Genomic DNA, 72089 nt, shown 5'->3' with positions numbered 1-72089 from the left:
GTAGACGGAAGCGTAGTCGAGCTTAATGCCCATTTTGCTGCACCAAGTTTTCACTTCATCGACTATGAAATTTGAGCCATTATCAGTGATGATGCTATCGGGGACACCGTACCGGTGTACAACCCCGAATATGAAGTCTATTATTGGTCCGGATTCGGCTGTTTTAACTGGTTTAGCTTCGATCCATTTGGTGAATTTGTCCACCATGACCAATAGGTATTTTTTTTCTTGTGGCTTCCCCCTTTTAGGGGACCAACCATATCCAGCCCCCAGACCGCGAAGGGCCAAGTTATGGGGATTGTTTGGAGAGGGGTAGGGGGCATATGACTCTGATTGGCGAAGAGTTGGCAGCCGATGCAATGTTGGACAAGGTCCTGCGCATCTGCTCGGGCCGTCGGCCAATAGAAGCCTGTGCGGAAGGCTTTGCTGGCTAGCGCTCGAGCTGCGGTGTGGTGTCCGCCCAGTCCGGCGTGAATTTCAGGCAGGAGTTGCCGCCCTTCCTCTTCGGAGATGCACCTTTGGAGCACTCCGGTCGCACTTTTCTTGTAGAGTTCCCCTTCGTGGACCTTGTAGGCTTTAGAACGCCAGACTATGCAACGTGCTTCATTTTGGTCTTCCTGGAGCTCCTGCCTATTTAGGTAGGCCAAGACGGCTCGGTCCACGGGGCAATTACGGCCATGATTTCATGGGCCGAGGGTGTTATTTTGGTGGCAGAGCCTCTGATTGTGTCGGATGGTTCGGAGTCTGGGGGTGTATTCGGATCCGTGCTGGTATTGCCGGACTCCCCTTCCCATATTACGGATGGCTTGAACAACTTTTCCAGGAATATATTAGGTGGGACAGGGTCGCGTTTGGCGCTGATGCGGGCTAGGACGTCCGCCGCTTGATTGTTTTCTCGGGCCACGTGGTGGAATTCGAGCCCCTCGAACCGAGCTGACATTTTGAGGACGGCAATACGATAGGCCGCCATTTTTGGATCCTTGGCATCAAATCTCCGTTTATTTGTGATATTGCGAGGTTCGAATCCCCGCGCACTTCCAGGCGTTGGATGCCCATAGAGACTGCCATCCGAAGACCACGTAACAGGGCCTCATATTCGGCCGCGTTGTTGGAGTCTGTGTATAATATTTGTAGGACATACTGGACCGTGTCCCTGGTGGGAGACGTTAGGACTAACCCTGCTCCCAGTCCGGCCAGCATTTTGGAGCCGTCAAAGTGCATGATCCAGTTGGAGTATGCGCCGTACTATTTAGGGAGTTCGGCTTCTGTCCATTCGGCGACAAAGTCAGCCAATCCTTGTGACTTAATGGCTCACCGCGGTTTGTATGTTATGTCAAACGGCAGGAGCTCGATGGCCCATTTAGCAATCCGGCCCGTAGCATCACGGTTATTAATTATGTCGTTGAGTGGCACTTCGGAGGCGACGGTAATCGAACACTCTTGAAAGTAGTGTCTTAGCTTCCGAAATGCCATGAAGACTGCGTATGCTATTTTTTGATAGTGTGGGTATCGGGATTTACATGGGGTGAGCACCGTGGATATGTAGTAGACTGGCTTTTGAAGCGGGAATTTGTATCCGTCCACCTCTCGTTCGATGACGAGCACTGCGCTTACCATTTGATGTGTTGCAGCTATGTATAGCAGCATAGGTTCGCCAATGTTTGGCGCTGTTAGGACCGGATTACTGGCCAATAAGGTCTTTATCTCATCGAGTCCGGCCGCGGCTGCGTCCGTCCATACAAAGTGTTCGGTGCGCCGAAGGAGGCGGTAAAGAGGCAACGCCTTTTCTCCTAGCCTGGATATAAAGCGGCTCAAAGCGGCCACGCATCCTGCTAATTTCTGGATGTGCTTGAGGTCTGTTGGTATGGCCAACTGCGATAGGGCTCGGATTTTTGCTGGATTCGCTTCTATTCCTCTATTGGAAACAATGAAGCCCAGGAGCTTCCCCGAAGGGACACCGAAGACACATTTTTCCGGATTCAACTTGATGTCGTACGTCCGGAGGTTATCGAATGTGAGCCTCAAGTCATCTATTAGGGTTTCAACGTGTCTGGTTTTTATGACAACGTTGTCCACATATGCTTCCACTGTTTTGTCGATTTGTTTCTCCAGGCATGTTTGAATCATGCGTTGATAGGTTGCTCCGGCATTCTTGAACCCGAAGGGCATAGTGTTGAAGCAAAAAGGGCCATATGGCGTTATGAAAGCTGTTGCAGCTTGGTCAGACTCTGCCATCTTTATTTGATGGTATCCAGAGTATGCGTCGAGAAAACACAGCGAGTCATGCCCACCTGTGGCATCGATGATTTGATCAATGCGAGGGAGCAGAAAGGGATCCTTGGGGCAAGCCTTGTTGATGTCTTTGAAGTCGACGCATAGGCGCCAGGATTTGTCCCTTTTTGGCACCATTACCAAATTCGCCAGCCAATCCGGATGTTTAATATCTCTGATGAATCCGGCCTCAAACAACTTGGCTAGCTCTTCCCCCATGGCTTGCCGTTTGGGTTCTGAAAACCGCCTTAGGGTCTGTTTGACCGGTTTGTATCCCTTTAGTATATTGAGGTTGTGTTCGGCCAGCCGACGTGGGATGCCTGGCATGTCCGAAGGGTGCCAGGCGAAAATGTCCCAATTCTCGCGTAAGAAATCTCGCAGTGTGGCATCCATCACGGGGCTCAATCGTGTTCTGATGGATGCTGTCTTCGTGGGGTCCGTTGGGTGGACCTGGAATTTGACTATCTCGTCTGCAGGTTTGAAAGAGGTGGACTTGGGTCGTTTGTCGAGTATCACGTCGTCCCTGTCCATGGCGGCCCGCAGTGTTGTTAACTCTTCGGCCGCTAGTGCTTCAGATAATGCTTCCAGGGCTAGTGCTGCGGTTTTGTTTTCGGCGCGGAGTGCGACGTCCGGATCACTGGCTAGAGTGATGATTCCGTTGGGCCCGGGCATTTTAAGCTTCATGTACCCGTAATGGGGTACAGCTTGAAAGCTTGTAAACGCGTCCCGCCCTAGAAGGGCGTGGTATCCGCTGCTGAAAGGAGCCACTTGGAATGTGATTTCTTCAGACCTATAATTCTTTGGGGTGCCGAATACCACATCAAGTGTGATTTTTCCCGCGCACCGTGCTTCTCGAGTAGGGATGATTCCCCTGAAGGTGGTGCCACTTTGCTCAATGCGGCCTTTATCAATCTCCATTTTGTTGAGCGTTTCTTCATAGATCAAGTTTAACCCGCTTCCGCCGTCCATGAGTACTTTGGTCAGCCGGAAGCCGTCCACGATTGGGCTAAGGACCAGAGCGGCCGGTGCCCGGACAGTCTGGAATCGAGGTTCGTCACTGGCATTGAAAGTTATAGCCGTGTCGTTCCAGGGGTTTATCTTTGCCACATGGCAAATTTCCGCAAAGCTTTGGTGAGCCCGCTTGCGCCTGTTGTTCGAGGCGAAAGTCTCGAAGACTGTTAGTACCGTATTGTGTCCGTAGGCAGGATATTGTTTCGCTTTATGGCTCGCAAGAAGATCCTCGCCACTTTTTGCCACCTGCCGGAGTATCCAACATGCCCTAAGTCTATGAGTTGGCATTGTATCCGGCGTACTGTGAAGCTTACATGGCCCGTCGAGCCATTCTTCTAATACGGATCCCCGTCCTAGGGTGGGCTTCAGTTTCTTGGGGATTGGATTGGGCGTCTTACGAGAGTTCATCCGTTTGGTTCGGACAAAGGTCTTGGTGAGAGCGGTACTATCCCAAACTTTTGTTTGGGTCTTCCAAGCGCTCTCCATCGCATAGTACTTATGTACTATGGTTGCCAAGTCCGCGAAACGTATTATCTCACGGCGGCTTATAGAGTTGAGGAGCCCTTCGTCCGTGCAGTTTTTGCTGAAGAGTGAGATCATGTTCTCCTCGTGGCAGTCCCTAACCTTGTTGAGCGCAAGGAGGAATATGGCCCAGTAATGATGTACCGTCTCCTGTGGCTCTTGCCTGATGCGGGAGAGACAGTTTAAGTCCGAATAGGTATTGTTAGCAGAATCCGGATTATGATCCGATCTAACACCCAAGGGCGCGGGCGGTTCTGAGCCCAACAACTCAGAATCCGGAGTGTTACCCAATTCCTTTGGCCCAATGCCCGATTCTAAGTTCGGGACCTGGGACAGGTTGTCCTCTGAGCAGATTTTCGGCTCGAGGAGTTCGGCGATCTGAACATAATTCATCCTCAAAGTTGGGGGATGATCCGCGTGTGGTTCTTCCACAATCGCCATCTCATGGGTGGCCGGTGGGGATCTGATGTCCCTTCGGTCGGGTTTAAGCCCAATCCGGTCATAATTCGTAGCGACTCCCAGAGCCACGATGCGATCCAAGAGTTCATTAAAGGAGGAGAGCTCCATTGGATCCATCTGTTCGGCAAGTTCCGAACTGACCCGAAGGTTATGATTGATGACCCGAGAGGCCATCGTCGGCTCCGTCGCTGACGGGGCGGCCATGATAAAGCCGCCGAGCCAGAGCGTCTGGCCTACAGCCAGAGCTCCCTCCGAAGTAATATCGTCTTTGAAGACAAGTCGAGCCATCAAGCCTTGCGGCGACGTCACAGAGGAACTCTCAATGAAATCACCAATGTCAGTGTCAAAACTGGCGGATCTCGGGTAGGGGGTCCCGATCTGTGCGTCAAGGCTGATGGTAACAAGAAGTCAGGGACACAGATGTTTACCCAGGTTCGGGCCCTCTCGATGGAGGTAAAACCCTACTTCCTGCTTGATTAATATTGATGATATGGGTAGTACAAGAGTAGATCTACCACGAGATCATAGAGGCTAAACCCTAGGAGCTAGCCTATGATGGTATGAATGTAATTGTGATCGCCTTCTAAGGACCAACCTCTCCGGTTTATATAGACACCGGAGAGGTCTAGGGTTTACATGGAGTCGGTTACAAGGAAGGAAATATAATATCCGGATCGCCAAGCTTGCCTTCCACGCCAAGGAAAGTCCCATCCGGACATGGGCCGAAGTCTTGACTCTTGTATCTTCACGCTTCAATAGTCCGGACGTTGTACACAGTCCGGCTGTCCGGATACCCCCTAATCCAGGACTCCCTCAGGCACACTCTTTGATCACTTCACGAAACGCTCTCATTTGCCGTTCTGGTCGGGCTGCCCGGCTGAAGTGTTCATCCCCATACAGGGTTTCGTTGAAGTCTACCATGCAAACCCATTCTCCATGAGGGGATGTGAGCAGGGTTCGTAGAAGTCGCCAACTGTTGTGACGATCACCAGCTCTTGGCGCGCCATAGAAGCCGGTGAATCTCCACTCCGTTGCACCTTGAATCCGTTTCCGCACCACAACATCAATGTGGCCGGTACTGTAATTTGTTAGGCTGGCCGATACATCCTTGGACCAAAAAAGCCCGATGCCTCCGCTCAACCCCACACTGTCCACCGCAAAGCATCCATCAAAACCTAAACTGACCTTCAGGTTTTCCACCCTTGTAGCCCTCACCTTTGTTTCCATGACAAAGACGAGGGTGGGCCCTTCTTGCTTCAGCACATTGCGAAGCTCTCGAATTGCCTCGGGGTTCCCAAGCCCCCGACAATTCCAACTGAGGATACTCATTGGGATGGGCAGCCCCGTCCATCGGAGGTTGCCGAATTCTCAGGTGTTGGTTTCTTTTTCTTGGTTTCCCTCTCCCTCACACCCTCCTCACCTTCCTCTTCACGGTCCACCTCTCCCAAAGTTGCGCCTTTTGCCCCAAGATCGTTATTGTCGCCATGGGTGAGGAGGAGGGTCTGCACAACTGGGCGATACACCTTTTGAGGTGCCTCTTTATGTTTTCCTTGTGACTGATTTTTGGCAGGGGATGTCACCTCTGGAGGATCCGCCGCGTTGCTTGAGTTTTTTGATTCACGCCTACTGCTCGGGCCCGAGGAATGTTCATATTCCCCGGATGAAGGTTTCTTCCTCTCCTCAGGTGCCCTCAGCTTCACTCCAAAAGGAAGTTCACCATTCTTGTCCCTAGGCCCCGGAGTGGGGCAGAAGGCATCATTGTGCCCCAGGCGGCCGCAAGAGAAACAGAAGTGGGGCACATGTTCATACTGAATGTCATAAGCCTCTTCCTTCTTCCTCTTGGCCGAGTTAATCAAGATCCACCTTCGAAGAGGTTTATTGACATCTATCGAAACCCTTGCTTTCAAGTATCCACCCACGTGATCAAACTGGACCATTGAAGCTTTCTTGTCAATCTGTTGTGCAAGCAGCTTGCCCCATGCCTCGTTCCTGATATTGTATGGCAGATTAGGCACTCTGATCCACATGTGGAGGCGATCAAACGAAACCTCATCGGGCCTCATGTGATCCTCAAAGTCTGCCAATATGACAGCATGCTTGCTAATATGCCATGGCGAGCCCATCCAAATTCTGTCACGATCTCTCTGAGAATCTAGCTCCGCCACGAAAGTGTTATCTCCCATGGATCTGAATTGTAGTCCTTTTGGATTACCCCACGTTGGTCGAAGAGCGTTGGTGATCGTATGGATATGGAGCATCTGATGATGAAGTACCTTGCCTGCGATCAACCACTTCCTCGGCTGACCCTCATCTGCATCATCGATGATCAGAGGCGTAGCCTCTTCCTCGGTGATGCCTAACTTGCCGAGTGCTTCTTCCAGCTTTGCCCTAGCCGTCCGAGGGGACTCGGGCGTCGTCCCCGTACTCGTGCTCGCGGACGCCGTCTCCATCCCTCACCAGAGTGTTGGGTGCGGCCCGCCGATTAGATCTGGCGGCCGCCGTCGAGTCCACCGCGAAACCCTAGTCGCCCGAGAGGGTTTTCAGGTTACGAGAGGAAAAACTTCGTATATGTGTCTCGTCAGTCTACTCGCTGTTGCTTTAACAGCTGCCGATGGTTAGTTAGCTGGGTCATTTCCTTAGTCAGCTATCTATGTACTCATACGTGTGTTTAGTCAAGTCCAACTGCATGCGAAGAAGCCGTGAGATATGGCTAGATTGCAGAGGGAAGGTGGGCTGCATGCGAGCGACTGATTGCTAGCTGCTTGTGCGTGTGTTGCATAAGAATAGGTCCTAGTGTTAGTGGAGGGAGTGGCCTACTTTGTTGCTCTGGCTGTGCGTGCGTGAGACTATTTAAGAGTTGTAAGCATGCTTATTTTCACAAGAGAAATATAGAGGAAAAGTCGGCTGCGTGGGCACCAAAAATCCCTGTGTTATTGTGTGTGTTGTGCGAAACAACCAAGAAAGAAGAGGCACGACGATGTTATCGACACCGACGGGTGTATGCCGATGGCTGCCCTCGGCATAGCTGTTTGTCGACGGGGTTAGGGCATACGGGGTGATTCCGGTAGTGAGGGGTTGAGAGAGTCTGACCTAACATCGGATGAGTTGCGGGGGTTTTAGGATGGTGTTTTTTTTTCCGAAAAGGAGCCGTACCCCCGGCCTCTGCATCTCTTGATGCACACAGCCATTTTAAAAAAAAAGTTGCCCGAAGGTTCCAACAAGCAGTCTTAAAATGAAACAAAGGTCTTAGTAAACAAAGAAATGCCACAAGCGGCCAAAAATTAAAATCACAACCGGCGCCAAAAAGACTAGGAGACTAAACGCCTATCCTATTAGTGGATCGCCATCCAAACCGGTTCTAATCAGGGTGTAAACCACCGATAACTCTTCGTGCGCTTAGCATTATTGATGCATACCACTTCCAACACAACTGCAGTGTGACCAAACTTTCTACTGCCGATAACCACCCATGTACTCCATGTGCGTGATTCCAACTGACCAAACATGCAACCTCCCCAAATTTTGCATCTACATACATTTCTTGAGGAAATTCTTATGAAGCTTATCGATCTCCTTGATTGCTCACGTGCACAAAAATGGAATGCTGTTAGCATGTACTCCCTCCGTCCCATAATATAAGAACATCTTTTACACTACACTGGTGTAAAAACCGTTCTTATATTATGGAACGAAGGGAGTAAATCCGAATGGCTGAGAGCACCATCCTGCATGTTGACAATGACGAGCCAACAAGCATCGGTGAGCAAATTTCACTGCTATCGTTGCAATTTGGTCGCCATTTTACGCAAGACTTCAATTTGGCTACCGTTTCATCCAAGACAAGATGTTGTTCTTCTTAAGAGATCTTTTTGTAATGCAGCAAGAAACCCTAAATATTGTTCTTTCTCAAGAAACCGTCCCACCTATCTTTTCATGAAAAAGAATAGTGAATATGATGTAAACAAGCCTAAATATTCACAGGGGAATTCTTGAACTAGAACAGGAAATGTGTCATCCACAGTCCCAAACTTACGGGATTGATCTTATGAACTCAACGGACAGAGTAAAAACCCAATGGCGCCACTGCCCCTGATTTCAACTCGTGCCCCCACAAGCCACAACAGCACGTAAGACTAATCCATAAGAACATATATGTAGCTCTAGCATTGTTCATGTCATAGTACAATATTATTTTTCCCAGACATGCATGAGGATTTGATTTTTTTTACAAAAAAATTGATTTCTTACACCTGTGTCTATGCCACTAATTACCATTTTTTTTCTTTGAGATGAGTTTGCTACAAAGTAGTACTCCATCTGTAATGCAAGTACTAAGATGCACTAGAATCTTAAAAATTTGTAATATCGTGGCAACCATATTGCCTAGCATTGAAGCTTTATAAACATGGGCACCAGTGGCGAATCTACCGGTGAGGCTTCGATAGGCTCCAGCCTACCCTGCAAAATCGCGAAATTGTTTTTTACTAGTATGCATCGGCAGGCCCAGCCCAGAAGAAGCTGGCCAGCCAGCCCATGCGGCCTATCTAATGCAAATTAGGCAGAACAGCCACACCCGCACGAGCAGACAACACCCGCAGCCCGCACGGCCGCAGACAACACCTGCTAATTTCTCTCTGGACTCCGTCTAATTTCTTTTGATGCTTGTTCAGTGCGTGTGCTGCTCCGTTGTCAAATGTTGATAATTTATTTGCTGTAGGCTTTAGCTAGTTTAGTCCCAGTGAGTAGGTACTAGCTAGCTCTATTATAATTAATTCACGAACTAATTTCTATCCTTGTTTCGTTATTGTCAGTTTAATTGGTAAAACCATTTTTTCCAAAATTTGATATTATTCAAAAAATCCACAAAAAATACAGTAAATACACATGTTTCCAGTAGTATTCAGAAATTGTTAGCTTGTTTGGGCAATATGATTAGTAGATAATGTCTGTTATAGTGAACAGATTTAAAATTTGCTTCTAAATTTGACATTTTTCAAAGAATCAAGAAAAATTCTAGTGATTTGTACATGTTTGCAGTAATAATCTGGGAAACTTTGAGCTTATTTGGATGAATGAATTTGGACAATGGTTATCTCGCTAAACAAATTCAATTTTTTTGTCCAAATTTTGATATTTAAAAACAAAGCGAAGAATTTTCTAGTAAATAACATGTTTCCAGTAGTAATCTGGGAAAAAAGTTCAGTTTATTTGCACAAAATCATTAGGAAATAATCATTTTTTTCTTCAAAAGAGCGTTCAGTTTTCTCGGCATAAACTTCGAGCCCACCCTCCATTTTCTTTCTAGATTCGCCACTGATGGGCACCAATACACAAGGAGAAAATAAGTGTGATCGTAAGTCCCCGCAATAAAACCCACATGCTCCCTTCTCACGTACCCATTATTTAGTAGTACATTAATGTCATGTCAAAAAAATAATAGAAGAAAGAGTAAAACGGCCAACATTAATCTGCACCCTGCAAAAAAAACATGTTATAAAAGGTGGACGAAGTAGCATAGAGCAAACATGATACTGCCACGTAACTTTTGCAACGTGGAAACGAGAAGCAAGAGAGACTGAGCAAGTTAATTGCCATGGTTCCAACCAGGCATTTGGATGGGTGCAAAACAACAGCTCGTGGGAGTAAGAGAACTTGGGAACGGGTTGCCTGCTAGATTGGGTGTTGTGCTGAGCTAGGCTCAGTGTAGACTATAGTTCGGGTTGTTATGTTCTTGACGATCACTCTAGCTTCGCACGATGGTTCTGCATGTGCTATTGTGAGCACATTTATGACCAAGATAGTGACATACTCATAGTCTCCAAATTTTATTTTATTTTTTTTGAAGTTCAGGCTCCCAATTTTTTTGGAGCCCCAATATCAGCAGGTCTTGGGTACTGATCTGGTTCAATCAGGAAAAAAAAGCGCAACAAGGCAGCTACTATGTGTACAGTACATATGGAAACTCTGCGTCCCTGCCAATCTGATCAATCACTGATAAGATCGCTTCCTTTTCTCACGTTCGTCCCCGGCTGTTCCCCCGAAATCCCGGATCACCATGTTCAGCATAACCGGCCCCGACTGATGACCGATGAACACCACTTGCATCCGTCATTCAGTCTCCCGTCATTCAATCTTCCGTTTTAGAGCCCTATTTAGCATTTCATCCCGGGGCCCTAAATTTCTGGAGATGGCCTTGATTTCACGTGTGCTATTGTAAGCACACTTATGACCAAAAAGGGCGACATAATCATAGCCCTAGATGCTAGAGGGTCGTTTCGTCGGTCATGGATACATCCAACGTGACAGGGACGAGGACACCGTCAGCTAGCAAGCTTGCTAACCTGTGTGGTGAGGACCGGGCCAAGAGCCCACATGGGCATGCCTATCAGCTCTGGTTGCAATTCTAACCGTTCTGTGTAAGATGTGTGCGATTCTATGTTCCCACAAGGATCATATTTACATCTTAAGAAATTTCCGTAGGGAACGTCGTGCGACTACAAGAGGGACAATACACTCGCAATACATGGACACCACTGTACAAAGCCATATAGAGATATATGAGAGCTATTGCAAAAATATACGGAAATTTTGTGCATGATAACATATTTCCATGAAAACTAATGGAGTGATGCATTAGGTCTGTAGGACAGCACCGTGTACATCAAAGTATGTGGCAATTTTGTGTCCTGATATACCAAACCTTAAGTTTCAATTTCTTCCACTTTATATTACACTGGTGGAAAAAGGGCCTTTGGTCGCGGTTCACAACTGCCATTAGTCGCGGTTGCGCAACCGCGACCGAACGGGCGCGACTAAAGGCTCCACCCTTTAGTCGCGGTTGCTTAAGAACCGCGACTAAAGGCCCGTCCACGTGGGCGCCAGGTGGCCGTCGGGGCGGAGGACCTTTAGTCGCGGTTCTTCTGGCCAACCGCGACTAAAGGCCGCCGCAGGTTTAGGGTTTTAGCCCCCCCCCCCTTAAACCTGTTTTCTGTTTAATATGTATTGTTTTATTTCTTTTGTGCTTTATTTTAATTTTGAAGGAGTTTCACATATTCTACGGTACTACATACATGCATATGAATGTACAATTTCAAACAAATTTGAAATTAGAACCAAAAAGAATTCAAGAGGAATATACAATATATATTCAATATCATCGGATGACCATATACAATTTTGAACAAGTTTCCATACATAATTTAATGCATATAAAGTTCTACGTCCTCGTAATGGTGTTCTCCTTTAGGATGGAGGACTTCCCTCCTGAACCATCCAGCTAGTTCCTCTTGAAGTGGTCGGAAGCGAGCTTCTGGACTAAGCATCATCCGGAGGTTATTCCTGTGAGCATTGGTATCACTCAGAACCCGCTCAGAGGTGTATCTCCGGATCATCTCACAGACATAGTATGCACATAGATTGGTCCCCGCTGGCTGAATATCCTCACCATTCTTAGCCTTTGCCCTTTTGAATTCTAGCTCTTTTTTGAATTCACCGACCTTTGTATCTACGAACCGTCTCCAAACCCTACGAGGCAAAGAAAATTAAATGAACAAGAGAGTTATTAGTTACTTGATATTAGGAAATGAACGAAATAGGCCGATCGATATAGAGCGCAAATGAATGAAAATAATTATTTCTGCAGCATTCTTCTCATGTCGACCCAAAGCTTTGGATCCTTATTCAGAGAGTCGTGGACGAGACATTCTGAGGTGTCAACTTTAATTACTAGCAGAATCCAGTGGAACCTGCGGACACGATACATGCACAGTACGTCATGCATAACTCATTGATTAGCCGGCCACATACCATGCATGGAGTAAACAAAAGAGAATGTGCTCAAGACAGAAACACTCACCCAAAATGGTAAGGAAATAGAATATCACTTTTGAGTTCCTGCTTTGTAAGAAACTGCCACATGTCTGCCTCCATGTTGGCGGGGTGATGCTCCAACACATATCCATTAACGATGTGTGGGTCAATGAACCCAACATTATGGATGTTCCTTACTCTGCATTCCTTAATCTTCATTCTGCATGTATAATAGCGGACACAACAATATAGTTAGGACATATATATAGTGCGTAAAATATTCTTGTGTTTCTCAAAGTACGGAGCCACCAAGCTGGAATTGGTCAGTACAGTGTGGTGTGCTTCAGTCAGAGAATGGCCGTCCATACATGTCGTTGATTTCCTTCCGATCGTGCCTTTTCCACTTAGTCTCCCCTCGTGCCGCGATCGAGGAAGACCAATCGTCTTAAGGTCAGGAACAAAGTCAACACAAAACTCAATTACCTCCTCATTTCCATAGCCCTTGGCGATGCTTCCTTCTGGCCTAGCACGGTTACGAACATATTTCTTTAATACTCCCATGAACCTCTCGAAGGGGAACATATTGTGTAGAAATACAGGACCGAGAATGAAAATCTCTTCGACTAGGTGAACCAAGAGGTGCGTCATAATATTGAAGAAGGATGGCGGGAACACCAACTCGAAACTGACAAGATATTGGATCACATCGTTCTGTAACCGTGGTAGATCTTCTGGATTGATTACCTTCTGAGAGATTGCATTGAGGAATGCACATAGCTTCACAATGGCTACTCGAACATTTTCCGGCAGGAGCCCCCTCAAAGCAATCGGAAGCAATTGCGTCATAATCACGTGGCAGTCGTGAGACTTCAGGTTTTGGAACTTTTTCTCCGCCATGTTTATTATTCCCTTTATATTGGACGAGAATCCAGACGGGACCTTCATACTGCTCAGGCATTCAAAAAAGATGACCTTCTCTTCTTTGGTCAGAGCGTAGCTGGCACGACCTTGAAATCATTCCGGATGCCGGTCATCAGGGTCTTTCAAACGTTGCTGGTCCTGCCGTGCTTCCTTTGTATCATTTGTCTTCCCATACACGCCCAAGAAGCTTAGGAGGTTCACGCAAATATTCTTTGTAACGTGCATCACGTCGATTGCAGAGCGGACTTCTAGGACTTTCCAATATTCTAGCTCCCAGAATATAGATTTCTTCTTCCACATGGCTGCGTGCCCGTCAGCTCCCTTCGGAACTGATTGTCCGCCAGGACCCTTTCCAAAGATGACTTTCAAATCCTTGACCATATCAAATACCTCAGCACCAGTGCGTTCCGCAGGCTTCGGCCGGTGATCTGCCTTGCCGTTGTAATGCTTGCCTTTCTTTCTTACTGGATGAATTTTCGGAAGAAATCGACGATGCCCAAGGTACACGTTCTTCTTACAATTTGGCAAATGTACACTTTCAGTCTCATGTAAGCAGTGCGTGCATGCATTGTATCCCTTATTTGACAGTCCCGAAAGGTTACTAAGAGCAGGCCAATCGTTGATGGTTACGAAAAGTAACGCTCGTAGGTTAAATTCCTCTTTTTTGTGCTCATCCCACACACGGACACCAGGTCTGCCCCACAGCTGTAAAAGTTCATCAACTAATGGCCTTAGGTACACATCGATGTCGTTGCCGGGTTGCTTCGGACCTTGGATGAGCACTGGCATCATAATGAACTTCCGCTTCATGCACAACCAAGGAGGAAGGTTGTAGATGCATAGAGTCACGGGCCAGGTGCTATGGCTGGAGCTCTGCTCGCCAAAAGGATTCATGCCATCTGTACTTAGACCAAATCTTATGTTCCTTGCGTCAGCTGCAAAATCTTTGAACTCTCTGTCGATCTTTCTCCATTGCGTTCCATCTGCGGTGTGTCTCAACTCCCCGTCCGACTTACGGTCCTCTTTGTGCCATCGCAACAACTTGGCATGCTCTTTGTTCCTGAACAGACGTTTCAACCGTGGTATTATAGGAGCATACCACATCACCTTGGCGGGAACCCTCTTCCTGGGTTTCCCGCCCTCAACATCGTCACCAGGGTCATCGCCTCTGATCTTATAACGCAATGCAGTGCATACCGGGCATTCATTCAAATTCTCGTATTCACCGCGGTAGAGGATGCAGTCGTTGATGCATGCATGTATCTTCAGAACCTCTAAACCTAGAGGGCAGACAACCTTCTTTGCTTCGTACGTACTGGCGGGCAACTCGTTATTCTTTGGAAACATATTCTTCAACATTTTCAGCAAGTTTTCAAATGCCGAGTCAGCTACACCTGCCTGTGCCTTCCATTTCAGCAAATCCAGTGTGCAGCCCAGCTTTTTCAGACCATCATCGCATCCAGGGTACAACGACTTTCTGTGATCCTCTAACATGCGATCCAAATTCTCCCTCTCCTTTTCAGTTTCGCAGCGTCTCCGTGCATCAGCAATGGTCCGACCAAGATCATCAACGGTCTCATCATGTGCCTCTTCTTCACCTTCACCTTCACCTTCCCCCTTCACCTTCCCCTTCACCTGCCCCTTCACCTTCCCCTTCACCTTCAGCATCCTCCATGAAAGTATCACCGAAATGAGCAAGATAGCTTTCATCGATGAAATCATCCCCTTCTTCATCTTCTTCCATTATAACCCCTCTTTCTCCATGCTTGGTCCAACAATTATAGCTTGGCATGAAACCGTGCCGAAGCAGGTGCAGGTGAACTTCTCTTGAGGAAGAGTAACCCTTCTGATTCTTACAGTCAACACATGGACAGATAACAAAACCCTTCTGCTTGTTCGCATTAGTCACTACGAGGAAATCTTTCAAACCCGTAGTGAACTCGCGGGAGAGTCGGTTACCGTACATCCATTGCCGATTCATCAGCATTATTATAATATAAAATATATAATTAACCATCATGCATTTGTTAAAGTAACTAGCTATAAACAATAGAAATTAAACAATGAACAACACACATGCATATTTTATCAATGACACACATGCATGAAAGGTTCAAGTTGCTAACCGCGATCGAGGAGGAACCTCAAGTGTGGCTCCAACACTTCATATCATGTTTGTTTCACGCTGTTGGGCATTTCATCAAACACCTTGTGTGCATAAGAGGAACCAAAAGCAAACCTACACCCCCTTGTGAAGAGAAGTGGCACCAAATGGCTAAGTGAGTGGCCAACCGCGACTAAAGGCCTTTGGGCACCTTTAGTCGCGGTTGGCCTGCCCAACCGCGACTAAAGCCCCTCACGTGCACCAGCTGGCCACCGAGCGCCCTGGCCCAAGCCTTTGGTCGCGGTTCGTCTGTCGAACCGCGACTAAAGACTTCATTAGTCGCGGTTCCTACAGTTTCGCGACTAATGGGGCTGAACGGAAGCCTCTTTTTCTACTAGTGTTACAACAAGTGCAACAAAAACGGTGACGACTACAATTGGATGAAGTTTGACTATAAAGAACGTTATTTTGTGGGGCATTGCATCTAATCCTCAATTTAAAAGGTAATAAAAGTACTTTTCAATTAATCAGTTTGTATTCTGGAATGACGTCTTCGACTTGTGTATGGTCGTGTTGGGCATTCCTGGAAAGCATTACTACCGCCCGTTCTCCTGTATGCGCTGCATGCATCATCTCGTACTTCTGTTCTGTGCCCGCTAGACATGGATGATGGATTTGATTCACAAAATTGTTTTACCCATGTTGGCCAATTGATGTCAAAGCTTTTGGGTTCCTCCAGTCCTGGATCGTCTTGTTTCTAAAGAAGACTAATAACTGGTGGCGGACTTGTATTGCTGCTTCGTTGGTGATGTAGTAGATGCTTGTCAGCTCCAAAAATCACAATCGTATTGGGCATTTACCAGATAAGGGTTCTGCTACGAATCGCAAACATACCAGTAGGGAGATTATTATACATCGAAACTATAACGATGCAATATGTAGCGTTACACCAATTAATCAGATTACCGTTTTGCCCCTGAAATCAGAATCACTACTATAAAAGTGTTACTAGTCGATTCATCATTGACAGCCTTTGAGCCACCCGCCAATTCTGCACTGCTACCAGCAGTTGCAAACCAATCGGTGGTGACGCTACAGGAAAAATATATTTCGCCTTGTGCTTATATGTAAGCCGAGTGCAATTTGTTGTCCACACAGCTTATAGCAGCATACACAGAGTCCAATCCCTAAAACCCACGGCAACATGCGGGCGGTCGTGGAAAGTCGCAGTTCATGTGCTGCAGCTCGACCCGTCATCGGTGGATGGAGTTAGTGGTCAAGGATGGCCTACTCCTGACGCTAATGGTCGCTCACATCTGACGGGTCACTTGACCGTTAGCGGTTGGGTCCGAGCGTTGCATAACAGTATCTACAATTGGATTTGACAAATTCGGCCCCTCAAACGCCCGCACATTCACATGCCGAATATTCTGATCCTTAAATCTATGCAATACATGCACGTTGATCATAAGATACAAATTGTTTGAGTTCCAAAGTTCGAAACAAAGCAAAGTAAATCATAGTTCAACAAACCGGACATGCCAAAACGAAATCAATGTCTGAGCGTGATGGATGGCCTCGGATCACTTGTCAGACGCCTGCTCCGAGCGGAATGCGTCGCGCTCCAAGCGGAATGCATCATGCTCGTCCTACTCTGCCTGCATCCGGGTTGCCTCCTCCGCCTGCATCCGGGCCGCGGTCGCCCTCGCCGCCTCGTACTTCCTACGGTCGTTGATCTCCATCTTCTTGTTCGCAAGCCACTTCTTCGCATACTCATCCAAGAGGGTTTCATCCGCCAACATGATCCTCACATCTTCCGTGCCCCGTGCGAGTTGCAACCTCTCCTTCTCAAGCTCTATGTCGCCAAATGTCTTGGCCTTCTCGAGTTCCCATTGGATCGCCGCTTGTTGCTTCTCCAACTCGATTTTCTCCCTCTCAATTTCGAGCTTCTTCTCCGCCCTATTCCGGTCTCACTCCATCCTTTCCTTTTGCGCATCCAACATGAGCTTATACCTCTCTTCCTTCTTGTTCTCCCTCACCGAAAAAGTACCCGTCCATGTGGACGACATTTTGGTAGCCGCAACATGACGGGCGGCACGTGCGTTCTCCCACTTGTTTCCCATGACTTGGCGGTTATCCTTTGGCACGGTGGCTTTTCCATTCGTCATGAAAACATTGTCCACTTCATCTTCCAACCCAATTGATTGGTTTGAGTTTGAGCCATCATTCCTCTTCTTGCCCGACTTGAGGTTGGCCACAAGTTGGTTCCACTTGGGCTTGTCATTCAATATGATCCATCAATGGCTAAAAGCAAATGGCTTATTTTCCACCTCGTGATACAAAGTGGCCATCACCGCCGTCTATCAAACAACATATGTATGAGCACGAGAATGCAAACACAAGAAGCATATGCAAATGACGAAAAGATGAAGCAATTGAGCTTACGTTAGTTGCGACTCCCATCCCACTTTGGGGGCGTTTGGTCACTTGTGAGTAGTATCCGACGTACTTGTTCACTTCCCCTTGAATGATTCCCCAATGATGTTGGAGTGATGCCACATTGCGGTGGTCACGATACGGCTCCACATACTCGTTTTGTTCGTGATACTCCTTCCAAATCTTCGTCCAATAATTGTTCCCCTTTTGCTCGGGGCCGCATATTGGATCCATCGTTGTGGCCAACCAAGCTTTGACCAACAGGATGTCTTCAAATCTTGAGAATGCTGGACCTCTTGCCTTCGGCGTCTTGGTCTTCTTCTTCTTCTTCTTGCTCGGATTGGGATCGGATGTTGTCCCAACTTCAAATGCGGTGGTGGCCTCCAATTCATACTCCATTTTGGTCAGATCTTCATTGTCATTGATCATGTTCGACAAGAACACCTCCTACATGATTATGGTTTGCAAGCATTCATCATGTGTGAAATGAACTAGTGGTCTATGCAAAAAACAGACCGGATAGGTGCAAAGAAAACGCACCGATTCTTGTTCGGTCATTCCGTCGAACATGCCGAGGGTAGCTCAGTCACTACCGGTGCCCGTGCTCATCCGCGCCCGAACGAGCTGCGGCGAGTGACATACATCGACCGCCAGCATCTGCATGGGGGGAGGGGGAAGCTCTCCGAAATGGCCCAACTGGCCGTCGAATCATCCTCTGTCCCAATGGGATCGGACGGCGTAATCCACGTCGGCGCTCGGATGAAAGGAGTACGGTGATCCGGACGCGATGGAGGAGACAACTGCTCCACCATGTCCAAACAGCCCTACGCCGCCGCCGCCGCCGTCTTCGTCTCTCGCTGTCGGCATTGCCGTATCTTTCGGGTGACTTTTCTCTACCTTGCAAGTCGCAGCCGAGGAAGTGACCCCGCCGACGGACGAGGCAGACTTCGTCTCTGTCGCCGCGGTGTGGGTCGGGCTGGATGATATCTCTGCCGGTGGATCGGGACCGTGGTGAGGATTGGGAGCAAGGGTGGAGGACAGCGAGGGTCTAGGCGTGGGAAAGTTTGGAGGACGGCGGGAGGAGGATGAAGGGTTTGGTGGATTTGGTGCAATTTGGGGTGGGGTCAGGTTGTTGGGTCAGACATGGCGGGCATGCCCGGACGCCCCAATATCAGCCCCATATTTGGGCTGGATATAAAGGGGTGTCGGTCAGCCCGGGCATTTGAGGCGTGTTTAAGGAGCCTGTCTGAGTCAAAAAATCATGACCGGACAGTGACTGAGCGGCCTGCCCGGGCGCATGAGGCGGCTTTGAGGCGCTTGGATGTAGATGCTCTAAGCATGTACACACTACTAGGGAAAACCCTAGTAGTAGCGCGGGTTTTGAGGCTAGCAGCAGCGCGGGTGGCCACCCTACTAATAAGGCGCTACAGCTAACGTATAGTAGTAGCGCAGTCCGTACCCGCGCTACTACTGTTGACGATATCAGCAGCGCTTTTGCCGAGCGCACTACTATTACTTAGATGTAGCGATTTCGCAGTCCCTCGCTATTGCTATATCTTTCATCATTTCCTCCGTACCCCTTTCCCTTTCAGTTTCCTTTTTAGATACTAGATACTAGGTACTGCTACTAGATATCAAATTCATAAACCATTACTAGGTAGTACTCCCTTCGTTCCAAATTACTCGTCGTGGTTTTAGTTCAAACCACGATGAGTAATTTGGAACGAAGGGAGTACTAGATAACAATTTCATGCATAGTCAACATGCATCCTCAAGCAGTAGAAGATCATATCAATGGCGATCATCATATGTAGTTCTAGATGATATCGACGACGATCATCATGTGTAGTTCTAGATGATATAGCCACACACACATATGTAGTTCTAAATAATATCGAAGACAATCATCATCCTTAAGTCTGGGCGGTTGATGTTCCTGATAGTAATTAGGATGGCCTGTCCAACACGAAGATTCTTGCCATCGAGGAATTTCTTCCACCCAACCGAGTTTAAGTGTGTGCGACCGTCCGTGTCCACGCGGTAAGTACAGGTTGTGACGGAGCCCCTTGTAGTAAGGCGTAGTCCAGCTGAGCCTTCTTCATCGGGCTCGATACCATAACTCACAGATATGCTCTTTGCCAATTTCTGAATAAGAAAAACATATCAATTAATAAATAGCCTCGCAAATAAGTACATATGAATTATCTACACTATTAATAGTTTCCTTAGATTCTACACTAATAAGCATGTGATCAAACTCTACACTAAAACATATCATCGACTAGATTCCACACAACATACCATATCATTGGACTGTACACTAAGTATTTCATCGGATAATTTGCATTTGTAAGTATAACATACCATATCATATCGATCAACCATGGTATTTATCAGGCGGGTCACGAATGGCACCCCGACAAAGTTAGCACGTGGCGGAATTATGTCCCACGGGTTGGACACCTCCTCCTCGCTCAGCCTTGTTCTTTGAGCTACGATGGCTTCATGAAGTGGGTCCTCATCATCTTCATCGAGTGGGTCCTCATTATATTCATCATCTTCATCATCTTCGTCATCTTCCACCAGGTTGAGATAAATGACAGTCAGCTTGGGTCTTTCTGCTCTGAAAGAGAAGCTAATCAACTCACCACCAGTAAGACGCATGCGGGCGACGAAACGGGCCCATCCATCTCCTCCAATCTGTGACATATTGCGTCCTTTCTCGACCTCCATAGTGTACGGCCCCCCAGGAGCCTCAAATGTCACAGTGTCTTCTGTCAGCTTGTTGAATTTCAACCTCACATTGCATGGGACGATCTGTGTAAAATAAGAAAAATGACACAATGCAGTAATGCCAACAATAAAAATAAAATAGTTATTACATTTCATCTAATTTCTTACCGCCGCATGACGAAAACTCGGCTGGAAGTAGATGCCGAACAGCTTGCCAGTTGCAAGGCTATTGGCGCACCTTGACTTGCACAGTCGACATAGTGGTGGTGGTGGTGGCGCCATTTTTTCTAAAGCAATATGAGCAAAGGATTAACAATCCACTTCACAGGAAAGAAAAAACAGTAGCATGTGATATTTTTGGTTCTTCCGCGAGTGATGGACAATTATAATCCTAAGATCTAGTAACATATTAGGTGACAATGTACCACCTACATTTTGCCAAAAAGTAACTTATTAAAAAAACAAAAGCAACTACCTATCCATGTACAGAAAAAATAACAATAAAATGGTGCATACTAAATCAACTAAATGAACTAGCCTACTAAATCAACTAAATCAAAATGTTCTAAATCAACTAAATCAACTAGCCTACTAACTCAACTAAATCAAAATGTTGCATATGAACTAGCCTACTAAATCAAAATGTAGCAGGGAGGAGGGAGAAGGAGGGGCGACTCAAGGAGGGAGAAGAGAGTAGGGAGAAGAGAGTAGGACGGAGGAGGAAGGCGGAGCGAGGAGGGGCCGGCCGGCGGCCAGTGGAGGGAGGACAGAGGAGGAAGGCGGAGCGAGGAGGGGCCGGCCAGCGGCGAGTGGAGGGAGGACGGAGGAGGAGGCCGGTACCGAGTCCAGCAAGGAGGAGGACGTGACGGCGGCGCAGAGGGAGGAGGGGCGACGGGGGAGGACCGGCGCGGGGGGTTGAGAGGGGATCCAGTGAGTGTGTGAGTGTGAGTGGACCGGATAGAGGAGAGGGGGGTGGGAGATGGAATGGCTTAGCAGTAGCGCGCTATAGAGAAAGACACTACTGCTAAACTACCTAGCAGCAACGCCTTTCACAAAGAAGCGCTACTGCTATGTGTCAGCATGTAAAAATAAACTTAATTCCATGTATCAAAAATACATTGATCATTAACGATCTTTTTGTATACAATCTGATTTGTCAATATGAGTCCTCACCGGTTTAGGAACCGGTGAAGACTCATATTGCGGCCACAAATTCTACACATAGAGTTCAATGAAGACAAAGTGCTTGTCAAAGTTTGAGAAGTAACATATTTAAGGTGGTAGAAACTCTCTTCATGGAGCGAGGTGGGACTAAATTTTTGTAGTAAACTTAGCAGTAGCGCTTATTGGCGAAATGCGCTGCTACTATGCTACATAGCAGTAGCGCTCGTCGTGATAACGTGTTTCTACTATAACTAGCCTCGCGGCGGCCTCGTGGGAATTATAGCAGTAACGCGTCTTTGAGCGGGCGCGCTACTGCTATATTTATTCCAGCGGCGAGTTAAGCTTGAGCTCGCTGCTGCTAATTAGCAGCAGCGCCTTATTTTAAAGCGCGCTGCTGGTAAGATTCTGTGTATAGGCTTTTCCCTGGTAGTGACACACTAATGCGCTCCCCTCGACCGCCTCATGCCCTTGGCCCCCTGCCATCTCTCCCACCAGTAGCCACCTCTCCTGCGATCGTCATACTTGTATGGCCAAATCCGTGCAACCCCGCAAACCCTCTTCATATCTCCACGGCCCTACCCCTCCCCTACCGCCTACCTTGATGCACTCCATCTGCGGTATCCACTGATGTTCCGACGACACGTCCTTCCATGTTGGTTGTCAGACTTGAGGAATGCACAGAACAAGCCAGCCGCCTCCCCCTCCCACCGAGACATGTCGCTGCCTTCCTCTGTGTTGCGCGTTGATCCCCATGTCGATTAGATATTGCCTTGCATTGAAGCTTCATAAACACGAGCACCAAAATACAAGTAGTGAAATTAAGAGTGACCCTAATATCCTAGACGAGAACCACATGCTGCATGACTCATGGTAGACATTATTCACTAGTACATTATTGTATTGTAGAAAAATAAAATAGACAATGAAGAGCCTACATCTGCACCTAGCCAAACCATGTTATAAAAGGTGGACGAAGTAGCATAGAGCAAGCATAATACTACCACTTATAATGTTTGCAGAGTGGAAAAGAGAAGGAAGAAAGGCAAAACAAGTTATTTGCCATGGTTCCATCCGGGCCTTTTGATGGAGGCGAAACAACTCATGGGATTGAGAGACCTTGGGAACCTGTTGGGTGCTATCGTCGTTTGTGGCTCGGGTTTTTATCTTTTGCTTTTTGCCTTTTCCTCGGCACTAGCTGTGTGCAATCATGAGCTCATATATAACCAAAGATGCAAGACTACAGTAACCGTCGTTGTCAGAGGGTGTTATGTCGACCAAGGCTACAAACTGTCTGTGTGGACAGGACCGGCCTGAAGCCCACACCTAGCATCCCCTTGAGCATGAAGAAAGATGAGACCCTCGCGTTACACGTTGAACAGGTCAATGATGTCCACGAGTTTTGCACATTTAACTCAGCGTCCTCATTGCAAGGGAGAAAGATGGTGAGGCAGCTTTTGTGGTTATAGCCCGACGAAGGGGCAGAAATCCTGAAAGTAATATGTAACTCTAGTAAAGCGTCCTCTAGCATGTGTTTCTTGAAGAGTGTGTGATTGATTTGTAGTTTTGTCCATTTTATCAAAACTTTCTTATTATGCTTCCAACACTTCTATCTACGAAGGTCACGATTTTGTGTTCCCACTAGAATTGTTCAAAAATCTTTAGAAATTTTTGTAGGGGAAAATCATATGACTACAAGTAAGACAATTGCACTCTCACATACGAGGATGCTGTCGTACAAAGCCATATACAGATCAATGAGACTTGTTAACATTGTTAAGTTATGTTGTGATGGTGTGCATGATAAGTTGATAACATCTTTGCCTGATCATAGCGAGTCGCCGGTGCTCACGCCCTGCCTCCCCTCCTATGTTGTCGATCTCCGTCTAGAAGTAGTGCATCCCTGCCTCCGCTAGCGGCACGCGGCTGTCCAAGATCCACCTCCTCCATCAGATGGCGCCTCTAGCTTCTCCCATTGGAGCTCCCATATATGCCAGTTTCTCCCACTGACATCCCCACCCCTGACGAAGCAGCACTCACGCGGCTGTTTGCTTGGGCCGGCCAGCAATGCAAGGAGCTCGGCTTGCTTGTCACTTCACGCAAGACGCTCGGTTCGTGGTCGACCTGGTTGACCGTTGACCGTCAACTTTTCAGGAAAATGCAAATTTTAAAAGACAATCAGGGAATTAAAAAATAATTGTTCATGAATTTGAGAAAAGTTCATGAATTTGGAAAAAATATCATGAATTCAAAAACAGTTCATGAACTTGAACAATGTTCATGAATTCAAAAAAAAGAGGATTTGAAAAAAGTTCAAGGATTTGAGCAAAGTTAACACATAAAAAAATCACGACTCACGCATTTGGAAGAGTTCATGTATATGAAAGTTCACGAAAACAAAAAATAGCAAAAAGGAAAAAAAATGTCCAAACAAACATAGAAAAACCAGTCGGAAGCTTTTAGATGTTTCACAAAGATGGCTGGGGACATTCGTAAACAACAATAGCGAACCGCTACATGTGCCGGTCCATCATGTAGGAGGGGGATGCGTCATTTGCCGATTGCCCTATCAGTGCTGTTATAAACGCCAAACAGGAAGTGGCCAAGAATCCAGACAAGACTCTTCTTGAAACCAATGGAAATTTAATCCAAGATCCAAAAGGCCTCCGAAAGTGAAAGACCAAGCTCGTTTGCCCATAGGTCCAAAAATGCAAACTCAGACCAGCGGTGTGGACTCGAAATCCATTTCATGAGCTGACTGAATCTGAGAATCCACGGTCCAGGACTCCAGAACTATATTCACTATATTCGCATCACGCGAGACTATCTAACCTTAAATAAATAAAAAACTCTAACCGTCATACCTGAAGCTTTTGTCTCTGCGCTACACAGCACCAGACCGTCCTAACTGCCTAATTAAATCTCAAAAAATAAGCTTCCTGGGCTGGCTAGGTTTGTTCGCTTTGTTTTTATTTCCATTTTTTCCTTTAGGTTTTCTGTGTTTCTTCAATGGTTTTTTGGTTTTCTTTTCATTTGTTTTTTCACCGGTTTTCCTTTTCTTTCACAGTTTTCATTTTTTTTCTTTTTTTCAGTTTTCTTTCTTCTTGTCCGTTTTCACTGGTTCTTTTGCCTTTCTTTCTTCATGCTTCTTTGTTCCTTTCTTATTTTCATCGGGTTTCTTACTTTTTCTTTCATTCCTTTCTCCGTTTATCTTTTTTCCTTGTTTTTCTTTCTTTCTTAGTTTCCTTTATTTTTCTTCGCTTTTGCTTTTTTTATGCTTCTCATGGGCTTTCACTGTTTTATTTGAGTTTGCCGTTTTCTTCATTTCTGAGGTGTTTCTTTTTTCTGTTTCTTCGGTTTTCACTTTTTTGTTTTCCTTGAACATATGTCCATATTTTTCATACAAATGTGTACATTTTATGTAAACACCAAGCACATGTTTTCATACATGTTCAAAAAAATAATTCGAATGCATGATTAACATTTTAAATTATTATGTTTGATGACTATTTTTCATACACATAGTTAAATTTTGTTATATGACAGGAACATTTTGGAATATATGTCCAACATTTTTATAAATCTAATATTAACATTTCTTTTAAAAATCAATTTTTCTAAATTTTATATTTTCTATATTCTAAAATTTATATTTTTTATATTCCAAAATTTAAGTACATAATCTACATTTTTGTACACGTTTAATATTTTTGAAATAGATGATTAATTTTTTTCAACTATTGGTGTTTGATGACCACTTTTTCCATATACATCGTATATTTTCGGTGTACATCTGGAACATTTCTATACATGTTAACATTTTCTAAATATATGATTAACATTTTTTGATACACGATCAACAGTTTCTTAAAAATTATGCTTTTATGTTCAACATTTCTAATACGCGTTCTTTATTTTTGGTATACATCAGGATTTTTTTGTACAGGTTTACAATTTTTTAAATAGATGATTAACTTTTTTTCGAATGCTTGATTAACATATTTTAAATATATGATTTATTCCATACACATTGTATTTTTTGTATAAATTTTCAGTTTACATGAGAAATATTTTTCTATACACATTTAACATTTTACAAATGCTAGATTAAAAAATTTCAAATGTTATATATATATATACATATATATATATATATATATATATAGATTTGTGTGTGTGTGTGTGTGTGTACACACACACACACACACACACACACAAATATTTGGTAGCACAACAAAGGTAAAAAAAGCAAGAAAATAAAAACGTGAAAAAATCGGAAAAACAAGGTTGTGGCCTCCTATGAGCTCGGTCGGCCCAGTCTCGCACTCGCTCGAGCGAGGCTGCCCTACGTCTCGCGTCAAGCAAGAGATGGGCGTGCCCGGTCCAGGATGCCTTTCAAAAACCAACCAGAAGTTGAAGCCCATGGCCGCGGCCCAGATTCCAAAGTTGGGCTGACTACATTGACGTCAAGCCCATTCCATGCTGGTTTGGCAGGTACTAGCATAATTCATGGAGGGATAGCAAACATACCTCAAATATCGAGAATAACCTCTCATGCGAGAATAGGGAAGAGAGAAACCCTTTAGGGGGGAAATAATAGTAGTTTCGTAGTTGAGCTAGTAAACCCCAGATGGAATAGCCGACACATATATGCCCAACAACCACATCACATGCACCTAACTATCCTTATAAATACGACCACGGGTGGAGTGTGTTCCCTCCATGCTACATGAGTAACTAAACATCAACACCTTCCTCTCATATGTCATCTTTCACAAAACAATGCACGAAAATTAGGAAAGCTAGCATGAGAATAGAAGACATCTGGAATTTAGTGCTTAATACGCTGAAAATATTTTCTCCAAGGGTGTGCGCTGCCTTAGTGAAAAAATATTATCTGCTAGAAGATGCCAACAATGAGGCTTTTGCAATCTAGGCAATTGTGTGATATCTAGTAAGTCAATGTACCTCCTCGGTTGCTTCCCGTTGCAGTTTTCTCTAGATTATTAGTCCCCATTCGGTATGGAGGAAAACAATATGGAAAGCTATCAGAAAATTATTTCTAAGGAATTCTAGCCTATGTTGGCATTTTCTTCAAATTAAACACTAACTAGGGATCCCCTTAATGGTTTTCTGGCCCTTGATTTCACATGAACACGGACATTCTGCTGCAGCTCATTTGTTTGGTGTATACCCGAGGCAAAAGAGAGAGAATGGAGACAATGTGTCATCAACCATCCATATTGAGGCCTACATTTAAATGGTTGGTCTATGCAACATAGGACCGCTGTAGATAAATGCTCAATATATAACTCTATATCAAAAGGTGGGTCTTTAGGACCCACAGGTCAATCCTCTTCTTCTTGTGTTTGTTTTCTTAAAAGCTGAAAACCGCACTACTATTGGTTTTTTGTATCTGTTGTTCCTATGTTTTGCAGAGTCGTTCCTTTTCGATTCCTTCATGTTTCCCAATTTCCGTGGTTTTTCTATTAACCTTCGATTAGAGCAGAACCTTACTTTGAGATGCGTGTTGCAGTTATAGTTCAGGGGTTTTACCTTGTCATGGGGATAGTCTTGATCAATAAGCAGCAATACACACATAGAAAGTTGTGGAGAGGCCAAGCGAGTAAGAACAAGTCCAATGCTACACTTATAGAGAATAAATATCGTAAAAGTAAATCACCAGAGCGCCTTCTATTTCTATGGTGGACGCTAATTACTGGCGCTAAGTCGATCTCTACATATTTTTTTAATAGGTCCATGAAAAAGGACCGAGAGCTCAACACTTATTTTTTTGCATCATTCCATGCCCGACGCCAGCATTCTTTGGTCCAACTACCTATAAACCAAGAAATCGATCCCACCGCTCTCTTCTAGCGCTTGGGCTTAGTGTTGGGCATTCCCCAAGATATATGTCGTGTTCACAGGGTCTTTATTTTTTAAAAAAGGAGGATGACCCCCTGCCTCTGCATCTGGAAGATGCATACGACCACTTTATTGATTATTCTCGAGGATCCTACAAAGTATTACAACAATATGTCTGAACCCACCATCTTGGCAACATCTGCCGCTACTCCTATCTATATGATGAAGGGGTGCTAGCTGGGCCACTACCCAGACCACTCACCTGAGCCTAACATCAAAAGTCGGAAGCCCCAGCCGAGCCACATACCGGGTGTGGGGCACAATCCGGTCAGACGCACTCGTGTGTCGTCGCCGCCATCTTCCACAGGTCCGTCGTAAGATCATATTGAGGCTTCTACCTTGTGTGGCCACTCTGTCGTCGATGTAACCATGATGCCAGACAGCTACCTCCTTCTGCGCGAGTCCATCTCCGCGCATCGGACGCCGAGCCTCCACAGCGCCATGCCGCCGATAACCGCCGCCATCAATGTGTGAGATGAAGTACCGCTCCACCATCCCCCCAGCCATCACTTGCTCCAAAACGATGTCCCCAGGAGGGAAAGCGATAAAACACCATCATCATCCGATCCGGAGGACCCAGATCTAGGGTTTCCCCCGGAGCATCCCGAGCCTGATGACGCAGACTGCAACGACGATGCCTCGACAAGGGAACGACATCTAAGACGCCGTCATCGTCCGCCATAACCATAGTCGGCGTGATTTTCATCGGCTGTTGCTCCACCAGACGTGCACCGCCGACGTCGCTGGTCCCTTCAACCAGGGTAAACTCCAAAACGATGCCCTAAAGAGGGACTACGACGCAAAAGCTCCGCCATCGCTCGATCCCAAGGAGATCTAGGGTTTCCCCCGGAGTTGCCCGCGCTGTCAAGGACCAGACAAGGGTAGAATCCCGGGGGATCTGCCCAGCTGTCGACGAGTCGCACCCGCCCTCGTGCCGACGGCAGTCCAACGATCAAGGCCCACGCTTGGGCATAGATCCAACCGCGCCGCCGCGAACCGATCCGGTCATGCCACCGGTGTCCCTGACGACCGCGACGCACCAGATCGCGAGGCCTTCTGCCACGGGGGAGCGAAGTCGCCGAGCCGCCGCCACCACACACCATGGCATCCGTCCCGCTGCCACGCTCCGGCCCGGGGGCTGATGAAGTCATGTACCTAGGGTAGGGTCATGTACCTGTCCCAGGTACCCTCCTCAAGGACATCTACAGAAGAGACCGTCTCCTAGTCGACCAAGAGAGATTCCACTCGACGGACTGGAAGACACTCGACGAACTTGAAGCCACTCGACCGTAAAGACCCACTCGACCACCAGGAGTTCAGGATCTACTCTGTATCCAAATGGTCTGTAATTAAGTCGTCTTTATGGTCATGATGACACTTTATGTAAGGCGTTACCAGTAACGCCAGGCCTTAATGGACTTTAACCCTCCGCTACGTGGGCAGGCTGGGGTCCTGGCATCCTCTATATAAGCCATCCCTCTCCACTGGCAGAAGGGTTCGCACCCCTGTAACTCTCACACATATAATCCAGTCGACCGCCTCCGGGCTCCGAGACGTAGGGCTGTTACTTCTTCCGAGAAGGGCCTGAACTCGTAAATACTTGTGTGCACAACTACTCCATAGCTAGGATCTTGCCTCTCCTTAGTACCCCCCTACATTACTGTCAGACTTAGAATCACGACAGTTGGCGCCCACCGTGGGGCAGGTGTCTTAGCCACTTATTGGAGAAGTTGCAATCTTTCCGATTCCCATCATTATGGTTTCAGGTGGAGTTTTGGTTGAGGGCCGCGAGATCCGTCTCGGCGCACTCACATTCGTCGTCGACGACTCTGCCTGGCTGCAGGAGGCTCCGCTCGACGTGGACGCGCTCCCGGTCCGCGGAGCTACACACTTTCGAGCATGCGTCTGCTGCGTCCTTCTGCGGCAACCGTCGACCCTGTATCAGCCGGTTTTCGTGTTATCCTCCCTCCCCGCTTCCCGTCGGCGTAAGCGCTCCGGCCGGTCGAGGCTTCAGCGGTGGGTGAGACACGCGATGACTCGCCAGTCGACCACCGCCCAAGTCGTGGCAATCGAGCCCGACGAATCTCTCTATGGCCTGTTCGACCTGTCGACTGGCTCCGCAGAGACTGCATCCGGGTGCGACAGCAGTGATCCAGCGGCGGAGGTCCTGATGGTCAATGGACCGCACATTCCCCCTTGCTTTCCTGGCGCCGAGGGAGGCAAGGGCGGAGGCGATCCGTCGCACAACCATGAGGAATACCTTCCTGAGCCCCTCAATTCACAGCAGATGGAAGAGCTTCGCCGCCGGAACATGGATGCGCTTCACACTCCGATCGTTGGAGAAACCCCTGAGGCTCGCGCCTTAGAGGACGCACGCTTGGCCAACCTGGCCGAGCGCACTCGACTGGAGAACCTTCAGCGGGCACTCGACGAGCGCGCGCGGCAACGAATTCCAGACTCCAGTCGACGCCAACTCTTTAAACCTCCGACTCAGGTATATCGAACTCCGATTCAGAATTTAGCAGCTGCAACCCGTATAGCAGAGTTGATTCAGCCTTCCCAGTCAGAAGCTGACAGAGGCTTGATGCAGATCAGGGATTTGCTCCGGGCAGCAGGAGATCAGAATTCGGCTGTATCGCAGTCACGGAACAGGATTCACAGCAGATCCGTGGCGGCGAATACGGTCCAATTGGCTCATAGCCCCAGATCGCCCCCGAGGCGTGAAGGGCGCGGTGACCGGCACGATCAGTACATGAACTATGAGCAGTATGATCATCGGTTCGATCGCAATGATCGACGTCGTGTGCCCACTCCTCCCCCAAGGGGTGGATCATATGTGCCTCGATAGCAGGATGATAGATGCCATCACAGTGGCAGGCGAAGGATTCTAGTCGACCCCAGGGAACCAGGCTTTGATGCGAGATCCATCATCGTTCAAGGTTTGGTCGACCGGAACAAAGCCCACAAAGAGGGTAATGACAGAGATGTACCCACCAGCAGCCGAGTTCATGTCTCCGGACCAGAGTGTTTTAGCAAAGCCATCAGAGCCGCGGTGATTCCTCCCAACATCAGGTTGGCGACTGGAGTCAGCAAGTTCAACGATGAGTCCAAGCCTGATACTTGGCTTGAGGACTACCGAGTGGCTATTCAGATCGGCGGCAGGAATGACGAGGTGGCCATGAAGCATCTGTCTCTTATGTTGGAAGGGTCAGCCAGAGCCTGGCTGAATCAGTTGACACCCAGCAGCATTTACACGTGGGAAGACCTCTCCCGAGTGTTTGTCAGGACGTTCGAAGGAATGTGCAAGCGACCATCAGGACTGACCGAGCTGCAATCTTGTGTGCAAAAGTCAAATGAAACTCTGAGGGATTGCATTCAGAGATGGATCACACTGCATCACACGGTAGAGAATGTATCTGATCATCAGGCAGTTTGCGCCTTCAAGGAGGGCGTAAAATACAGAGAGCTAAGCCTGAAATTCGGTCGAACCGGAGACATGTCTCTGAGTCGAATGATGGAAATAGCCACCAAATATGCCAATGGTGAGGAAGAGGATCGGCTCCGGAGCGGCAAGCACAAGTCAATCGCCCAGGACACTGGAGGCGGAAATTCCAGTCGGAAGCAAAAGCGTAAAGCCGAGCCAGCCGCACCTGGAGAAGCTTTGGCCCTGAATCAAGGAAAGTTCAAAGGGAAACCCAAGGGGCCTTGGAACCCCAAGAAAGTAAAAGATAAAGAAGGAAATGATGTGATGGATTTGCCATGTCACATCCACACCAAGAAAGATGAAGAGGGTAACTTCATTTACCCTAAGCATACCACTCGACAGTGTCGACTCCTGATACAGCAGTTCCAAGGGAAGCAGTCCAAGGACAAAGAAAAAGAGTCGGACAAGGTTGAGGGCAAGGAGGACAGTGACGAGGAATATCCACAGGTCAATTCCACCCTGATGATTTTTGCTGACATAGAGAGCAAAAACCGACTAAAAGTTATAAATCGAGAAGTAAATATGGCTGCTCCGTCAACACCCAATTATCTGAAGTGGTCTCAAACTGCCATTACATTCGACCAATCTGACCACCTGACGCACATAGCCACCCCTGGGAGGCAAGCGTTGGTGGTCGACCCAGTCATTGAGGGCACTCGACTGACCAAAGTGTTGATGGATGGCGGCAGCAGTTTGAATATACTGTACGTTGAGACGCTGAAAGGGATGGGCATTCCGATGTCCAAACTGAGCACAAGCAACATGAGTTTCTATGGAGTCATCCCTGGCAAGAAGGCCGCGTCACTCGGCCAGATTGCTCTTGATGTGGTTTTTGGTGATTCAAAGAATTTCCGCAAAGAGAAGCTGACATTCGAGGTTGTGGATTTCCAGAGTGCCTACCATGCCATCTTAGGCAGGCTAGCTTATGCACTTTTTATGGCCCGATCATGTTACATGTACCTCAAACTAAAGATGCCTGGCCCTAAAGGCGTGATCACTGTCACTGGTAACCACAAGAAGGCGGAAGAGTGCTTCCAGAAAGGCTCAAAAATCGCCGATGCTCAGATGGTGGTAGAAGAGTGGCAGGAACACCAGAGGAATGCGGACCCGAGTGATTTGTTGTGAGCAAAAAGACCTGCTACGGAATCAGCGTTCCAGTCGTCCGGTGAGACTAAACCGGTTCACATCCACCCGACCGACCCCAACGCTGCTCCGACTCATATCTCCACAACACTCAACCCCAAATAGGAAGAAGCGCTCATCCAGTTCCTCCGTGAGAACTGGGACATCTTTGCATGGAAACCTTCTGACATGCCGGGTGTACCCAGGGGACTGGCTGAGCATCGTCTGCGAGTCGATTCAAAGGCAAAACCTGTGAAGGAACATCTGCGACGGTCCGCCGTCCAGAAAAGGAAGGCTATTGGCGAAGAAGTGGCTCGGCTCCTAGCAGCAGAGTTTATCTAAGAGATTTACCACTCCGAGTGGCTCGCCAATGTCGTCATGGTCCCCAAAAAGGACAATTCACTTCGCATGTGCATCGATTTTAAGCATATCAATCGGGCCTGCCCGAAAGATCATTTTCCGCTTCCCCGCAACGACCAAATAGTCGACTCGACTGCGGGGTGTGAGCGATTGTCTTTCTTGGACGCTTATTCCGGGTACCATCAGATCCGTCTGTTTGGACCCGATGAGATCAAAACAGCTTTCATCACCCTATTCGGGTGCTTCTGTTATGTCACCATGCCATTCGGCCTCAAGAATGCCGGGGCCACATTTATGAGGATGATTCAGAAGTGTTTGCTCAATCAAATCAGTAGGAATGTGGAAGCGTACATGGATGACATTGTGGTCAAGTCACGGAAAGGTTCTGACCTGCTGGCTGACCTCGCTGAAACATTTGCCAACCTCAGGAGGTACGATATCAAGCTTAACCCATCCAAGTGCACATTCGGAGTTCCTGGTGGAAAGTTACTCGGTTTTCTCGTTTCCGAATGAGGAATCGATGCAAACCCAGAGAAAGTAGGCACTATACTCCGAATGAGACGACCTGTGCGTGTGCACGATGTTCAGAAGCTCACTGGTTGCTTGGCCGCTTTAAGTCGATTCATCTCTCGTCTCGGTGAGAAGGCATTGCCTCTTTACCGACTGATGAAGAAGTCAGACAAGTTCGAGTTGACTCCTGAAGCTGACGCAGCGTTTGCAGAGCTAAAAACTCTGCTTTCCACCCAGCCGGTGCTTGCTGCTCCGATCAGGAAAGAGCCTTTGTTGCTTTATATTGCAGCCACAGGACAAGTCGTCAGTACTGTCCTTACGGTCGAGCGGGAAGAAGAAGGGAAAGCCTTCAAAGTTCAGCGCCCAGTATATTACGTCTCCGAAGTCCTGACCCCATCCAAGCAACGATACCCTCATTATCAGAAGCTTGTATATGGGATTTATATGACCACGAAGAAAGTTGCTCACTACTTCTCTGACCATATCATCACAGTCGTTAGCGATGCCCCCTTATCAGAGATTCTGCACAACAGAGATGCAACTGGTCGAGTGGCAAAATGGGCGATTGAACTCCTTCCCCTAGATATCAGATTTGAGGCAAAGAAAAGCTATCAAGTCCCAAGCAATAGCAGATTTCCTTGCCGAGTGGACTGAACAACAGTTACCGACCAAGTTCACTCGGAGCACTGGACTATGTTCTTCGATGGCTCCAAAATGCTGAATGGTTCCGGTACCGGGGTAGTGTTGGTTTCCCCCCGAGGGGATAAGCTTAGATATGTACTCCAGATTCACTTTGATTCCTCCAACAATGAGGCAGAATACGAAGCACTCTTGTACGGGTTGCGTATGGCCATTTCACTCGGCGTCCGTCGCCTCATGGTCTACGGTGACTCAGATTTGGTGGTCAACCAAGTGATGAAGGAGTGGGACGTCAGAAGCCCAGCCATGACTGGTTACTGCAATGCGGTCAGAAAGCTGGAGAATAAATTTGAGGGATTAGAGCTCCATCACGTCCCCCGACTGAAAAATCAAGCAGCCGATGACTTGGCGAAGATAGTTTCCAAAAGAGAAGCCATTCCGAGTGGCGTGTTTTTGGAGCATGTTCACACACCGTCGGTTCAAGAAGATCCTTTCATTGAGGAAGCCCCGCAGCCAAAAAGCGCCACAGATCCGACTGAAGTTGAGGTCCCAGCTGTGGTCGACTTAATCATGGAAGTTCTGGTCATCACTCCCGACTGGACAGTGCCCTATATCGCCTATATTCTGAGGAAAGAGCTCCCAGAGAATGAAGAAGAGGCTCGAGAGATCGTCCGCCGGTCCAAAGCCTTTACTGTCATGAGGGGACAGTTGTACAGAGAAAGTATGACTGGAGTCAGCCAGAAATGCATAACACCGGAAGAAGGTCGAATGATTCTCAACGACATCCACTCGGGGACCTGTGGCCATCATGCGTCCTCTCGGACCATCGTGGCTAAAGCATACCGAGCGGGTTTTTACTGGCCCAGAGCAAATGAGATGGCGAAAGAGATAGTCGACAAGTGTGAAGGATGTCAATTCTACTCCAATATGTCGCACAAACCCGCCTCAGCCTTGAAGACCATTCCGCTCGTCTGGCCTTTCGCTGTATGGGGGTTGGATATGGTTGGACCACTGAGAACAGGCAGAAGCGGCTACACCCATGTGCTGGTAGCAGTCGACAAGTTCACCAAGTGGATTGAGGCTAAACCCATCAAGAATCTGGATGCCGGCACCGCCGTCAGCTTCATTAGGGAGCTGATATTCAGATATGGAGTTCCACACAGCATCATCACAGACAATGGGTCAAACTTCGACACCGACGAATTCAGAGCCTTCTGCACATCTCAGGGCACACGAATCGACTATGCTTCAGTCGCTCACCCCCAGTCGAATGGACAAGCAGAACGAGCAAATGGCTTAATTCTCAAAGGGTTGAAACCCTGACTGATGGGCGACCTCAAGCACGCAGCTGGTGCATGGGTCGACAAACTTTCGTCTGTGCTTTGGGGATTAAGGACCACGCCAAACTGGTCGACTGGGAGGACTCCGTTCTTCTTGGCCTACGGAGCTGAAGCAGTCTTGCCGAGTGACCTGCTTCACAATGCACCTCGAGTTTAACTCTACACCAAAGCTGAAGCAGAGCAAGCCCGACAGGACGCGATCGACCTTCTAGAAGAAGAAAGAGAGATGGCTTTGATCCGATCGACCATTTACCAGCAAGACTTGCGTCGCTTCCATGCCAGGAATGTGAAGAGTCGAGCTTTCCAGGAGGGAGATTTAGTTCTCTAAGTGGATCAGAAGAAACCACACAAACTTGCTCCTACTTGGGAAGGTCCCTTCATCGTCACCAAGGTTCTCCACAATGGAGCATACCGCCTTTACAATGTCGAGCACCAGATTGATGAGCCCCGAGCATGGAACGCGGAGCTGCTCCGCCCCTTTTATACTTAAGTTTTCACTCGGATGAGTTGTAATAAAAGTACTTCTGTAGTTTATTTATCAAAGACAAGAGTTTCATAATTTTCCCCAGTGATTGTTATTGCTTTTTTCTCATAAATTAGTCCCCCAGTGGGTGGCTTAGCCGCGAATCCGTTTCGCCTAAGTTTGTAAAAAATCCTACCGAGTGGTAAGCCAGCCTTCCACTCGGAGGCTTAGCTGCGAATCCGTTTCGCCTAAGTTTAAACAAAATCCTACCGAGTGGTAAGCCAGCCTTCCACTCGGAGGCTTAGCTGCAGTCCAAGTACTCGCCTAAGTTTAAACAAAATCCTACCGAGTGGTAAGCCAGCCTTCCACTCGGAGGCTTAGCTGCAGTCCAAGTACTCGCCTAAGTTTAAACAAAATCCTATCGAGTGGTAAGCCAGCCTTCCACTCGGAGGCTTAGCTGCAGTCCAAGTACTCGCCTAAGTTTAAACAAAATCCTACCAAGTGGTAAGCCAGCCTTCCACTCGGAGGCTTAGCTGCAATCCAAGTACTCGCCTAAGTTTAAACAAAATCCTACCGAGTGGTAAGCCAGCCTTCCACTCGGAGGCTTAGCTGCAGTCCAATTACTCGCCTAAGTTTCAACAAAATCCTACCGAGTGGTAAGCCATCCTTCCACTCGGAGGCTTAGCTGCAGTCCAAGTACTCGCCTAAGTTTAAACAAAATCCTACCGAGTGGTAAGCCAGCCTTCCACTCGAAGGCTTAGCTGCAGTCCAAGTACTTGCCTAAGTATAAAATACAATGTGCGCTCTGCGAAGAGGACGAGGCGCAGGTCGACTCCTGCCTTCTCCTTCCGAGCTACGCCACAAATACAACATGCGCTCCGCGAAGAGGATGAGGCGCAGGTCGACTCCCGCCTTCTCCTTCCGAGCTACACCACAAATACAACGTGCGCTCCGCCAAGAGGACGAGGCGTAGGTCGACTCCTGCCTTCTCCTTCCGAGATATGCCACAAATACAACGTGCACTCTGCAAGGAGGACGAAGCGCAGGTCGACTGCTACCTTCTCCTCCAAAACTATGCCACAAAAATCCTATCGAGTGGAGAGCAAACCTCCCACTCGGGGGCTTAGCTGCAGCCCAGTGCTTGCCTAAGTTTGTAAAATCCTACCGAGTGGAGAGCAAACCTCCCACTCGGGGGCTTAGCTGCAGCCAAGTGCTCGCCTAAGTTTATAAAATCCTACCGAGTGGAGAGCAGACCTCCCACTCGGGGGCTTAGCTGCAGCCCAGTGCTCGCCTAAGTTTGTAAAATCCTACCAAGTGGAGAGCAAACCTCCCACTCGGGGGCTTAGCTGCAGCCAAGTGCTCGCCTAAGTTTATAAAATCCTACCGAGTGGAGAGCAAACCTCCCACTCGGGGGCTTAGCTGCAGCCCAGTGCTCACCTAAGTTTATAAAATCCTACCGAATGGAGAGCAAACCTCCCACTCGGGGGTTTAGCTGCAGCCCATTGCTCGCCTAAGTTTGTAAAATCCTACCGAGTGGAAAGCAAACCTCCCACTCGGGGCTTAGCTGCAGCCCAGTGCTCGCCTAAGTTTGTAAAATCCTTCCGAGTGGAAAGCAAACCTCCCACTCGGGGGCTTAGCTGCAGCCCAGTGCTCGCCTAAGTTTTTGAAAACCCTACCGAGTGGAGAGCAGACCTCCCACTCGGGGGCTTAGCTGCAGTCCAGTGCTCGCCTAAGTTTTTGAAAATCCTACCGAGTGGAGAGCAGACCTCCCACTCGGGAGCTTAGCTGCAGCCCAGTGCTCGCCTAAGTTTTTGAAATTCCTACCGAGTGGAAAGCAAGCTTTCCATTCGGAGGCTTAGCTGCGGCCCAGCGCCAGCCTAAGAATGACGAAGTATAAGTCAATTGCAATCTATGCTTCATCCTTACCTGCAAAAGAGCATCTCAAACACCAGCGTATAGGCCGAGCGAAAGACAATGTTCGTTCGGAGGCAGATGCAAACATATTCAACGTCAGATCCAAGTTCAGATAACGTCTTACGGAACCAGAAGTGCTCAGGCACTAAGCCTGTTAAAGTTTATCGGTTACAAAAACCACTCGGCATACCGAGGCAAATTTAAAGCATCAAGCATAGAGTTTTTTTACCCCTCTTGTGGAGGGCTGGAAGGCGCAACGAACTCGTCCAAGTCAATTCCATCAGCGATCCGAGTGGCAGCAGCGATGAAGGTCTCCATGAAGGATCGCAAGTCATGCTTCTTGGTATTGGCCACCTTGAGAGCTACTAGCTTGTCCTCTCGCGCATCCTTGCAGTGAACAAGGACTAGAGACAGAGCAACATCGGCACCGCACCTGGCAGAAGACTTCTTCCATTCTTGCACTCGACTTGGAACTTCATTCAGTCGAGTCATCAGAGACTCGAGGTCATTCTGAAGTGTTTCTCCTGGCCAGAGTACCGTGTCGATGCGCGACGTTGCAACCTTCAGCCTTGCAAGATAGTTAACAACAGCAACAACGCGAGACTCAAGTCAGAGCATGTTCATGGCGGGTTCATCCTTCACAGGAGAGTTGATGGGATCCAAGCCAGTCTCCACTCGACTGGTCTCTTCTTCAAAGTTTGGGCAGAATTCTGTGGATACGATCCAAGGATAAGCTAATATTCCTACAATAAGTCAGTGTTTACCAGTCAGATATAAGGGGTTACCTTCGAGCATGAGGAACAACTTCTTGGCGAGCCCTCCCAGATAAACCTCTAGGTCGTTCTTCTTTCCCGCCAGCTCACTAGCCTTATCGCTCAAGGCCAACTTGTCATTTTTCAGTTGACTAGCATACTTGTTGGCGGTATCGAGAGCAGCTTTTAGACTGGTATTCTCCTCTTCAAGTTTGCTGATTGAAGCCAACTTTTCTTCTGCGAGTTTGGTCTTTTCCGAAGCTGCTTTCTGCGCCTCAGCGAGATCAAGATCCTTCTTCTTCAGAGAATCCCTCAGTTTATCTGCAAAATCACAATAAGATCAGACTCGGGGACAGGCAAAAAGCAAAGACAGTCGTCAAGATTCTCACCAAACATACCTTTTGCCTCCTCCTTCACCTTCGTGAAGTTCTCCTGGACGAGCTTCAGATCAAGTTCGAGTTGGATATGCTTTTTCTCCAATTCAGTATAACGAGCTGAAAGCTCGCAAGATTTCTGCAAAAAACCAATCGACAGACGTCAAAGATAGGTCACTTCCGAGTGACTAAGGGAAAAATTGTAGCATTTCTAAGACTACAACTGAATCTAAACATTCAACTGTAGTCTCGGGGATTACACCCAGTGGGTGCACTCAGCGTGCCTCCACTAGTTCTATCAGCTAGACTCAGAAGTCGATCAGTCGACCCCCCAAAAAAAGAGTGTGTGTGTTCTTCAGACTATAGTCGACTGCCAGTAGTCGACCACAGTCTCGGGGACTACACCCAGTGGGTGCACTCAGCGTGCCCCCACTGGTTTATGATTCCATTCGACAAGATCGAGTGAAGACAGTAATGAGAAAAAAGAAAAACTCAAAACATAAAGACTATAGTCCACTGCCAGCAGTCGACCATAGCCTTGGGGACTACACCCAGTGGGTACACTTAGCGTGCCCCCACCAACCCAGATTCTCAACCGACACACCCAGTGGGTGTACAACGGATACTAAGATTTTTAGAAAGGAAAGTTTTCAGACAACATATCCTAACAGAACAGGCAGTGATTGACCAACCTGAACATTGCTCTAAAGGGCTGAACTGGTGTCATAGGCTGCTTGACTGGCGTCTCGGATCGCCTTCACTTGCTCCATCATAAACCCTGCCTGGCGTATAGCTTCTTTAGCAGCGCTCGCTTGGTCTTCAGGGACGTGGTGGGTGGAGAAAAGTGAAGGCTGACCAGCACTCGACGATGGAGGGCGAGCACTCGTCAGCGGCACCGCAAAGGATACGGTTGGCCGAGTGACGCTGTCCCCCTCCGCGACTAACGTCTCAGGTACTGACACGACCTGAGCTGCCTTGCCAGCAGTCGCTCTCCTATTCCTCCTTTGCCTCAATGGTTCCTCGTCTTCATCATCATCAGGAAGATCAATGACGATGTTGGATGGAGCTGCAGAAAAGAGTCAAAGTTAAAAACGAAGATCCCACCGACTGAAAACGAAACTGCAAAGGTCATACCAGGGTTAGAAGTAACGACATCCTCCATTTCCTGATCTTCAGGTCTGACCGAGGTATCAGAAGTGGCAGCGCTGTAGTTTCAGAAATTAGTCGGTCAGCTAACGAGTCGACCAAGAATGAATCCATGAGAAACAAGAGGACACAAGTTATGTCATTACCCAGAAATAGTTGGAATCACCATCTTCATCTTCGGTAAAGCCTTCGTCGGCTTCGACGGCGCCACTCGAGATTGCTTCGGCGCTTTCTCAGTCGGCGCTAGAGAGGTCGTCCGAGGACGTTTGGTCGATTGCACAACAGATGCGGCCCCCTTGCCGCGCTCGACAACAGGGTCATGCGCAAGCTTGGACCTTCTTTCAGAACGAGGAGGCGCTACTACCTCCTCCTCTTCCTCCTCCTCCTCCTCATCGGAGCCTGCATCTTCATCACCCTCATCGTCGTCCGATTCCCACTCCTCCTGACTTTCACCTCCACTTCCTTCCTCCTCCTCAGTCTGCGCTTGCGCTCCGTTGGGCATTGAATACAACTCAGTGGTGACCTGAAAAACAACAAACAAGACAAAAGTCGATCGAATGATCTGCAGCGAAACAGAATAGATGGAATATGATTACAGTCGGAGATAAGTGGTTATACCTTGTCTGCTTCATAAGATTGGTCGAGTGGCGGGATCCTCCTGGCCCCACGAGGGTTGTCCTTGTTCCCTGTGATGGCGGTCATCCACCTCTCTAGCGTGACATCGTCGACCTCTTCTGGGTGAACCCGGGTGGTGTCTTCAGTACCAGAGTACGACCACATCGGGTGGCCCCGATACTAGAGTGGTTGGATACGCCGACGAAGGAAAACCTCCAGAAGATCCATGCCAGTCACACCATCGCGAATGAGTTGGACTACTCGCTCCATCAACATTTTAACCTGGTCCTTCTCCTCCGGAACTACTTTCAGAGAAGACGGCTTGTTCACTCGACTCATAGAGAAGGGAGGGAGCCCAGTCGACTGCCCTCGTGTCGACTGGTCTCGGCAGTAGAACCATGTCGACTGCCACCCTCTAACTGACTCAGGGAGGGTCATAGCTGGAAAAACACTCTTACTCCTCATCTGGACCCTAAGACCCCCGCACATCTGGATTACTTGGGTTCTCTCGTCATTCGGGTTAGCCTTTTTGACCGTCTGAGAGCGACAAGTGAATATGTGTTTGAAGAGGCCCCAATGCGGCCGACAACCCAAGAAGTTTTCACACAGAGAAACGAAAGCGGCGAGATAGGCAATGGAATTGGGTGTGAAGTGGTGGAGCTGAGCCCCGAAGAAATTCAGAAACCCTCTAAAGAAAAGATGAGGTGGCAAAGAAAATCCGCGATCGACATGAGTCGCTAGGAGGACGCACTCACCCTCCTGAGGCTGCGGTTGCCACTCCGTCCCCGGAAGCCTCGCTGCTCCGTGCTCGATCAGCCCCTCGTCGGCTAGGTCGTCGAGGTCCTTCTGGGTGATGGTCGAACGGATCCAATCCCCTTGGATCCAACCTTGCGACAGGCGGGACCGCGATGAGGATCCACCCCGACTGGGCGCTCTCCCTTTCGCGTGCGCCATCGCCTTCTTCGCCCGCTCCAAAACCGCCGTCTTCTCCTTCACCATTGTCGCCGACGAGGCTGGTACGGAGCAACGACGCTGAGCAGATGGCAAGGGCAGCGGATGAATCTGAAGACGAGAGAGGGGAAAATGAGGGAGCACCATTCAAAAACCTCCGCCCGGTTCCTTATATGGAGTCGCTTCCGAGTGGCTGACTGGTGGACCCAGGCAATCCTGTCAAATCCTGAAACAGTCGCGCGAGGGATACGTGGCGAAAAAGGCGGCGCGGAGATCGAGGCGTCTCTGTCTTATCCCATCCGAGTACGGCGGCCTTCTCCTCTTCGCGCACTTCCCGAAATTCGGATCCCACTAAATCCGCTAACCGCAGAGAAACTTGTCAGACGGAAGATCTCATGCGATCCGTCGCTAGGAGATCTCCAAGTGTAGAAAGATCACTCGACCTACATCCAGAATGGATCAAGGCGATTGTAAAAGAAGTTGACGCCGTCACCTACGGTCAGTTGATCCAGAACTAGACGTACTCATAGCTTCGAAAGAAGAATCGGAAGAATTCTCAACTCCTTCCTCACTCAAACCTCGATCCATTCGGGGGCTAATAATGAAGTCATGTACCTAGGGTAGGGTCATGTACCTGTCCCAGGTACCCTCCCCAAGGACATCTACAGAAGAGACCGTCTCCCAGTCGACCAAGAGAGATTCCACTCGATGGACTGGAAGACACTCGACGAACTTGAAGACACTCAACCGTGAAGACCCACTCGACCACCAGGAGTTCAGGATCTACTCTGTATCCAAACGGTCTGTAATTAAGTAGTCTTTATGGTCATGATGACACTTTATGTAAGGCGTTACCAGTAACGCCAGGCCTTAATGTACTTTAACCCTCCGCTACGTGGGCAGGCTGGGGTCCGGCATCCTCTATATAAGCCACCCCTCTCCACTGGCAGAAGGGTTCGCACCCCTGTAACTCTCATACATATAATCCAGTCGACCGCCTCCGGGCTCCGAGACGTAGGGCTGTTACTTCTTCCGAGAAGGGCCTGAACTCGTAAATACTTGTGTGCACAACTACTCCATAGCTAGGATCTTGCCTCTCCTTAGTACCCCCTATATTACTGTCAGACTTAGAACCACGACAGGGGCGCCGGCCCGTGCCAGCCCCACACGAGCGAGAGGGCCCGAGTCCCCGCCGCCGCCGGCGACGGCAAGGCTTCGCCTGGCCGCGCCCTTGGGTGGCGGCGAGGGAGGAGGAGGAGGAGAGGGGGAGGGCCGGCCGACGGGATCTGGGGGCCTCCCGGCCGCCCACGCGGGGGGCAACTCGGGAGGGGGGGCAGTAGAAGGGAATTTGTGTCTACGTCATTTCATCTACTCATGTCGAGAGAACCACCACACGTACTCCTACATTAGCCACAGACACCTAAGGCATGATTCATCACTCCAAGAAGTTGGGTGCTTACATTCACTACCATGTCATTTGTGTCTACGTCCAGGGATGGCATGATACGACATGCCGAGTGGTTCTTGTCAAAGCTCGGGTTTGAAATCAAATCAGTCACTCCCTCCGTTCCAAATTACTCGTCGTGGTTTTAGTTCAAATTTGAACTAAAACCACGACGAGTAATTTGGAACGGAGGGAGTACAATGTACTGCAGTCGGTGAGGTACCGGCCGTTGTTCTTCATATGATCTGTGCCCGTACTATCTCACAATGATGTGTTGGACGAAGTCAATCTGCTCAATATAAGGATTATAAGCTACCTAGGCGTATGACTCACAACTGTCTGATGTGGATACCCTACTTCCGTTACACTCGCGGGCCGTGCAACACTCGGCATACCCCTGGACGGGTAGCGGGGTATGCCAAGTGTTATTTCATGGATTCTTTCCATAGCCTATGTCGAGTACAAACTCGACGTACTCGCATAATAAAGCAACATGACGGCCAGCCAATGGAAATGGCGACACCATGTGGAGTCTCAACAACTTCCTCCCCTACACCAACCACCAGAGTAATCTTTGAAAGGAAAAGAGAGAAGAGCACTAGCTTGAGAATATAAGCCATCGGGAATGGAATGGTTAGTATGCGATGGCTTTCAATTATTACATACTAAATGTAAAGAATGAGACCTCGCCGATGCAAGAAACCACTATGTTTTCTTTCCATTCATGTGGATCAGTATTTATTTATTTTTTATTTCTGAAGATTATGGCAAGGAAAAACATGAAAAATCACATGTGAAATGTAATGGAATTGAATAGTTTTCATGGAGGTCGTTGATGCTTTGAGTTTGCTATCAATTCATCAATCTTCTAGAGAAAATATCACCCAACTTCATGAAAGGTACCACTTTGAGCAGGTTGTTTCCTGTGTGCATTCTTTTGATCTTCTTGAAAGTGTTTGGCCATCAAATAGCATCAAATCGTGTCATTAATCTTTCTTTGGGAAACATTGATTAAGATCTCACATTTGAATTTCCATGAAAACGTTCAGGTCTTCTCTATCTAACAAAACCGAGCACAAAAACATGGTTAGCTCAGCTCACTCTCTCAGAAACTTATGTGCTAAAGGGAAATAAACTATTGTCTGTAATCTGATTAGAGGAATATTAGGAAATGTATGATGCTTAAACATTCCCAGTGCCCTGCATGTTAATAATGCAAAATAATTGTGACAAGACACCGGGGGAGGAGAATATTTGCATCCAATCTTCCCACGAGTCTCTAGCAGAGACTATGAACAAATTCAGGCAAAGACAAGGGCGAAACAGCAATCATTGCACCGGCCAAAACCAAGTCAAAAAACTTTTGCAGGCTGAGGGAACAAAAGGAAGCATATCTGAATGTGCTTGCGACTGCTTGCTGAACCGCCTCTGGTCAGTGTACTGAACTACTTTTGGGTACAGAATATTGTACTGGAGTATGGTGTTGTAATTAAGCTCCTATCCATCGACACAAAAATAATATCTGAAGGAGAAGTCACAGCTCAACAAAGACTCACCTACCCAGTTTCATCCAGATCTACAACCGTCTGCTCAACCTACTCACACCATGCATGCTTATGTGCTTTCTCTCATGAATAATCCAGAAAATTACATATGATCTGAAAAACATTTTTTTAATCATCGGTCCAAAGTCCAAACTGAAAAGTTTCAGTTAATTATTTTATTCAAGAAGTTCAGTACAAACCCTAAGAATTCAGATACCAAAACACTCAGACATATATCTCTTCACCAATCATTGGATCAAAACGTCCAAATTAAAGCTAAAGCCAAAGAACTACTGAAGTACTGATAGACGCAGATATCCAAGAACCCTAGCTAGCTAGCTAGCAATATAGAAACGCATCCCATGACAAGATAACGAGCTGCTGCTAGTACTCATCCACCACTTCGATCAGCTTGCTGGCCACTGCGCTTGCAAAAACTGGAGATCCCGGATGAATCTGCATATACATCAACAAATGAAATCAAGAAAACCATCATCCTTCTTTTTTGGCATATATCTTGATTCTTGAGAATACTGAACGTACATGCATGATATGTGTAAATTAATTAAGAGATCCGTTGTGACGATGTTGCCTACCTTAGTGTTGAACATGTAGATGTGGCAGTCGCCGATCTTGCCGCCGGAGAGGTGCACGAGGTCTAGGTGGAGGTCGTCCAGAGCCCGGGACGCGGCGGCTAGGCACCCGTCGCGGCGGCGCTTGGTGAGCTTGATGTTCACCTCGTCCTCCACGATCCGCACGTCCACGAACGTCTCCTTGCTCCTCCGCTGGATGTACGTGCTCCGGATCGGCTGCGGCGGCGCCGGCACCGCTGGCATCACCGCGGCCGCCACCTCGCCTCCAGAGCACTCCCCTTCTCCGGCCACCACCGTGGGCGCCGGATCCACGACGTCCCCCTGGTGCTCCCTCCGGCCCCTCTTCTTCTCCACCAGCAGCGTCAGCTCCTCCACCGTCCTCCCAAGCTCCTGGATGTACTCGATCGCGTCATAGATCACCGTGGCCCTATCCTCCTACAAATTAATTAATTGACAGTTTGAAACCCAGAAAAATTAAAGAATCACGAGATTAGTAAAAAAACAAGATCGATAAACGAAGTGCCACGAATTAAAGACAAGATGAATGAACGCATCGAAGGTGCAAACCTTGGTACGGTTGGGGATGAGAAGCATGAGAGCGGTGAACTTCTCGCTGAGGCGCTGCCGGCGCTGCTTCTCCTTCTTCTCGACGCCGCCGTTGGCCGGAAAGCCGTGGAAGCTGCTGCCAGCGCCCCGGCCCCGCTTCCTGCCGCCGCTCGCCCGCGGCTTGGGGGAGCACTGGAAGCCGCCAACCATGTAGGCCGACTCCTCTTCGGCAACACCGAACACCAGGGATGACGAACCGGTCCTCTGAGGGCCGGGAAGGTACGCATCGGTGGTGGTGGGGTACTGGCCGTAGTAGTCCCGCAGCACGGTCATGGCCTGGTGGTTGGCGGCAAGCTGCTCGAACTGCGCATGGGGCTGGTCGGCGCCGCCGAAGAAGTACTCAATGGTGGGCTGCTGCGGCGAGACGGCTGTGTCTACGTAGGACAGGAGGTGGAAGTTGAGCTCTGCCGGGACGGCTGAGGCGGCGGCAAGGTGGTGCGACTGGCCGGCGTCCATGTCCAGGCCCTCATGGGGCATCAGGAGCTCGCACTGCTGGTGATACATCTTCAGGGGAAACGGATGTGCCTACTGCTACCCCGTAGAGATGAAGGTACACAGCCGAACTGATGAGAGGAGAGGGGAGGGGAGGAGAGTGAGGTTGGGTTGTATAAAAGGGGCAAAGGTGATATTGGGTAGGAGAAAGCGGTTGGTTCCGTGTGGATTGGGAGGGTGAAAGGGACACTTGTACAACAAGAGCTGCATTGCAGGTTGCAGCCTGCTGGCCTCCTTTTCAGAAGAGTGGTTTGTTACTGAGATTCCTCTATGGTGGGGCCCGTTAACCTCCTCTTCACCGGACACTGGCAATTTTTAGTGGGTACATAAGATTTCTGAAAGGCTTGGCCTTGTCTCTACCCACACACATACAATGATACACAGGCTAGCTAACCGGCTGCCTGCCTAACGCGGATGATGATGATGAAATCATCTTAAGCTTTGTATATGAGAGACAGAGAAGAGATCGAATGATACTTTGATTTTCTGAAGGATAAGATTTGTTTTCCCAAAAAAAGATGAAATATTTTTCTTTGGCAATAGATACTAGAAATATTCTGGATGGAGTAGTTGTCGTTCACGAAACCGTTCATGAGATGCACCGGCAAACACATGAGTGTGGTAGTATTTTAATTGGCTTTGAAAAGCTTATCAAGAATCTCCCGCAAAAAAAAAAACTTATGAAAAAGTCAAATGGTCCTTTCTCTAGCAGACTCATTGAATGAAGGGCTTCTCCAAGAAATGATGCGAGTGGGGCCATAACATCATCGCCGGATGCAGTGCAGCTATAAAAGTTAATGCCAACATTGGTTGTTACTTCAAAATGGAAAAGGGACTACCCAAGGTAATCCATTTTCTCCAATGTTATTCCACATTGTTGTCGACATGTTGACCATCTTGATTGAACGTGCCAAACAGGATGGTCAAATCACAAGAGTAGTCTACACCTTGTGGATAGGGGCCTCTCAATTCTACAATACGTCAATGACATGATAATTTTTGTGGGAACGGCCTCAAAAATGTTAGAAACCTGAAACTTTTGCTTTGAACTTTTGAGGAAATTTCGGATCTTAAGATTAATTTCCATAAGAGAGAACTATTTTGTTTTGGAGAAGCCAGTGAGACAGTCGCAAAACACCTTGACTTGTTTGGTTGTCGCATGGTCAATTCCTGATTAGATACTTGGAAATTCTGATTCATTATCAAAGCCTCACTAATGGAAAATACATTGAAGAGCGAAACACTTGAGTAGTTGGAAAGGTAGGCTTCTCTTTGTTCGAGGATAACTTGTCTTGATGAACTATCTACTCACAAACATGATTCTTTATATGTTCTCATTTTTTCAACTTTCAAAAGGGGTCCTTCAAAAGGTTGGATTCACTAGTAGAAAAAGGGCCTAATGTGAAGCACATTAGTCCCGGTTTATGGTTGAACCGGCACTAATGTGACCATTAGTGCCGGATCCAACGGCTAGGCGGGCGGTGACCATTAGTGCCGGTTCGTGGCTAACCTCTAGTCCACGTTCATGCCACGAACCAGGACTAAAGAGGTGGAGGCAGACTGGTGTCAGGCTGCGGCCCCACCCACACCTTTAGTCCCGGTCCGTGGCACGAACCGGTACTAGAGATGCACCTTTAGTCCCGGTTTGTATAACCAACCGGGACTAAAGATCATCCTATATAAACCCTTCGTCCAGCCCGAGCTCTCTATTCTTCCCCTTTCATTCCTTCCTCTCCTCTGTTCTTCCCCTCTTCTTTGAGCTCATCACACATTTTGCCCATATTTTGTCAAGATTTGAAGGCCCCCATCCATTCAAGTGATCACAAAGGTTAGCAACTTTGTCCTTTCATCTCTCATTGCTAGATTAGCTCTTGCAATGCTCTATATAGTGATTACTTTGTGGGGTTTAGTAATTTGGGAGGAATTATATGTGGTAGTCTATTTGATTTATATGCAATTTGAGCTCAAAATAACTCTTATTTTGCATATGTAGGTGTGTTTTACTTAGGTGCCTTCCCGTCTCCGTCCTAACCACCGTCGATCGCCAGCACCGTCCCGTCGCGGGCACCACCTTGTGGTGAGTCTCTTGTTCTTATCTTTTTATATAAAAAATATCATGTTTTTGTGTGATTTAGATATATAGTTACTTGTATAATTATCTTACCCCTATGTTGTTTGTTATACATAGTGCCATTATTTTGATATCCGTCTCCGTCGGCCCTCATCAGTTTATGATTCGGATGTGGTATATTCTCTTTTATAACTATTTTTTGCATTCCGTGTTTATGAAAAATTATGCCCATCAAGTTGACATAGATATTTTTATCTAGGAGGTATGTGAACTGGAAATTCCAACCGACCCTATTGTCGAGAGGTTAAATTTAGTTGAAAATGAAAACAAGTATTTGAAAGAAATATTGAAAAGAATTGAAGACGAGAAGATGGAATTGGAGTTGCATCTTGCCGATGTCCTCGATGATCACAAGATCAAGATGGAGAAAATGCGCTTGAAGATTAGAAAGATTAGAAAATATGTCATTGATAGTGAGGCTTGGTATCATTATGCTGTTGGATCAATTGTTACCTTAGTTGCCATCTTGATCGCATTTGTTGTTGCATTTAAATGCTTTAGCTAGAGAGTTTGTATGTTGTTTTATGAGAATAAATGTGTATGGAACTTTATGTATGAACTTGTATTAATTTGGTCTTTTCGGTGCTGTGTAACGAAGATGAGCCGGCAATGGATGTATGATGACCAATGCTCTCCCCAGTTTGTTAATGGCGTGCGTACTTTTCTGCTTGCGGCTGAGGCAAACAAGCGCGCAGATGGTTTGATGTCTTGTCCATGTGCTGGTTGTAAGAATGATTGGAATTACTCTAAGTAAAAAACCATTCACGTCCACCTGTTTGAGTCCGGTTTCATGCCCCACTATAATGTTTCGACCAAGCATGGAGAAAGAAGGGTTATGCTGGAAGACAATGAAGAAGAAGAGGGCGATGACAGCTATCCTGGCCATGGATTCCCTGAATACGATGGTACAACAATGGGGGAAGAAGCTGGGCCGGCAATGCGGGAAGGAGCTGAAGAAGAGGCATCAGATGAGCCCGCTGATGATCTAGGTCGGGCCATTGCTGATGCAAAGAGAAACTGCACAAGCGAGAATGAGAGGCTGAAGTTGCAGTGCATGTTAGAGGACCTCAAGAAATTGTTGTACACAAATTGCGAAGCTGACAAGAAAAAGTTGGGCACCACACTGGAATTGCTGCAATGGAAGGCAGAGAATGGTGTATCTGACAAGGGATTTGGAAAGTTGCTGATAATGTTAAAGAAGATGCTTCTAGAGGACAACGAATTGCCCGAGAGTACATACGAAGCAAAGAAGGATGTCTGCCCTTTAGGATTAGAGGTGCAGAAGATACATGCATGCCCTAATGACTGCATCCTCTACCGCGATGAGTATGAGGATTTGCATGTGTGCCCGGTATGCGGTGCATTGCGCTATAAGATCAGTCGCGATGACCCTGGTGATGTCGAGGGCAAGCGCCCCAGGAAGAAGATTCCTGCCAAGGTCATGTGGTATGCTCCTATAATACCACGGTTAAAACATTTATTCCAAAACAAAGAGCATGCCAAGTTCATGTGATGACATAGAGAAGACCGTAAGAAAGAGGGAAGTTGAGAGTACCCGCTGATGGGTCGTAGTGGAGAAAAAATGAGAGAAAGTACAGGCAGGACTTCGCAGGTGACGCAAGGAACGTACGGTTTGGTTTAAGAGCAGATGGCATTAATCCTTTTGGTGAGCAGAGCAGCAATCATAGCACCTGGCCTATGACTCTATGTATGTATAACCTTCCTCCTTGGTTGTGCATGAAGCGGAAGTTCATTATGATGCCAGTGCTCATCCAAGGCCCTAAGCAACCCGGAAAGGACATTGATGTGTACCTAAGGCCATTAGTTGAAGAATTTTTACAGCCGTGGAATGAAAATGGTGTACGTGCATGGGATGAGCACGGACAGGAGGAATTTGACCTACATGTGTTGCTGTTTGTGACCATCAATGACTGGCCTACTCTTAGTAACCTTTCAGGACAGACAAACAAGGGATACCGCGCATGCACAGATTGTTTGGATGGTACCGACAGTATATATTTGGATAATTGTAAGAAGAATGTGTACTTGGGACATCGTCGATTTCTTCCGAGCAGGCATCCCGTAAGAAAGAAAGACAAACATTTCAAAGGTGAGGCAGATCACCGGATGAAGCCTCACCACTGTACTGGTGATGATGTACATGATATGGTCAAGGATTTGAAGGTAATCTCTGGAAAGAGTCTTGGGAGACAATCTGTTCCGAATGAGGCTGACGGACGCGCGCCCATGTGGAAGAACAAATCTATATTACTACCGGTTCAGATTCTTCTTGCAAGGGGACACTAACTATAAAAAATATAGGCTGACCAAATGGTGTAGGGTTTGCTATCTATAAGACATGGAGGACCGTATACAAGATTTCCAGGTTAAAAATGATGCCTTACGAGGTACATGGTTGCACAAACTTTTTACGGAGGATGGTGTCTCACAAAACCTATTGCGCAACAAGTATTTAAGCTCAAAAGGAGTTCCTTGTGCTAGCTGGAAGCCTTGGGAATCACATTTTTGGACAAGAATAATGGCGACAAAGAAATATATTATTTGCTTCGGTTCCTTTGCGATCAAGACGACGGTGAGATCCACTTCTAGGAGGACTAGTGGCTAGGAAATGCTATTCTCCAGGAACATTATATCTACCTTGTATCACATTGCTAACGATAAAAGTGATACCCTTGCACAATTCTTCGACTCCTCTCCGCATTACATATCTTTTAGGAGATATTTGCTTGGCCGTGGTCTTGTGTCATGGCACCATCTTTTAATTGTTGGGGAACGTAGCATGCAATTTCAAAAAAAAAATTCCTACGATCATGCATAGCAACGAGAGGGGAAGAGTGTGTCCACGTACCCTCGTAGACCGAAAGCGGAAGCTTATGTTAACGCGGTTGATGTAGTTGAACATCTTCACAATCCAACTGATCTAGCACCGAACATACAGAACCACCGAGTTCCGCACACGTTCAGCTCGATGACGTCCCTTGAACTCTTGATCTAGCAGAGGGTCGAAAGAGAGTATTGTCAGCACGACAGCATGGTGACGGTGATGTTGATGTGATCCGCGCAGGGATTCGCCTAAGCACTACAACACTATGACCGGAGGAGTAAACTGTGGAGGGGGCACCACAGACGGCTAAGAGAATCTCTAATGTGCCTTTGGGGTGCCCCCGCCCCTGTATATAAAGGAGGGGGGAGAGAGGCCGGCGGCCAGGAGGGGCGCGCCATGGGGGGAGTCCTACTTGGACTCCTAGTCCAAGTAGGATTCGCCCCCCTTTTCCCTTCTCTATTGGAGGGAATAGGAAGGAGAGGGAGAGGTAAAGGGAAGGGGGCCGCCGCCCCCTCCTCCTTATCCTATTCGGACTCCCTGGGAGGGGGGCGCGTGACCACCCCCGCGGGCTTCCCTCTCTCTCCCATACGCCCGTGTTGGCCCAACACTTCCCCGGGGGGTTCCGGTAACCCATCGGTACTCTGATAAAATACCCGAATCACTCGGAACCATTCCGATGTCCAAATACAACCTTCCAATATATGAATCTTTACCTCTCGACCATTTCGAGACTCCTGTCATGCTCGTGATCTCATCCGGGACTCCGTACAAACTTAGGTCACCAAAAGACATAACTCATAATACAAATCGTCATCGAATGTTAAGCGTGTGTACCCTACGGGTTCGAGAACTATGTAGACATGATCGAGACACATGTATGATCAATAACCAATAGAGGAACATGGATGCTCATATTGGTTCCTACATATTCTACGAAAATCTTTATCGGTCAAACCGCACAACAACATACGTTGTTCCCTTTGTCATCGTATGTTACTTGCCTGAGATTCGATCGTCGGTATCTTCATACCTAGTTCAATCTCGTTACCGGCAAGTCTCTTTACTCGTTCTGTAATGTTTCATCCCGTAACTAACTCATTAGTCACATTGCTTGCAAGGCTTATTGTGATGAGCATTACCGAGAGGGCCCAGAGATACCTCTCCGATACACGGAGTGACGAATTCTAATCCCGATCTATGCCAACTCAACAAACACCTTCGGAGAGACCTGTAGAGCATCTTTATAATCACCTAGTTACGTTGTGACGTTTGATTGCATACAAGGTGTTCCTCGGCTATTCAGGAGTTGCATAATCTCATAGTGAGAGGAACATGTATAAGTCATGAAGAAAGGAATAGCAATAAAACTTAAGATCATTATGCTAAGCTAACGAACGAGTCTTGTCCATCACATCATTCTCCAATGATGTGATCCCATTAATCAAATGACAACACATGTCTATGGTCAGGAAACATAAGAATCTTTGATTAACGAGCTGGTCTAGTAGAGGCATACTAGGGACACTTTGTTTTTTCTATGTATTCACACATGTATCAAGTTTCCGGTTAATACAGTTATAGCATGAATAATAAATATTTATCATGATATAAGGAAATATAAAATAACAACTTTATTATTGCCTCCAGAGCATATTTCCTTCTGTCTCCCACTTGCACTAGAGTCAGTAATCTAGTTCACATCACCATGTGATTTAAAACTAATATTTCACATCAGTATGTGATTCACACCCATAGTTCACATCACCATGTGACCAACAACCAAAGGGGTTACTAGAGTCAATAATCTAGTTCCCATCGCTATGTGATTAACACCCAAAGAGTACTAAGGTGTGATCATGTTTTGCTTGTGAGAGAAGTTTAGTCAATGGGTCTGCAATATTCAGAGCCATCTGTATTTTGCAAATTTTCCATGTCTACAATGCTCTGCATGGAGCTACTCTAGCTAATTGCTCCCACTTTCAATATGCATCCAGATTGAGACTCAGAGTCATCTGGATTGGGGTAAAATCTTGCATCAACATAACTCTTTACGACAAACTCTTTATCACCACCATAACCGAGAAATATTTCCTTAGTCCTCTTAGGTGACTAAGGATAACTTTGACCACTGTCCAGTGATCCACTCCATAGGTCTGGTACACATCATAGCATACTTTATAGAACTTATGGCTGAGCCATAGGGAATGACTTTCATCTCTTTCTATTTTCTGTTGTGGTCAGGCTTCGAGTCTTACTCATCTTTACACCTTGCAACACAGGCAAGAACTCCTTCTTTGACTGTTCCATTTTGAACTATTTCAAAATATTGCCAGGGTATGTACTCATTGAAAAATCTTATCAAGTGTCTTTGATCTATCTCTATAGATCTTGGTGCCCAATATGTACGAAGGTTCACCGAGGTCTTTCTTTGAAAATCTCTTTTCAATTTCTCCTTTATGCTTTCCAGAAAATTCTACATCATTTTCGATCAACAATATGTCATTCACATATACTTATCAGAAAGGTTGTAGTGCTCCACTAGTATAAAACAGGGCTTTTGTCCAAACTCAATACACACATTAGTCCCGGTTGCATCACGAACCGGGACTAATGTGAGCATTAGTCCCGGTTCGAGCGGCTAAGGCGTCGGGAAGGCATTAGTCCCTGTTCAAATGGGACCTTTAGTCTCGGTTTGAGACACGAACCAGTACAAAAGGGTGTGATGCCCTCTAGTCCCGGCTCATATCTCAAACCAAGGCTAAAGGTTAGACCTTTATTCCTGGTTTGAGACACGAACCGGGACTAAAGGGTAGGATGCCCTTTAGCCACGGTTCCTGTCTCAAACCGGGAATAAAGGTTCAAACTCTACCCCCCCTTGTATCACCTTTTCAGTTTTGTAGAAAACAAAAGAAAATGATAAAAACTTCAAAAATGAAAATCCTTCGAGATGTAGTTATGTTACTACAACTACTAGTTAGGAAAATTAAAAAACATAAATTTGGACATGTTTTGCAAAAAAGTGTTATGAAAAGGTAAAACAGCCATATCTTTTGCATATGATGTCAAAAAAAGGCGTACTATATCAAAAAATCAGCACAAAAATCCACATCCGATTTCGACAGCCATAGGCCTGTTTGCAAATTTTTAGACTTCTCAAATTCTGAAAGGAAAAAAGATATGCTCAAATTCTAGTTTTTTGAATTTTGGTTAAATCTGGTCAAACTGTGGTCAAACTACTTATTCAAGAAATATTAGTGTTAATAAATAATTATTTTAGTTTTTTTGAATTTTGGTCAAACTATGGTCAAACTGTGGTCAAATCTAGTCAATCTGTGGTCAAACTATGGTCAAATTATGGTCAAACTACTTATTCGAAAAATATTAGTGTTAGTAGATAATTATTTTACTTTTTTAATTTTGGTCAAATTGTGGTCAAACTATGGTCAAACTACTTATTCAAGAAATATTAGTGTTACTAAATAATTATTGTTTTTTAGAATAATAGTTTCAAACTCAAAAAGTGCTTAATGCTCAAGTTCAACTCCTAAGGGTTAATAGGATTGACAGCTTAGTATTGTAAGGAAAACAACAAGTGCAGACTTGAAAACTAGGGTGAATAGAACTCGAAAGTTAAGCATGCTTAGGCTGGAGTAGTGAGAGGATGGGTGACCGGCCGGGAAGTTAGACGATTTGGAATGAGTGGTTCATAATTGAGCAGTGAGTAGCGATGAGGGGTGATTAGAGATTAAATTGCCAAATAATTCAGAAATTTGAAAATAAGAAAAATTTGAAAAAATTCAAGAAAATCCATAAAAACAAAATTTCAAAAACATTCCTTTAGTCCCGGTTGGTGTTATCAACCGGGACTAAAGGTGGAGCTCCAGACAGCGGCCACATGGAGCTCCTTTAGTCCCGGTTCGTAGGCAAACCGGGACTAAAGGTCCGTTTTCTACTAGTACTCCCACTCACTTTCTTGTAAATACAGGCTTCACCGCAAATCTGTATAAAACTATATGCCTTGATCAACTCATCAAAGCGTATATTCCAACTCCGAGATGCTTGCACCAGTCCACAGATGGATCGCTGGAGCTCGTACACTATGTTAGCACCTTTAGGATTGACAAAACCTTCTGGTTGAATCATATGCAACTCTCCTTAGAGATATCCATTTAAGGAATGCATTTCTGATATCCATTTGCCAAATTTCATAAAATATGGCAATTGTTAACATGATTCGGACAGACTTTAAGCATCGCTACGGTTGAGAAAATCTCATTGTAGTCAACATCTTGAACTTGTCAAAAACCCTTTTGCGACTAGTCGAGCTTTGTAGATAGTAACACTACCATTAGCATTTGTCTTCCTCTAGAAGATCAATTTATTCTCAATGGCTTGCCGATCATCAGGCAAGTCAACCAAAGTCCACAGTTTGTTCTCATACATGGATCATATCTCAGATTTCATGGCCTCAAGCCATCTGTCGGAATCTGGGCTCATCATAGCTTCTTCATAGTTCGTAGGTTCGTCATGGTCAATTAACATGACTTTCAGAACATGATTACCGTTCCATTCTGGTGCGGATCGTGATCTGCCAGACCTACGAGGTTCTATAGTAACTTGATCTGAAGTTTCATGATCTCTATCATTAGCTTCCTCTCCAATTGGTGTAGCCATCACGGGAATAGATTTCTCGGATGAGCTACCTTCCAAATTGAGGGTAGGTACAATTACCTCATCAAGTTCTACTTTCCTCCCACTCACTTCTTTCTAGATAAACTGTTTCTCTAGAAAGGTTCCGTTCTTAGCAACAAAAATATTTCCTTAGTCCTCTTAGGTGACTAAGGATAACTTTGACCACTGTCCAGTGATCCACTCCATAGGTCTGGTACACATCATAGCATACTTTATAAAAATTATGGCTGAGCCATAGGGAATGAATTTCATCTCTTTCTATTTTCTGTTGTGGTCAGGCTTCGAGTCTTACTCATCTTTACACCTTGCAACACAGGCAAGAACTCCTTCTTTGACTGTTCCATTTTGAACTATTTCAAAATCCTGCCAGGGTATGTACTCATTGAAAAATCTTATCAAGTGTCTTTGATCTATCTCTATAGATCTTGGTGCCCAATATGTATGAAGGTTCACCGAGGTTTTTCTTTGAAAATCTCCTTTAAATTTCTCCTTTATGCTTTCCAGAAAATTCTACATCATTTCTGATCAACAATATGTCATTCACATATACTTATCAGAAAGGTTGTAGTGCTCCACTAGTATAAAACAGGGCTTTTGTCCAAACTCAATACACACATTAGTCAGGGTTGCATCACGAACCGGGACTAATGTGAGCATTAGTCCCGGTTCGAGCGGCTAAGGCGTCGGGAAGGCATTAGTCCCTATTCAAATGGGACCTTTAGTCCCGGTTTGAGACACGAACCGGGACAAAAGGGTGCGATGCCCTTTAGTCCCGGCTCATATCTCAAACCAAGGCTAAAGGTTAGACCTTTAGTCCCGGTTTGAGACACGAACCGGGACTAAAGGGTAGGATGCCCTTTAGCCACGGTTCCTGTCTCAAACCGGGAATAAAGGTTCAAACTCTACCCCCCTTGTATCGCCTTTTCAGTTTTGTAGAAAACAAAAGAAAATGATAAGAACTTCAAAAATTAAAATCCTTCAAGATGTAGTTATGTTACTACAACTACTAGTTAGGAAAATTAAAAAACATAAATTTGGACATGTTTTGCAAAAAAGTGTTATGAAAAGGTAAAACAACCATATCTTTTGCATAGGATGTCGAAAAAAATGCGTACTATTTCAAAAACTCTGCACAAAAATCCACATCCGATTTCGACAGCCATAGGCCTGTTTGCAAATTTTTAGACTTTTCAAATTCTGAAAGGAAAAAAGATATGCTCAAATTCTAGTTTTTTTGAATTTTGGTTAAATCTGGTCAAACTATGGTCAAACTACTTATTCAAGAAATATTAGTGTTAATAAATAATTATTTTAGTTTTTTCGAAATTTGGTCAAACTGTGGTCAAACTATGGTCAAATCTAGTCAATCTGTGGTCAAACTATGGTCAAATTATGGTCAAACTACTTATTCAAAAAATATTAGTGTTACTAGATAATTATTTTACTTTTTTAATTTTGGTCAAACTGTGGTCAAACTACTTATTCAAGAAATATTAGTGTTACTAAAGAATTATTGTTTTTTAGAATAATAGTTTCAAACTCAAAAGGTGCTTAATGCTCAAGTTAAACTCCTAAGGGTTAATAGGATTGACAGCTTAGTATTGTAAGGAAAACAACAAGTGCAGACTTGAAAACTAGGGTGAATAGAACTCGAAAGTTAAGCATGCTTAGGCCGGAGTAGTGAGAGGATGGGTGACCGGCCGGGAAGTTAGACGATTTGGAATGAGTGGTTCATAATTGAGCAGTGAGTAGCGATGAGGGGTGATTAGAGATTAAATTGCCAAATAATTCAGAAATTTGAAAATAAGAAAAATTCGAAAAAATTCAAGAAAATCCATAAAAACAAAATTTCAAAAAGATTCCTTTAGTCCCGGTTGGTGTTATCAACCGGGACTAAAGGTGGAGCTCCAGACAGCGGCCACATGGAGCTCCTTTAGTCCCGGTTCATAGGCAAACCGGGACTAAAGGTCCGTTTTCTACTAGTACTCCCACTCACTTTCTTGTAAACACAGGCTTCACCGCAATTCTGTATAAAACTATATGCCTTGATCAACTCATCAAAGCGTATATTCCAACTCCGAGATGCTTGCACCAGTCCACAGATGGATCGCTGGAGCTCGTACACTATGTTAGCAACTTTAGGATTGACAAAACCTTCTGGTTGAATCATATGCAACTCTCCTTAGAGATATCCATTTAAGGAATGCATTTTTGATATCCGTTTGCCAAATTTCATAAAATATGGCAATTGTTAACATGATTCGGACAGACTTTAAGCATCGCTACGGTTGAGAAAATCTCATTGTAGTCAACATCTTGAACTTGTCAAAAACCCTTTTGCGACTAGTCGAGCTTTGTAGATAGTAACACTACCATTAGCGTTTGTCTTCCTCTAGAAGATCAATTTATTCTCAATGGCTTGCCGATCATCAGGCAAGTCAACCAAAGTCCACAGTTTGTTCTCATACATGGATCCTATCTCAGATTTCATGGCCTCAAGCCATCTGTCGGAATCTGGGCTCATCATAGCTTCTTCATAGTTCGTAGGTTCGTCATGGTCAATTAACATGACTTTCAGAACAGGATTACCATTCCATTCTGGTGCGGATCGTGATCTGCCAGACCTACGAGGTTCTATAGTAACTTGATCTGAAGTTTCATGATCTCTATCATTAGCTTCCTCTCCAATTGGTGTAGCCATCACGGGAATAGATTTCTCGGATGAGCTACCTTCCAAATTGAGAGTAGGTACAATTACCTCATCAAGTTCTACTTTCCGCCCACTCACTTCTTTCGAGATAAACTGTTTCTCTAGAAAGGTTCCGTTCTTAGCAACAAAACTATTTCCTTAGTCCTCTTAGGTGACTAAGGATAACTTTGACCACTGTCCAGTGATCCACTCCATAGGTCTGGTACACATCATAGCATACTTTATAGAACTTATGGCTGAGCCATAGGGAATGACTTTCATCTCTTTCTATTTTCTGTTGTGGTCAGGCTTCGAGTCTTACTCATCTTTACACCTTGCAACACAGGCAAGAACTCCTTCTTTGACTGTTCCATTTTGAACTATTTCAAAATCTTGCCAGGGTATGTACTCATCGAAAAATCTTATCAAGTGTCTTTGATCTATCTCTATAGATCTTGGTGCCCAATATGTACGAAGGTTCACTGAGGTCTTTCTTTGAAAATCTCCTTTCAATTTCTCCTTTATGCTTTCCAGAAAATTCTACATCATTTCCGATCAACAATATGTCATTCACATATACTTATCAGAAAGGTTGTAGTGCTCCACTAGTATAAAACAGGGCTTTTGTCCAAACTCAATACACACATTAGTCACGGTTGCTTCACGAACCGGGACTAATGTGAGCATTAGTCCCGGTTCGAGCGGCTAAGGCGTCGGGAAGGCATTAGTCCCTGTTCAAATGGGACCTTTAGTCCCGGTTTGAGACACGAACCGGGACAAAAGGGTGCGATGCCCTTTAGTCCCGGCTCATATCTCAAACCAAGGCTAAAGGTTAGACCTTTAGTCCCGGTTTGAGACACGAACCGGGACTAAAGGGTAGGATGCCCTTTAGCCACGGTTCCTGTCTCAAACCGGGAATAAAGGTTCAAACTCTACCCCCCCTTGTATCGCCTTTTCAGTTTTGTAGAAAACAAAAGAAAATGATAAAAACTTCAAAAATTAAAATCCTTCGAGATGTAGTTATGTTACTACAACTACTAGTTAGGAAAATTAAAAAACATAAATTTGGACAAGTTTTGCAAAAAAGTGTTATAAAAAGGTTAAACAGCCATATCTTTTTCATAGGATGTCGAAAAAATTGCGTACTATATCAAAAAATCTGCACAAAAATCCACATCCGTTTTCGACAGCCATAGGCCTGTTTGCAAATTTTTAGACTTCTCAAATTCTGAAAGGAAAAAAGATATGCTCAAATTCTAGCTTTTTTGAATTTTGGTTAAATCTGGTCAAACTGTGGTCAAACTACTTATTCAAGAAATATTAGTGTTAATAAATAATTATTTTAGTTTTTTCGAATTTTGGTCAAACTGTGGTCAAACTATGGTCAAATCTAGTCAATCTGTGGTCAAACTATGGTCAAATTATGATCAAACTACTTATTCAAAAAATATTAGTGTTACTAGATAATTATTTTATTTTTGTAGTTTTGGTCAAACTGTGGTCAAACTACTTATTCAAGAAATATTAGTGTTACTAAATAATTATTGTTTTTTAGAATAATAGTTTCAAACTCAAAAAGTGCTTAATGCTCAAGTTCAACTCCTAAGGGTTAATAGGATTGATAGTTAGTATTGTAAGGAAAACAACAAGTGCAGACTTGAAAACTAGGGTGAATAGAACTCGAAAGTTAAGCATGCTTAGGCTGGAGTAGTGAGAGGATGGGTGACCGGCCGGGAAGTTAGACGATTTGGAATGAGTGGTTCATAATTGAGCAGTGAGTAGCGATGAGGGGTGATTAGAGATTAAATTGCCAAATAATTCAGAAATTTGAAAATAAGAAAAATTAGAAAAAATTCAAGAAAATCCATAAAAACAAAATTTTAAAAAGATTCCTTTAGTCCCGGTTGGTGTTATCAACCGGGACTAAAGGTGGAGCTCCAGACAGCGGCCACATGGAGCTCCTTTAGTCCCGGTTCATAGGCAAACCGGGACTAAAGGTCCGTTTTCTACTAGTACTCCCACTCACTTTCTTGAAAACACAGGCTTCACCGCAATTCTGCATAAAACTATATGCCTTGATCAACTCATCAAAGCGTATATTCCAACTCCGAGATGCTTGCACCAGTCCACAGATGGATCGCTGGAGCTCGTACACTATGTTAGCACCTTTAGGATTGACAAAACCTTCTGGTTGAATCATATGCAACTCTCCTTAGAGATATCCATTTAAGGAATGCATTTTTGATATCCGCTTGCCAAATTTCATAAAATATGGCAATTGTTAACATGATTCGGACAGACTTTAAGCATCGCTACGGTTGAGAAAATCTCATTGTAGTCAACATCTTGAACTTGTCAAAAACCCTTTTGCGACTAGTCGAGCTTTGTAGATAGTAACACTACCATTAGCATTTGTCTTCCTCTAGAAGATCAATTTATTCTCAATGGCTTGCCGATCATCAGGCAAGTCAACCAAAGTCCACAGTTTGTTCTCATACATGGATCCTATCTCAGATTTCATGGCCTCAAGCCATCTGTCGGAATCTGGGCTCATCATAGCTTCTTCATAGTTCGTAGGTTCGTCATGGTCAATTAACATGACTTTCAGAACAGGATTACCATTCCATTCTGGTGCGGATCGTGATCTGCCAGACCCACGAGGTTCTATAGTAACTTGATCTGAAGTTTCATGATCTCTATCATTAGCTTCTTCTCCAATTGGTGTAGACATCACGGGAATAGATTTCTCGGATGAGCTACCTTCCAAATTGAGAGTAGGTACAATTACCTCATCAAGTTCTACTTTCCTCCCACTCACTTCTTTCGAGATAAACTGTTTCTCTAGAAAGGTTCCGTTCTTAGCAACAAAAATATTTCCTTAGTCCTCTTAGGTGACTAAGGATAACTTTGACCACTGTCCAGTGATCCACTCCATAGGTCTGGTACACATCATAGCATACTTTATAGAACTTATGGCTGAGCCATAGGGAATGACTTTCATCTCTTTCTATTTTCTGTTGTGGTCAGGCTTCGAGTCTTACTCATCTTTACACCTTGCAACACAGGCAAGAACTCCTTCTTTGACTGTTCCGTTTTGAACTATTTCAAAATCTTGCCAGGGTATGTACTCATCGAAAAATCTTATCAAGTGTATTTGATCTATCTCTATAGATCTTGGTGCCCAATATGTACGAAGGTTCACTGAGGTCTTTCTTTGAAAATCTCCTTTCAATTTCTCCTTTATGCTTTCCAGAAAATTCTACATCATTTCCGATCAACAATATGTCATTCACATATACTTATCAGAAAGGTTGTAGTGCTCCACTAGTATAAAACAGGGCTTTTGTCCAAACTCAATACACACATTAGTCGCGATTGCATCACGAACCGGGACTAATGTGAGCATTAGTCCCGGTTCGAGCGGCTAAGGCGTCGGGAAGGCATTAGTCCCTGTTCAAATGGGACCTTTAGTCCCGGTTTGAGACACGAACCGGGACAAAAGGGTGCGATGCCCTTTAGTCCCGGCTCATATCTCAAACCAAGGCTAAAGGTTAGACCTTTAGTCCCGGTTTGAGACACGAACCGGGACTAAAGGGTAGGATGCCCTTTAGCCACGGTTCCTGTTTCAAACCGGGAATAAAGGTTCAAACTCTACCCCCCCCCCCTTGTATCGCCTTTTCAGTTTTGTAGAAAACAAAACAAAATGATAAAAACTTCAAAAATTAAAATCCTTCGAGATGTAGTTATGTTACTACAACTACTAGTTAGGAAAATTAAAAAACATAAATTTGGACAAGTTTTGCAAAAAAGTGTTATAAAAAGGTTAAACAGCCATATCTTTTGCATAGGATGTCGAAAAAATTGCGTACTATATCAAAAAATCTGCACAAAAATCCACATCCGATTTCGACAGCCATAGGCCTGTTTGCAAATTTTTAGACTTCTCAAATTCTGAAAGGAAAAAAGATATGCTCAAATTCTAGCTTTTTTGAATTTTGGTTAAATCTGGTCAAACTGTGGTCAAACTACTTATTCAAGAAATATTAGTGTTAATAAATAATTATTTTAGTTTTTTCGAATTTTGGTCAAACTGTGGTCAAACTATGGTCAAATCTAGTCAATCTATGGTCAAACTATGGTCAAACTACTTATTCAAAAAATATTAGTGTTACTAGATAATTATTTTATTTTTGTAGTTTTGGTCAAACTGTGGTCAAACTACTTATTCAAGAAATATTAGTGTTACTAAATAATTATTGTTTTTTAGAATAATAGTTTCAAACTCAAAAAGTGCTTAATGCTCAAGTTCAACTCCTAAGGGTTAATAGGATTGACAGCTTAGTATTGTAAGGAAAACAACAAGTGCAGACTTGAAAACTAGGGTGAATAGAACTCGAAAGTTAAGCATGCTTAGGCTGGAGTAGTGAGAGGATGGGTGACCGTCCGGGAAGTTAGACGATTTGAAATGAGTGGTTCATAATTGAGAAGTGAGTAGCGATGAGGGGTGATTAGAGATTAGATTGCCAAATAATTCAGAAATTTGAAAATAAGAAAAATTCGAAAAAATTCAAGAAAATCCATAAAAACAAAATTTCAAAAAGATTCCTTTAGTCCCGGTTGGTGTTATCAACCGGGACTAAAGGTGGAGCTCCAGACAGCGGCCACATGGAGCTCCTTTAGTCCCGGTTCATAGGCAAACCGGGACTAAAGGTCCGTTTTCTACTAGTACTCCCACTCACTTTCTTGTAAACACAGGCTTCACCGCAATTCTGTATAAAACTATATGCCTTGATCAACTCATCAAAGCGTATATTCCAACTCCAAGATGCGTGCACCAGTCCACAGATGGATCGCTGGAGCTCGTACACTATGTTAGCACCTTTAGGATTGACAAAACCTTCTGGTTGAATCATATGCAACTCTCCTTAGAGATATCCATTTAAGGAATGCATTTTTGATATCCGTTTGCCAAATTTCATAAAATATGGCAATTGTTAACATGATTCGGACATACTTTAAGCATCGCTACGGTTGAGAAAATCTCATTGTAGTCAACATCTTGAACTTGTCAAAAACCCTTTTGCGACTAGTCGAGCTTTGTAGATAGTAACACTACCATTAGCATTTGTCTTCCTCTAGAAGATCAATTTATTCTCAATGGCTTGCCGATCATCAGGCAAGTCAACCAAAGTCCACAGTTTGTTCTCATACATGGATCCTATCTCAGATTTCATGGCCTCAAGCCATCTGTCGGAATCTGGGCTCATCATAGCTTCTTCATAGTTCGTAGGTTCGTCATGGTCAATTAACATGACTTTTAGAACATGATTACCGTTCCATTCTGGTGCGGATCGTGATCTGCCAGACCCACGAGGTTCTATAGTAACTTGATCTGAAGTTTCATGATCTCTATCATTAGCTTCCTCTCTAATTGGTGTAGACATCACGGGAATAGATTTCTCGGATGAGCTACCTTCCAAATTGAGAGTAGGTACAATTACCTCATCAAGTTCTACTTTCCTCCCACTCACTTCTTTCGAGATAAACTGTTTCTCTAGAAAGGTTCCGTTCTTAGCAACAAAAATATTTCCTTAGTCCTCTTAGGTGACTAAGGATAACTTTGACCACTGTCCAGTGATCCACTCCATAGGTCTGGTACACATCATAGCATACTTTATAGAACTTATGGCTGAGCCATAGGGAATGACTTTCATCTCTTTCTATTTTCTGTTGTGGTCAGGCTTCGAGTCTTACTCATCTTTACACCTTGCAACACAGGCAAGAACTCCTTCTTTGACTGTTCCGTTTTGAACTATTTCAAAATCTTGCCAGGGTATGTACTCATCGAAAAATCTTATCAAGTGTCTTTGATCTATCTCTATAGATCTTGGTGCCCAATATGTACGAAGGTTCACTGAGGTCTTTCTTTGAAAATCTCCTTTCAATTTCTCCTTTATGCTTTCCAGAAAATTCTACATCATTTCCGATCAACAATATGTCATTCACATATACTTATCAGAAAGGTTGTAGTGCTCCACTAGTATAAAACAGGGCTTTTGTCCAAACTCAATACACACATTAGTCACGGTTGCATCACGAACCGGGACTAATGTGAGCATTAGTCCCGGTTCGAGCGGCTAAGGCGTCGGGAAGGCATTAGTCCCTGTTCAAATGGGACCTTTAGTCCCGGTTTGAGACACGAACCGGGACAAAAGGGTGCGATGCCCTTTAGTCCCGGCTCATATCTCAAACCAAGGCTAAAGGTTAGACCTTTAGTCCCGGTTTGAGACACGAACCGGGACTAAAGGGTAGGATGCCCTTTAGCCACGGTTCCTGTTTCAAACCGGGAATAAAGGTTCAAACTCTACCCCCCCTTGTATCGCCTTTTCAGTTTTGTAGAAAACAAAAGAAAATGATAAAAACTTCAAAAATTAAAATCCTTCGAGATGTAGTTATGTTACTACAACTACTAGTTAGGAAAATTAAAAAACATAAATTTGGACAAGTTTTGCAAAAAAGTGTTATAAAAAGGTTAAACAGCCATATCTTTTGCATAGGATGTCGAAAAAATTGCGTACTATATCAAAAAATCTGCACAAAAATCCACATCCGATTTCGACAGCCATAGGCCTGTTTGCAAATTTTTAGACTTCTCAAATTCTAAAAGGAAAAAATATATGCTCAAATTCTAGCTTTTTTGAATTTTGGTTAAATCTGGTCAAACTGTGGTCAAACTACTTATTCAAGAAATATTAGTGTTAATAAATAATTATTTTAGTTTTTTCGAATTTTGGTCAAACTGTGGTCAAACTATGGTCAAATCTAGTCAATCTGTGGTCAAACTATGGTCAAATTATGGTCAAACTACTTATTCAAAAAATATTAGTGTTACTAGATAATTATTTTATTTTTGTAGTTTTGGTCAAACTGTGGTCAAACTACTTATTCAAGAAATATTAGTGTTACTAAATAATTATTGTTTTTTAGAATAATAGTTTCAAACTCAAAAAGTGCTTAATGCTCAAGTTCAACTCCTAAGGGTTAATAGGATTGACAGCTTAGTATTGTAAGGAAAACAACAAGTGCAGACTTGAAAACTAGGGTGAATAGAACTCGAAAGTTAAGCATGCTTAGGCTGGAATAGTGAGAGGATGGGTGACCGGCCGGGAAGTTAGACGATTTGGAATGAGTGGTTCATAATTGAGCAGTGAGTAGCGATGAGGGGTGATTAGAGATTAAATTGCCAAATAATTCAGAAATTTGAAAATAAGAAAAATTCGAAAAAATTCAAGAAAATCCATAAAAACAAAATTTCAAAAACATTCCTTTAGTCCTTGTTGGTGTTATCAACCCGGACTAAAGGTGGAGCTCCAGACAGCGGCCACATGGAGCTCCTTTAGTCCCGGTTCGTAGGCAAACCGGGACTAAAGGTCCGTTTTCTACTAGTACTCCCACTCACTTTCTTGTAAATATAGGCTTTACCACAAGTCTGTATAAAACTAGATGCCTTGATCAACTCATCAAAGCGTATATTCCAACTCCGAGATGCTTGCACCAGTCCACAGATGGATCGCTGGAGCTCGTACACTATGTTAGCACCTTTAGGATTGACAAAACCTTCTAGTTGAATCATATGCAACTCTCCTTAGAGATATCCATTTAAGGAATGCATTTTTGATATCCATTTGCCAAATTTCATAAAATATGGCAATTGTTAACATGATTCGGACAGACTTTAAGCATCGCTACGGTTGAGAAAATCTCATTGTAGTCAACATCTTGAACTTGTCAAAAACCCTTTTGCGACTAGTCGAGCTTTGTAGATAGTAACACTACCATTAGCATTTGTCTTCCTCTAGAAGATCAATTTATTCTCAATGGCTTGCCGATCATCAGGCAAGTCAACCAAAGTCCACAGTTTGTTCTCATACATGGATCCTATCTCAAATTTCATGGCCTCAAGCCATCTTTCGGAATCTGGGCTCATCATAGCTTCTTCATAGTTTGTAGGTTCGTCATGGTCAATTAACATGACTTTCAGAACAGGATTACCGTTCCATTCTGGTGCGGATCATGATCTGCCAGACCTACGAGGTTCTATAGTAACTTGATCTGAAGTTTCATGATCTCTATCATTAGCTTCCTCTCCAATTGGTGTAGCCATCATGGGAATAGATTTCTCGGATGAGCTACCTTCCAAATTGAGAGTAGGTACAATTACCTCATCAAGTTCTACTTTCCTCCCACTCACTTCTTTCGAGATAAACTGTTTCTCTAGAAAGGTTCCGTTCTTAGCAACAAAAATCTTGTCGTCGGACTTGTGGTAGAAGGTGTGCCCAATTGTTTCTTTAGGGTAACCTATGAAGACACATTTCTCCGACTTGGGTTCGAGCTTATCGGGCTGAAGCCTTTTGAGATAAGAATTGCATGCCCAGACTTTAAGAAACAATATCTTAGGTTTGCTACCAAACCATAGTTCATACGGTGTCGTCTCAACGGATTTTGACGGTGCCCTGTTTAAAGTGAATGCAGCTGTCTCTAATGCATAACCCCAAAACGATAATGGTAGATCGGTAAGAGACATCATAGATCGCACCATCTCCAGTAAACTGCGGTTACGACATTCGAACACACCATTACTGTCGTGGTGGGCGCACGACAGATGCCAAGGGATGGCTAAAAAGAGGAGGAGGCTCGAGGGTGCTGGTGGGCTCCAGAGGCGAGGTTGGCATGAGTGGGCGCGGGACGCCGGACATACCCATGTTTGGGGCTCTCCGGAGAGATAACACCCCTAGTCCCATCGAGTGTAGTTTGATGTTTGATAGTACAATGTCGCTCCTGGAGGTGTATGGGAGAGGAAGGGAGCTGGCCAAGGCTTAGGCCATCCCTTCTCTCCGGGGTTGCTTGTGACGCCCGGATAATTAAGCTACAGTAACCATCTACTAATGATGCCACATCACCTCGATTACTGATGCTAATCTCGCGTTAGTTCGAAACCGATTCAAATTCAAATTCAAAATCAAGCAAACAATAAAAGTTTTCAAATAACCACATTTTTAGAAAAGGTTTAATACTCTTAAAATATTTTAAACAACAGCAAAAACAATTAGTTGAATGCCTTTTACAATTAATAAAATATTAAACTATTTTATTTTTGTCACCAAACTCTTTTGTGGCATTGGGGTATGTTGAAACACTAAAGTAGATGCTAATTATATATTATTATACAAAATTAAAACAAATTGTAAATTAAAACAAAATAAATATAAAGAAAAGGGAATAACGAAAAACAAGACCTAAAAGACAAAAAGGGAAAAAGGCCTTCCCCAGCTGGACCGACCTACCTGGCCACCAGGCCAGGCCCAGCCGGCCTCCCCCACTGGCCCAACCGGCCGCCCCCCACTCCCCTTATCTCCCCCGAAACCCTACTCACCCCCACGTTCCCCACTCTCCCTCCCCCGCGCGATCTGGATCGGGGGCACCACAACGCACACCGCCCCGATCCCGTCGCCCTTGAGCCCGACGCCGGGGCCCGACGCCGCCCCGTCGTCACCGGGCTGCCCCGCCCAGACTCCGTCACCGGAACGCCATCGCCGCCGCCTCGCTCCATCAATCCTCCACCGAATGACCTCCACGCGCCCGCCGCCGCCATCCTCTCCGCTCGACGCCGTCGCCATAGAACACTTCGCCGGACTGCCTCCCCGTCTCCGATGCCGTCGTCCCTGTCCTCCGCCCCGAGAAACGCTGCCCTTAACCCTACGGCCCCAGTGAGCGCCTCCCTCTCCTCGTCTCTCCCTCATCTCGCTGTTCCCGCGCCCGTCTACGCTCTCACACGCCCCTGTGGTCGAGCCCCATGCTCGCGCCGCCCGTCGGTGCCCGCAACCACCAGTGCCTGCGCGCCTCCCCTCCCACGTGCACGCCGTGCCTCGTGCCGCTCGTCTCGTCCCTGCTTGTCGCTGCTCCGATGCGGTTTTGGCCACTGCTCGCCGCCGTTGGCTGGCCTCGCCATGGCCCTCGCGGCCGACGCTCGGGCCTGCCTCGCGCCCGGGTTAGACGCCCGCACCCACTGCATTTGTTTGGGCGTCGCCCGCAACGCCCGCGCCCGCTAAGGTCCCCTTGGGCCTATGACAACGGGCCCCACCCCAGAACGATTTAGAAAAAAAAGAGAATAAAAAAATGTTAGAATAATTAATTAATTAAGTTAATTAATCCTGGTTAACTAATCTAATTAAAACAAATTAGCCTAATCACTTAGTTAGTTTAATTAACCCTGTTTAGTTAACCGTAGTCAATGACTAGTGGGACCCACACATTAGTTTGACCGAGTCAACACCTCGGTTGACTACTGACGTCATGCCGACGTCATGATGACGTCATCTTGTACTATTTTGGATAATGTTGAATTCAATTATTTAAATAAATTCTAAAAGTGATTTAAAACTTTAAAAATTAAAATAAAATAAACCATAGCTCGGATCGAAATAGTTTGTACATGAAAGTTGCTCAGAGCGACGAGACGAATCTTAATACGTAGCCCGTTCGTCCGCCACACACCCCTAGCATAGCAAACACGCAACTTTCCCCCTCCGGTTCATCTGTCTGAAAACGCGAAACACCGGGAATACTTTCCCGGATGTTTCCCCCCTTCGCCGGTATCACCTACTACCGTGTTAGGGCACACCTAGCACGCGTATTACCATGTTACGCGTTGTCTTGTTTTGATTGCTCTATTATTTATTTGTGTTCCCCTCCGTTACTTCTTTCCAGTAGACCTCGAGACCGCCGCCAATACCCCGTGATCGACTACATCAACGATGACCCCTCCTTCTTGCCAGAGCAACCAGGCAAGCCCCCCTTTGATCACCAGATATCGCCTATTCTACTCTCTACTGCTTGCATTAGAGTAGTGTAGTATGTTACTGTTTTGATTAATCCTATTCTGATGCATAGCTTGTCATTGTTGCTACATTTGTTGATACCTTACCCGCTATCCTAAATGCTTAGTATAGGATGCTAGTTTATCATCATTGGACCTACATTCTTGTCAGTCTGCCTTGCTATACTATCGGGTCGTGATCACTCGGGAGGTGATCACGGGTATATACAATACATACCTACATACTATACAGATGGTGACTAAAGTCGGGTTGGCTCGTTGAGTACCCGCAAGTGATTTCGATGTGGGGGCTGGAAGGACAGGTGGCTCCATCCCGGTAGAGGTGGGACTGGGTTCTCGACGGCCCCCGACTGTTACTTTGAGGCGGAGCGACAGGGCAGGTTGAGACCGCCTAGGCAAGAGGTGGGCCTGGCCCTGGTCGGCGTTCGCGGTTGCTTCATAATAACACGCTTAACAAGATCTTGGTATTTGATCTGAGTTTGTCCACTGGCCTATACGCACTAACCAACTACACGAGAAAGATATGGGCACTCGACGTCGTGGTATCAGCCGAAGCCTTCGTGACGTCAGCGACTGAGCGGCGCGCGCCGGATTGGACCATAAGCCTGCTCTTGTATTAAGGGGTCTAGGTCTGCTTCCGGCCGCGTATGCAACATGCAGGTGTGCAATGGGCGATGGGCCCAGACCCCTGCGCGCATAGGAGTTAGACCGGCGTGCTGACCTCTCTGTTGTGCCTAGGTGGGGCTGCGACGTGTTGATCTTCCGAGGCCAGGCATGACCCAGGAAGGTGTGTCCGGCCAAATGGGATCGAGCATGTTGGGTTATGTGGTGCACCCCTACAGGGAAGTTAATCTATTCGAGTAGCTGTGTCCCTCGGTAAAACGACGACCCGGAGTTGTACCTTGACGTAATGACAACTAGAACCGGATACTTAATAAAACACACCCAGACAAGTTGCACAGAGAACCAGGTGATCGCTTTTCCACAGGGCGACAAGGGGAGGATCGCCGGGTAGGATTATGCTATGCGATGCTATTTGGAGGACTTCAATCTACTCTCTTCTACATGCTGCAAGACGAAGGTTGTCAGAAGCATAGTCTTCGATAGGACTAGCTATCCCCCTCTTATTATGGCATTCTGCAGTTCAGTCCAATGATATGGCCTTTTTACACATATCCCCATGCATATGTAGTGTAGCTCCTTGCTTGCGAGTACTTTGGATGAGTACTCACGGTTGCTTTTCTCCCCCTTTTCCCCCTTCCCTTCTACCTGGTTGTTGCAACCAGATGTCGGAGCCCAGGAGCCAGATGCCACTGTCGACGACGACTCCTACTACACTGTAGGTGCCTACTACTACATGCAGCCCGCTGACGACGACCAGGAGTAGTTAGGAGGATCCCAGGCAGGAGGCCTGCGCCTCTTTCGATCTGTATCCTAGTTTGTGCTAGCCTTCTTAAGGCAAACTTGTTTAACATATGTCTGTACTCAGATATTGTTGCTTTTGCTGACTCGTCTGATCGAGCACTTGTATTCGAGCCCTCGAGGCCCCTGGCTTGTATTATGATGCTTGTATGACTTATTTATGTTTTAGAGTTGTGTTGTGATATGTTCTCGTGAGTCCGTGATCTTGATCGTACACATTTGCGTGCATGATTAGTGTACGATTGGATCGGGGGCGTCACAAGTTGGTATCAGAGCCAACTGCCTGTAGGAATCCCCTTTCCAACTCCTTGGCCGAAGTTGAGTCTAGAAGCCGAAAACTGTTTTACTAACTTGGCTGTGTGGCTTACGGGCCCACGTCGCCATTGGGTGGTATGAGGATCTTTTACTCCTCGACCTTTACTCTGGGACTCTGACCTCTCCTCTATTCGGGTTAAATGATTTTACTAACGCCGACCCTAGGTTCTCGAAAATACTTTCTCCCGGAGAGCCCCTCATTTTAGATGATCGCCTGCTACGCTAGAAGATTCCGAAGTTACTCTACAATGTTCTCTCGAGTCTTTGTGCCATCGCATTTGCGATTTCCTTCCACCGTCAATCCCTATGAAAACTGCATACGCTTGCCATTCATACAATCATCCCCCCGTTGATCTTGTTATTACAAGACACCCTCGAAATTCTCTCTATTGTTTTGAGAATACTTTGTGCCTACTGCCTTGCAGTTCTTGCCACATGAATACCCCCTATGGATAATTCCTCGCACTTATCGAGTATCCGCCCAACACCACTGATCAAGTGTTTTGCAAGAGACTTCGAAATACCATGCGATCTTCCAAAAATCCTGAGGAGCCTATTGCTCTTGAAATTCTTGCTTGCTTTTATGGTTAATCCCATAAGTCTCGTAATCCTATTGGCATCCCTTGGCTTTATCATTTTAAGTCTGTTGATTCAATATGTTGAGGATACTTGCATTCCTATGTCGAATCCTAGAATACATCCTTCCGGCTCATTGTCAGTTTGAACATGAGTTGGTTCTCAACCAATTAAATTGTCGTCGATTGTACCCCTAAGTCTATGCAACTTATCCATCGTTAATCAGAGCGTTTGTTTCTGATCCCTTGAATTTGAAATCATAATCCCTTTGCATTGAGCTTTGAATTAGCCAGTTGCTTCTATAATCCAATGCCTTCGCATTGTTTCTTCCTCTGGTTGTGTGCCAATACTCACATCAGCTTCGCTATGGACCGTCGGATCCTTTGTTGAAATATCATCCGACAGTGTCCTTCGTATGCAAAACCTCGAGAAGTGTTTTTCCCTGATACATAATGCCTTCGGTAAATTGTATCCTCTCATTTTGTCACCCATGATCTACTTTCGAACTTGTGTTATTTACTCTAGAAGTTTGTGGTATATGTTCCTAAGAGACCCTGATGGGTTGAACCTATTCCTTTTCCTAATCTATGTGAGCCCAAAATATTTCACGGGTCATACTCATCTGGTATTTCACTCGGTAAAACTTCCAATACTAATGCCATTATCGAAACGAGAAGTGAATGTAAGGTTATGCTTTGGAGAAGTGGGAGTCGACCTTGAACTTTGTGTTCATGCCCATGGACAGGGTGTAGATCTTATCATGGAAGCTTCTCTTAAATTAATTACTCCCTGGGTATAAGTTCATCTTATATCTGGGATCT

General features: G+C 45.8%; 1 protein-coding gene across 1 annotated transcript; it reads right to left on the bottom strand.

Annotated features, from left to right (window-relative positions):
• Positions 1 to 44154: 44154 nt before the first annotated feature.
• On the bottom strand, positions 44155 to 45875 carry LOC123159546 (transcription factor TIP2). Its single transcript, XM_044577377.1, has 3 exons — positions 45171 to 45875; positions 44607 to 45038; positions 44155 to 44466 (listed from the first exon to the last, which is right to left on the bottom strand). Exons 1-3 carry the CDS (start codon positions 45711 to 45713, stop codon positions 44395 to 44397), a joined length of 1047 nt encoding a protein of 348 aa, XP_044433312.1. The 5' UTR covers positions 45714 to 45875; the 3' UTR covers positions 44155 to 44394.
• Between the last annotated feature and the right edge of the window lie 26214 nt (positions 45876 to 72089).

Source organism: Triticum aestivum, chromosome 7B (genome assembly GCF_018294505.1).
Source record: "Triticum aestivum cultivar Chinese Spring chromosome 7B, IWGSC CS RefSeq v2.1, whole genome shotgun sequence".
In the NCBI taxonomy this organism is placed as follows: Eukaryota; Viridiplantae; Streptophyta; class Magnoliopsida; order Poales; family Poaceae; genus Triticum; species Triticum aestivum.
This window is presented reverse-complemented; position numbering and strand designations above follow the sequence as displayed.

Coding starts and splice junctions, on each gene's coding strand:
- LOC123159546 (XM_044577377.1), bottom strand. CDS start 45,713: ATGTATCACCAGCAGTGCGAGCTCCTGATGCCCCATGAGGGCCTGGAC. Junction 45,039..45,170: donor TCATCCCCAACCGTACCAAG/GTTTGCACCTTC, acceptor ATTAATTTGTAG/GAGGATAGGGCCACGGTGAT. Junction 44,467..44,606: donor TCTACATGTTCAACACTAAG/GTAGGCAACATC, acceptor ATGTATATGCAG/ATTCATCCGGGATCTCCAGT.